Genomic DNA, 70104 nt, shown 5'->3' with positions numbered 1-70104 from the left:
AGGATGGGCAAGGTTCAGAAGTGGTACAGAGGAGGAAGTGGAGTGTTTTATCTGGAGAGTTTAGGAAGGAATTTATAGAACAGGTTAAATAAGAGTGGAATTTCATGGGACAAATAAGTTGGCCAGTGGACAAAGAGAATAAGGCTTTCCATGCGAAAGGAACAGTATGTGTAAAAGTGTAGAGGTATGGAGCAGCATTATGTACAGGGTGACTTACAGCATGATGGAGTAAGGGTGGTTGCCTAAACAAGAGCCAGGAGCCGAAACCGGTTTGGCTCAGTAGATAGAGCATCGGCCTGCGGACTGAAAGGTCCCAGGTTCGATTCCAGTCAAGGGCATGTACCTTGGTTGCGGGCACATCCCCAGTAGGGGATGTGCAGGAGGCAGCTGATCGATGTTTCTAACTCTCTATCCCTCTCCCTTCCTCTCTGTAAAAAATCAATAAAATATATTAATAAAAAAACAAAACAAACAAGAGCCAGGAATGGTTGGGGGAACCAGTTCATGCAGAGCCCTGAACACCCTGCTAAGGACCTGGACTGGAAGTAATGGGAGATGTCTGAAGGACTTAAGCAGGGAAGTCCTGAGATCAAATTTGCACTTTAAAGATCTCTGGAGGTTGTGAGGGGGACTGAGCAGAGTGGCAGGGAGACCCAAGGCAGGAAGACTGGTTATAACAATGCTGTAATAATCTTACCCAGAATTGAGGAACTAAACAGGGCAGGGTAGTCTTTTGAGTATGTCCTTGTTCAATTTCTTTCTTATAACTGTATCTTATCAGCTATATTTGTGAATTCCCTAAAAGAATCCTCAATTTTCTTTAAAATGTTCCCCTTGCCAGTAAAATGATAGGTACCAGATTTCAAATACAAAGTGTAGTTGTTCCGTTGTTTGCTTCAAAGGCCCAAGAGCTCCTGGAGGTTGGGAGCCTTGCCTGGCTGGCCACACTGTCTCTAGCTTCTCCCTTCCTGCCTGGCATCTAAAAGAGCTCAGTAAATGGGGTGGCCACTGCCAGGTGTTGGCTCAGTTAGGAAACTTAGCCATTCTCTCTCCTCTAAGCCTCTTTTTAAACCAGTGATGTGCCTAGGAGGGGTTGGGCACAGCAGTTTCCTCGGTGTGCAGATAACTGTCCTGTAAGGTGGGGAAGTGTGCCTTGACCCGTGGGACAAAGTTAGTATAGCCAGGCGAATCTTATAACTTCTGAGGACAAGTATTGGCCTTGTCTTTATCCCTTCGGGAGAATCTCAGAGGTTGCTAATGTGATCATAATTCGTATTAAAATTTTTTCACTTTTGAGCTGCCTTAAAAATAGAGTCAGCACAAACACTAATGGTCCTTCCTTGTTTACTTCTGCTGGAAATGGCCTGAAATTTCTCTTACCTGTTTGGACACTTGTTCATTTGGTTCTTGTATCACCCTTACCCACCACCTACTCCCAGCCCCACCCTGGGTGAAGGTGTTGGACAGATCCCCGCAGGCTCAGGCACAGCTTCCCACCTCTGCAGCTGGGGTTATAAATAACCACCAAAATGAAACAGTCAAATTACCACATTTTGAAAATGGCTATAAAAAAAACCACTGTTCCTGATTCAATAGCAGTTCTCATGCCCTTCATCTCCCCCTCTTCCTCCACTTATCTACCTCCCTTCCCTGATCCAAGCTCCCTGGGGAAGTCAGTCTGAACACAAAGCTGTGCTATGATGAAGACATCTTTTTCCATATTTGACAGGGCCAAAGCCCTCCAGGGCTGTAGTTATAGTTACATGATGTTGTTATGGCAGCAGAGGCCTCAGGGCAACATATGTTCCTGGGTGGTAATTGGGTTTGCTTTAACAGACTGTTTCTCTCTGGGTTCTTCATTCCCAAATTCACTTATCAAGAAGACCAGGGAATTGCCATTATGGATGGGCCTTCATTTTTTTAATTCCAACAAAACCAAATTTCTCTTTATTCCCCAGGATGGAATGTACCCAGTCATCATGGGTTGAGACTTTTTAGACTTCAGGCATTTTCATTTATTCATTCAACAAATATTTATTGAGCATCTGATAAATGCTAGGCATTGGGCTGAGAGCCGAGTGCATACTGTGAATAAACAGACATGGTCCTTCCCATCCTAAACTGGCAATTTTAGGACAAAGAATGTATAGGAGGGGGCTGCAGGATTTTCACCTGCCCCAACCCCATCCACCTTTTCAAATATTCGAACCCAGGATAATAATACTAAATAAATTTTTTTAAATATTTTTTTTATTGATTTCAGAGAGGAAGGGAAAGGGAGAGAGAGAAACATCAATGATGAGAGAATATCATTGATTGGCTGCCTCCTGCACACCCCCTACTGGGGATCGAGCCCACAACCCGGGCATCTGCCCTTGACTGGAATGGAATCTCAGACCCTTCAGTCCACAGGCCAACATTCTATCCACTGAGCCAAATCAGCTAGGGCAACACTAAGTACATTTTTTGAGAAAATAAGACATTCTTAATCTCACTGCTGTCACAGCGCTATTTTTATCTTTTACATATAGCCTTCCAGTTTTTCTCCACATGCATACATTTTATTATGTGTGCATGTTTTTGTATAGATACATTCATTGTTTACATTAAATTTCATAGTTTTTACACGTTCTCAGCATTTCCCATGTTTCTCCAAAAGTTTTCATAATTGTCATTGTAATCACTGTGTAACATTACCTTATGGTACTGTGGCATAATGGACTCTCATTCCCCTATAAGGGGTTATTTGAGGGTCTTGCATACATCTATACTTCTTATATATTGCTTTATTTCTTTCCCCAAAGATTTGCCCACATTTAAAGTGGCACCACCATGGTGTAAGGGTGCCAAGTTTAAGACATTGTTCCCAGCCAAAACCGGTTTGGCTCAGTGGATAGAGCGTCGGCCTGCGGACTGAAGGGTCCCAGGTTCAATTCCGGTTAAGGGCATGTACCTTGGTTGCGGGCACATCCCGAGTGGGGGGTGTGCAGGAGGCAGCTGATCGATGTTTCTCTCTCATTGATCTTTCTAGCTCTCTGTCCCTCTCCCTTCCTCTCTGTGAAAATCAATAAAATATATTTAAAAAAAAGACATTGTTCCCAGAACTCAGTGTTACCACTTAATAAAACCTTGCAATTTTAGTAAAAAAGAAAACCGCACCTCAAATGTGCTTTTGATTTTGCTTCTAGTTAGGTTATACTTCAATCTTCCATGTGTTTATTTACTAGTTTTGTTTCCTCTTCTGTGAAATCCTATTCCTACTGGGGTCTAATGACTTTTAAGTTTGAATGAGAAAGAGAAAGAATGATGCTTTGTAACATACAGTTCAGTTACAGAGTCAGTCTTATTAACAAGGCAGAACATTTGCTTCATAATTATTTCTCTAGTATTTTCTCCTCACTTTCAGTCTGGCTTTCCAGTTACCTATAGTGGTAAACTCTTTGTCAAATATGCAATCTATTGAGAAATAGAATGAGATTGTGAATAAAATGTGTAGATGACATGGGTGATATAGTGAGGAGGCAGGTTATTGTCTGATCTCAGCAAGAGTTGAGGGGCCACTTTATTTTTTTATTTTTTAAATATATTTTTATTTATTTTTGTTAATCCTCACGCAAGGATATCTTTTCCATTGATTTTTAGAGAAAGTAGAAGGGAGGGAGGGAGAGAGAGAAAGAAAAACATAGATGTGAGACACATCAATTGTTGTCTCCTGCACACACCCCAACCAGGGCCCAGACCAATCTGTATCCCTTCTGTGCTCAGATGACATCCTAACGACTGAGCAACACTAACAGGGCTGTTTTTATAGATTTGAGAGAGAGAAGAAGGAAGAGGGAGAGAGAAACATCGATGTGAGAGAGAAACATTAATCTCTGTAAACTGAGTATGTACCCTGACTGGGAATCAAACCGGCAATCGAACCCACAACCCTTTGGTGCACAATAGGGCACTCAGTCAACTGAGCCACACCAGCCAGGGTAAGAGGCCACTTTTAACGCTGTACTCACTCTTGCTCACTATAGAAAACCTGAATATGGTTCTGTAGACACTTTTTTTCCTGGGAGGAATTGAGTCCCAGAAAAACAACATTTCCCAGACCAGCCAACTTTAGGAGGATGAAAAATGACCCTGTATGCTGCCATTTATAAACTGTGGGTCATTTTATTTTTTGGGAAATACTTTCCCAGGAATGGCAGCTAGGAACAGGTTCCTCTGAGTCAGTTACAATGCTTACCCAGTCTCCCTTGTAACAACCGTACCCAGATGTGAATCAACTGGCCACGGTGAGGGATGCAAGCTATAACTAAGAAAAACATTTCTCTATTTAAGGCAAACCAGCACATACATGGTCCAAATCCACAACCGTGGACTTCTTAGTCTTGCTCTAACCAAATGAGGTTACTAACCTCAACCTATCTCAGGGGTTAAGAATGATTTTCCTACTAGTCTGGAATGACTGGAGGATGAGTAGGCATCTGGTCATTTTCTTACCTGCCTAGCCTTGCCAGTAGATGTCACTACACCAAACCACATTCTCCAAAGATAGGACTAAGAAGCAAAGAGAGGTCTTCAGAAAAGCTGAGTCCAACCATCATAACCCTCTTCTTCCATGGTTTCCATTAATACCTCTGGAAAACTATCAAGAATATGTAAATACTAGAGGCCTGGTGCACGAAAATTCGTGCACTCGGCCAGGAGGGGGGTCCCTCAGTCCACGACCCCTGGGGTGATGTCCACCTGCTGGTTTAGGCCTGCTCTCCAGGGGATAGGGCCTAAGCTGGCAGTCAGACATCCCTCTAGCAGCCTAGGAACCCTCGGGGGATGTCCGACTGTGGCTTAGGCTGCAGAGGAGGCGGGAGAGGCTCCCGCCACTGCCACTGCCACTGCCACTGCCACTGCACTCGCAGCTGTCAGCTGAGCTGAGCTGAGCTCCCCCTGTGGGAGTGCACTGACCACCAGGGGGCAGCTCCTGTGTTGAGAGTCTGCCCCCTGGTGGTCAGTGCACGTCATAGCAACAGGTCATTCCCAGTTCTGCCGTTATGGTCAATTTGTATATTACCCTTTTATTATATAGGATTATATAGGATACATGGTTCCAGGCAGTACAGAGACCTGAACTCAGCAGGTCAAGACCCCAGGTTCTGGGCAGAGTCAGAGTTCTTATCCAAGGGCCTTCTCCAGATTGGGTGGGGAGCACAGCTGCTATAGGAAGGGCGGTAGGGTGAGCAGACCATTTAAATAGGGGTACACATGATAGAGTTATCTAGGAACAAGAGCCATAGTCTTGGGGCTGTTCCAAATGTCACTGTGGAGCTGATACCTCAGGCAAAGCACTCCACCCATCCTCCACCCCTACCCCTCTGTCCACACTGGCAGGGGCCATCCCTCCCCTGAAGGCTGCAAGGCTGAGTTTGGCTCATCAATTTTGGGCCTTCCCAGTGCCAGCCAGACAGAGCCACACCATGCAAGGACACTGGGGAAGTTCCTAGCACTTCAGACTGTTGTTATTGTTCTCCTTCCAGACAAGTATAAGCAGCATTAGTAATCTGGGAAAGAGCCATTATCTGCTCTTCTGTAAATACTTTTATTCCATGTGCTTCTGGATACAGACTGAAATTCATACTGGGCCTGCAGTGTCCCACGTGGTCTGTCCTCAGGTTAACTCTCCAGCCCATTCCACACAACCTCATTCTCTGTGCTGCAGCCTGATTGGCCTTCCTGCAAGTCCTTATGAGTGCGCTGGTTCCTTCCACCTCAGGACCTTTGCACACATTCTTTACTCTGCCTGGAATGTTCTTTCCCCATGTTCTTTTTCTCCTACTATGTGCCAGGCATCATGTGAGGTACTGTGGATATAGAGATGAATAATACATGGTCTCCTCTATATCCACAGCACCTAACATGATGCCTGGCACATAGTAGGAGCTTAAGAAATGCTTGAACTATTTTGTTGCTGAAGCTTAAAGGAGGTAGACTGGTTCTGGGGATAAGTAGTATGCAATTATTCACTTGGGGAAACCTCAGAGGCAAAAAAAAAAAAAAGTATGAATAGGGTCAAGAAGGTTTCCTTTACATGTATAGACAATAGTTATACAATAGACTGTTTCAGGGGCATTAGGGCTATTCAAGGCCCATCCCTTGACCTTTTGAGATCATCCTTGTGAAAGGCAATTACCATCGACTCCCACAAAATACATCTTTCCACCAGCGGGGCTCAAATTCTAAACTACATAAAACATTGGTCTCACCCTACTTCACATTGTTATCTCCTTCAGTGCCCTCCAGACTCTTGGTCCTTTGGGCCTATTCTACTCTGTTTTTCACCAGAAAAGGGAAAATCCCAGAAGGTGGTGCCCTTCAATCAGAAGTAAACATGGCTGCATCGCTCAGGGCAACCAGAGCCTGGGCCTGGTATTCCTGAGTCCACAGCAGGGAGGCCATTAGCCCCAGTCCCAAGAATCCCTGCAACCAGCACCCCTGGCATTTAGCCTTCCATCCCTGGCACTTAACCCCCTGGCCCCTGAAGCAGGGACATTTCCAATAGTTTTTCTTGGAACCATGGAGGGTTCAAAAGAATTCTTGTACATTAAAAAAATAAATCCTCCAAAAACAGCCATTGAGCTGCTTGACCTCACTTACTTCTTCCCTCTCCCAGCAGTGTAGGGCTTAAAGAAAAGGATAAGGATTTGGATGTATGTTTATTCACCTCATTCCAGCTAGTTCTGCTGGTCTCATCCTATATGGCATTAGAATCTTGGGCCCCAGGAGAGATGAGGGCTGTATCTTGTCCCAAAGCTGGGTCTGAAGGCACAGACATCAAGAAAAGACTTTTGACTCTTGTCAATGGTGTGCTGATGCGTCATGGAAACTAGTCCCAGGGGCTTCCCCTCTCCGGCTTCCCCTCCTTCCCTTCCAGCTGCCATAAATCACTGAGTATTTAATACTGTCTGTAGGACCCTTCTGCCCCCACCCCTGCTCCAGAGCTCCCAGTCAGCCAGAAGACTGCAAACGAAGCAGGGAGAAAAGAGACAATGTGCAGCAGGCAGGGGTGCCGTCATTTATCAACCAAACACAGTGGTGGTCACTCTTTCCAGCAGTGCTCTGGCAGGCCGGGCAGGCAGTGCAGCCAGAGTTTGCTGGCAATGGAGAGCATGGTCCAGCAAGAGTTCCCCTTACTTGGCTGCCTCATCCCAGAGGTGGGGAGACAAAGTCAAGGGGTGAGTCCCTTTATTTATTTTTATTTTTGGTAAGCGAACATTTATTTGGTAAATTACAGAGGTAGAAAAAGTAATTCCAGGAAGAAATGGGCTTAGGAAACAAGTTATGAAGGTAAAGGAAGGGCCCTTGGAACTTGGGAATGTGGAAGCTAATGGTAACATTCCTGGGGGGGTGGGGGTGGGGGTGGGAGAGAAGGGGGCATGGGCGTGCTCCCTGGAGGGAGAGCACCCCCTTTAGTATTTTTATTTTGGAGGTTTCAGAATTAAACACACACTTTCAGTCCTGGATAGACTCTTACCTCCTTCCCCTCTTCTGCCAAGTCTTCCCTAGGGCCTCCTCTTCTGACCCCACGAAGGGCTTTCTCACTTTACCTGGCACACGGCAGAAGTTTCTTAAGAGTCCCAGCTCCAGAGCTCTGGCAGGCTTTCTTAAAGGGCAGCACCACCCTTCTGCCTCCTTTAATCTTCTCTGGTTTCTTCTTAATGGAAATCCCCCAACTTCCCCATCTCTCCCTCTCTCTTTTCCCTCCCTGGAGATAGGAAGCTTGGAGAAAAGGAATGGATTTGGTCCTAGGCTAGCTAGTCCACTGAAGGACAGACATGCTTTTGCCAAGGAGAAGTTTAAAAAAAAAAGTTTGACTCACACAACAGGAACAGCTGGAACCTGCCAGACTCACCTCCATGATTTCTGAGCACTGCTCCCCTGCCATATAAACAAAGTTAGAGTTCTAGAGAGTTTAGAGCCGAGGGAGTGACCGGGAGACAGGGGAGTAAGTTATAGCATGACTAGTCTGGCCTATATTCCTATCTCTGACCTTTAATCTCTGGGTAAGGAGTTAACCTCGAGATCTGCATCCCCCTCACCTAGTCCACTGACCCCCACTCCACCTCCAGTTGTGGTCATACACAGTAGAGGTGAAGGCAGGTCACCCCTAGCTATATAAACTTTAACAGGTTTCCTAACCATTCTGGGCCTCAGTTTTCTTGCCTGTGAAATGGGAATAATTATAACCACTAAATAGGGTATAGTAACTATGACTGAGGATCAAATGAGATGATGTGTGCAAATTGTGTAGTCTATAGTAACTGCCCAGTAAGTAGAAGTTTTCTTCTATGCTGTGTAGCAGGGGCAGATGGTCTATAGCATCCTGATTATATTCCTTCCTTCCTTCCTAGCCCTGAGGTTTCTGTCTCTATAGGTGGTACAGGCTCCTTGGGCATTCTGAAGAATGCAGACACACCACTGGTTCAGGAATCCCGGATTTCTAGTCTGTTTGGGGAAGAATTCAGAACTGGGTATATAGAGCCCTAACTGGTTTGGCTCAGTGGATAGAGCATCGGCCTGCGGACTGAAGGGTCCCAGGTTCGATTCCGGTCAAGGGCATGTACCTTGGTTGTGGGCACATCCCCAATTGAGGGTGTGCAGGAGGCAGCTGATCAATGTTTCTCTCTCATCGATGTTTCTAGCTCTCTATCCCTTTTCCTTCCTCTCTGTAAAAAAATCAATAAAATATATTAAAAAAAAAAAAAAGAACTGGGTATATAGAGCCAAGAAATTGATAGGGTTGGTATCTAAACACTGGCTTGACATTCTGGGCAAATATCCAGGCGGTCAGAGAATTGGATGCAGCTGTTGGGTGGGACTTCCAGAGAAGGTGCCAACTTGTGTGATTTTATCAGAGTGGCATGGAAGAAGCATGTCCAAGCTGCTTCCTACCCCAGCAGAATACAGGCCACTTTGTAGACTACCAGGCCTTTGCCCAAGTTGAATAGAAGCAGGGGTCACAGAGGCCACTAGTGGAATGTACTGGAACATTCCAGGCCCTTCTGCTACACAACAACATAATTCCTTGAGGCTTTGAGCCATCAGGGGCTTCCAGAATTGGGTACAAGGTCTTTGCCCTCCACCATGCATAACAGGAGAAACCTCCTGCTTTGAAAGGGGCAATATTTTATGTGGCACCAAGTTATTAAGTGGGAGGAATGTCAATCCAGCCCTTTGAGACTTTTTCATTAGATAGACTTGGCTACCAAGGCCATTTTGTCAAGCCAGAGCCATTGAATAGATGTGTTGAGTATAGGATATCCACTAGAGAAACCAGGAATAGACTATCCAATCAGGGTTGAAGAGTTGGATGGGATGTAACCAGGCTTCATTCTTTCAGTTAGAAACAGATTTACAATGAAGCTAATGAAACTTAAGTGTCAGAGCCTCTTAGTTGCACAGAACCCTTCCAAGCCCTCATACCTAACTATAATTTTTTTACTCACAAAACCTGGAGCCGTCCCTGCTTTCAGTCTGCAGGACTTTTAGCCTCAACTTTTAGGAGTGGTCAGAAACATTAGTTGGAGAAACAGTCAAATATTTAACTAACATTGATTCAACACTGCCGGATGCAGTAGTTTGCACTAGTTGCTGACAAGAAATACCAGAATAAATGGATCTCTTTGCTCAGAATTGGGAAGAAAAGACCAACAGATATAAAGCGACATAGCAGAAATGATAAAGCTACCCATAAGCTAGTACTCATATATTGTGCTACAAATTGAACACCTGAGTCCCTAGGGAATCATCAGTATCTCATAAGGTCAATTGAGGAACGTTTGGAGGAACTGAGATCTAATTGGAAATTGAAGCAGATGGTGGAAGATGCAATTGCAGGGAGAGGGAAAGTTCATAAACCAAGGCACAGAAATAAAACGGAGGAAGAACCTGTGGTGATATTTTGCAGTTATCTATTATTACAAAAGCCCTTTAGAGATAATATTTTTGGCTCTGAAAAGAGCTTTGGAGTCTGTGTCCTGGATCTAAAGGAAATCAGACTACAGACCAATTTTCAAGCCGCTTGTCCCTTCTGTTATATTTGTAATAGTTTTGAAATTGGAATGATACTTGCTGTCTGATTTGGTGTACAGTGTGAGAGGAAGGGAGAGGGACTGGAATCAGATGGAGAATGTTTAGAATATTGTAGCTAATTTGCCTTGGGGGTAATTATATTGTTGAGGCCAACTTGAAGAAGGTAAGTGGGAACAGTGGTGGAGAAGAGGGAGTCTAAAAGGGGCTGAGACAAATGGGCCTTTTGGTTTATACGCAGTCTCCTGGGGATGTATATAAACCAACTCTCCTCTCCAAAGACTTTGATCTCTCAGTGGGCCTGGGAAAGTCGGGAGTGGGGGATGCAAACTGTTCCCACCAAGGCACTGCTCTAGAAACCAGATGGTCCCCTGAGGTACCCATAATCACATGATGCAGCAGAATTTGAGTTTAATGAATTTTTTTGTGAAGCAACATCTGCATGCTGGTCACAGTGAGCTAGGTGTAGTAATTAGAGTGATGACCAAGACACCTGTTCTCCTCAGGAAACATATATTTTAGAGAGGAGGATAGTTTTAAAAACTATCTGTCTATACTGCCCAGAACCTGGGGTTTTGACCTGCTGAGTTCAGGTCTCTACACTGAAAAATGCCAGCCTGGTATTCCATAGGCCAAAAAGCCAAATCTTACATCTTGTACAGTGACCTTTTAGGGATGTCATGGGTGTAGGGACATTTGTTTCCTGAGACAATCCCTTAAAAGATTAGCAGGGTCTGCCATCCACCATAGATCTCTTGTTCATGAACATATCTAAATCCTTTTTTTTGGAAACACCTTAATGAGGTATAAGTTACATACCATAAAATTAATTATTATACATGGTTTTTAGTACATGTATAGAGTTGTGCAATCATCACCACATTCCAGTTTTAGATAATTTCTATCACCCCCAAAAGTTTCATTGTGCTTCTTTGCAGGTAATCCCTGCTTCCCTTCCCAACCCTGGATAACGATTGATCTACTTTCTGTCTCTATAAATTTGACTTTTCTGGACATTTCATATAAACGGAATCACACAATATGTGGTCTTTTGCATCTGGCCTCTTTCACTTAGCATAATATTTTTAAGGTCCATCCACATTGTAGAATATATCAGTAGTTTGTCTCATTTTATTGTTGAATAGTACTCCATCTAAATTCTCTTAAAAGTGATTTATGTTTTGAGGCAACACTGAATGGGATGAAGGAACCCTGGTCCCCTGCCCTGCCTCTGATTTGCCGAGTGACCTCTGGCAAGTCCTTGCCTTGTCTGGGCATCCATTTCTCTATCTGTAAAATAAGGGGACTAGATCATATATAGTCCCTAATGTCTATTCCAATGCTTATAAAAAATACAACTTTCGTTATTTTTCACAGAATGTGCCACTAGGTCCGGTATTCCAAAATGTTGATATCTCAGATTCCACGGTTACTCTTTACCTATTTTAAAACTTTTGCCAGCTCCTTTATTGCCAAGGATGAGGAATCTTAATTTTAAAAAGGATACATGCCCTGGCCGGCTTGGCTCAGTGGGTAGAGCGTCGGCCTGAGAACTGAAAGGTCCCAGGTTCAATTCTGGTCAAGGGCACATCCCCGGGTTATGGGGCTTCGATTCCCAGTGGGGGACTTGCAGGAGGCAGCCAATCCATGATTCTCCATCATCATGGATGTTTCTATCTCTCTCTCCCTCTACCTTCCTCTCTGAAATCAATAAAAATATATCTTAAAAAATTAAAAAAAAAAGGCTACAGTTTAGCAAGAAAATTCAATTCCCACCAAAAGAGAGGAAAAGAAGAGTTAAGGAGTAAATGCCATCCAGTCAGAATGAAGGAAAATGAACAAGTGAGATAACTAAGCCAGAGGACAGAAAGTGGTGGTGGGCCACAGCAAGGGAAAAATGTGTCAGACAAGGTCCCGAAGGTCAAAATCCAGGCCATCTGGTTACCTTGGGAGTCAGAGGGAAGGGATAGAGAGGGAGGTCACCAGAGTGGGAGAGTTGTTTAGGCCTAGGCCCCCCTCCCTACTCTGTTCCCATAACCTCATTCATTCCCTCAACCCTCCTTCCCAATCCCTCTCAGGCTGCTCTGCTCCTTCAGTTCTGACCCCATTTCCTCAGGATCTCATTCCCTGAGGATCGAGGCCTGACATTTCAGACAGAAGCTGAAGAAAGGAGGTAGGTCGGAAAGAGACACTGTGTGTCTGCGTCATCTTATTTTCTGTTTTATTATTCTGGAACCCTGGGGGCCAAAGACGTAAGCACTTAGACATTTACCAAGAAGTCCAGTCCCCCAGGTATCAAGGAATACCAGAACTTCTTTATTCTCTGCTGAACAATTGCTACTGAGTATCAGATTTTGGGGGGTAAAATGATGATTTGGAATTCCCATTCTTGTTAGTTATTGTGCCATAAATGCACAGAGTGAGGGTCAAGGTGCCCTGAAAGTAGGACCGGTTCCTTCGGACCTGGAAAACTTCTCTTGGCTATGACAACCCTAGACTTCTTTTAATTCAGTAGCCAGGAGGATAAGGCTTCCCTGCTGATCCTCTGAGCTGCCAGCACTCCATATAGCCTTTCATCCTTGGTAGTCCCTCAGACTCCTACGGCTTTTAAGACCCTTGGGGCTTATAGGTACTGCTTGGGGAGTGGCTATACCTCTGACACACACCTGTAGAGAAAATAACTCCAATTCCTTGAATCCTCATTTATTGTGACATCTGTGGACATCCCAAGAGCAGGCTGGGATCAAGGGACTAAGTAAGCATTTGCTATTGGAACCCTCTGAGGCAAGTAATTCTCCTATAGATGAAAAACAATTTATTGGTATATGCAATCCTCCACTTCTGATGTTTATGGGTGCCTGCCTGTGACCCAAAGTCCTTGAAAACAGGAACCAGGTCATGTCTCAATCAGAATAGCTTCTAGCCCAGTACCACTTCTGCAAACAGGCTTCAAGGCTTGCTGGGCTGTGAACTCCAGGGTAGAGAGCATGCCTCTGAACATGATTAACTAACGCTTAGTTCTGTGTCTGGCACATATTGGTCATTTCACTAAATTTGTGATGAGTAAATTAATGACAGTTGTGTTGATAAGTCTGACGGGATGGTGACAAAGGTTTCTTATAAGCTAAAAGATGCTTTTTAAGGCAAGGCATCTCCCCTGAGCAATACACATCCTTCCCAAAGCTATAGCTTCTTTTATTGGAGGAAACAGGCGTTGATCTTCAGAATGAAGTCTTTATCCTCCCATCATGCCCATGCCAGGAGAAGCTATCAGTGATAGAGAAAGCAATAAGAGACAGCTGGTTGGACATGATACCTGGTTAGTGAGAGGACAGGGATCTCCTAGCCTCCCTGCCTTCTCACTCCTTCAGCTAGGTCAACTTTAGTGTCTTTGCCAGCAACTTATCAGGAAGAACCAGGACTCTCTGGACTCAGAAGATCCAATTCTTCAGCTGTGCCGCCTCCACAGGCTCTTCTTCCACTGTCCAGGTCCTCAATTCCTCGTAACTTGGCTTTGGAACAAAATTTAAATCCCATGTCCTTGAGATTATCCACATTACCCTTCTCTCCAAGGGAAGAATGCAGCTATCCAATAATATGCCATTTTATCTTTACAACAGTGATTCTTGTATAAAGAAAGGGTACCACTTGCCCGAAGTATTTCATGATTCTTAATTCCAGGGCCTTTACTTCTAACATACACTGTATGGCTCAAACAATAATAATAAAAAAATCAGCCCTGGCCAGTGTGGTTCAGTTGGTGAGTGTTGTCCCATTCACCAAAAGGTGGTGGGTTCGATTCCCAGTCAGGACACATACCATGTTGTGGGTTCAATCTCCAGTCGAGGTGCGTATGGGAGGCAACCGATCGATCAGTGTTTCTCTCTCACATTAATATTTCTCCCTCTCTCTCTCCCCCTTCCTATTTCTAAAATAAATTTTTATTTTTTATTTTTTAAAATATATTTTATTGATTTTTTACAGAGAGGGAGAGGGATAGAGAGCTAGAAACATCAAGGAGAGAGAAACATCAATCAGCTGCCTCCTGCACACCCCCCACTGGGGATGTGCCTGCAACCAAGGTACATGCCCTGGACCATATCGAACCTGGGAACCTTCAGTCTGTAGGCCAACGCTCTATCCACTGAGCCAAATTGGTAAGGGCTAGAATAAATTTTTAAAAATCACTCAGCATCTCCTAAGACTACCTGAGAATTTACATATTGAGGGCTCCTAAAATGGAATAGTTGTGAGGCAAGAACATTTCAAGAGACCAACTAGCCCATCCTCTCAGGCAGGCCAATGGTTTAGAAGTTGAGTATTGGTTGGGAAAGTACTTGAATCTGAGTTGAAAGACCTAGGATATAAGTCCTGAATTTGTCATTTACTAAGTGGGTGATCTTAGGCAAGTTATCTAGCCTCTGTGACTTAGCATTCTGTAAAATAGAGACAATATCTGCATTTTCTATCTTGTATGTCTATTGTGAAAACTCAATGAGATTATATATGTAAGATCTGTAAAATACTAGACAACTGTAATTTTAACATATCAGCCACATGTGCAGCTTTGGTCATTCGTTATGTAAAATATGAATAGTAAGCCTTCTGTATTCATAAGAAAGTTTTACTAGAATAGAGATTAGGAGCTCAGCTCTGGAGTCAGGATGTTGGAGTAACCTTGGGCATGTTATTTCTTTTCTTTTTAAAAAAATAATTGATTTTAGAAGAGAGGGGAAGGGTAGGAGGGGGAGGAAGGGGAGAGAGAAAGAGAAAGAGAGAGGGAGAGAGAGAAAGGCTTGTTGTTCCACTTATTTATGCATTTATTGGTTGATTCTTGTACGTGTCCTGACTGGGGATCAATTGAACCCCCAACCTTGGCATATCAGGACGATGCTCTTACCCAGCCAGGCTTGGGCATATTATTTCTTTCTGAAGCCTCAATGAAGAATAAACAATACTCATAGTTGTGGTCATGAGCATTAAATGATATAATGTTTGTACAGTGCTTAACATGTACCTGGCATGGAAAAAGGGACAATGAATGTTAGATGCTACCATTACTATGATTAATGAAGATGTGAGGCAGGGTGGTCAAATAAGATCTCATAGAGACATGAACTAAGAATCAAAAGTACTTAACCTTTTTGGGCCCCAGTTTTCCTACTTGCACCATAATAAGAATCCATGCTTTTATTTTTCCAGATTGTCATGAAGCTATACTAGTATATAAACATTGAGCTAATTAGAATTGAGGAATGTTATAAATTGGAAGATTTTAAAAATATTTTTATTGATTTTAGAGAGAGGAAGGGAGAGGGATAGAGAGAAACATCTATGAGAGAGAAACATCGATTGGCTGCCTCCTGCACACCCCCCACTGGGGATTGAGCCCGAAACCCTGGACATGTGTCCTGACCTGGAATTGAACCCTGACCTTCTAGTTCATGGGCTGACACTCAACCACTGACCCACACTGGCTGGGCTAAATTGGAAGATTTTCTAAAAAAACTGAGTTAAATTTATAAAGACTGAGTTTTTAACAGTTCATCAGTTTGTGTTCTTTCTTATCTGCCTCTGGTAAAGTTGTCCTCTTCATGGAAAAGGAATACAGCGTTTCCCAGTCAATAAAGAAAGATTTCACATGTCAGATCTTGAAGTAAATCCTTCAAACTTGCAAGAGTACACTCTGCAAAGAAAACCTTCCTTCAGGATGTTCCATTGCCTCAGTTTGTTCTATGTAGGCTGGTTTTAATATCCAGCCAACTCTTGAATTTCCACTTTGGGTATTATCTGTTTCAATATTTAATCCCAGAATGACCTCTTCTTGCCTTGCAGCATGCTCCCAGATTACCTCCTCTTTCTTGATTAGTTAGTATAGCTTCAGGGAATATCTTTATTTTAACATTAAACTGGGCAAAAACAAAAATAGAAAGATAAATTTGTAGCAAGATCAAAATTAGAGTTCATAGCTAAATATAAATCAGGAGGGAATTGTCCAATTACTTGGATGGTCCCTTACTGCAGACAATTCAGGGTTGATTGTCTTTTGCTTTTTCTATATATAGAACATGGTTAATAAATGTCAAGGGTAATAATTTTTTTCTTTTGAAGAGTAATTTTAATAGTGACTCAAATGCTGTTTTCTTTCTCAAATGTCTTCATATATATTCTAACATGTGATTTTCACAACTGCAGTTATTCTCTTTGAGGACTATCTATTCTCATTTTGACTTGTAGGTCAGAGCATTGAAATGAGAAGACCAGGATTTAGAATGGAGTCACTGTGCAAATTTGGGCAAGTTTTTCAGTCACTTTGTTCCTTCCACTCTGCTGAGCTAGACTTGAAATGGACGACTCTCAAGAGAAATTTTTGCTTCTTTACAGTCTCAATTTAATTTACAGGCTAGCTGTGTGTGTGTGTGTGTGTGTGTGTGTGTGTGTTTAGGTAGGACCAACACCAAGTACGAAGTTGGAAACGTGGAGAAAGACAAAGGTGCGTGTCACATGAGGCACGGTAGCCATTAAGTGCACGAATATAACGCAAATCGCATGCAAATGTATGCAAACTTTGCATTAATTTGTATACTTTGGAGTTGAAAGCAGCACTGAAATCCTGAGAGCTCAAAACTAATGTTTTTAGATTAAACTAAAAGTAATGCTCTTTTAAGGTATCGCTTTCTTGATGCTTGCCAGGGCTCACTCAACTGCTGAAAGTTTGACACTCTTCCCTACCCCCCATGATGATTTCAATGCCTGATTCCATCTTACGCCTGGTCCCGCCCCGCTCAGTCTGACGTCACGTGACATCGTATTTGCATACTACCTGGGACTGGGTGTGATGCTCCCCTTTTCTGTGTCTTCTCATTGGGGGCGCTGGAGAACCAGCCCTCTTCTGGGTACACCAATCCGTGGTCCCTCGGACATGCAAAACCAGGCGGGGGGTGGAGTGGGGGTGGGGTTTTGGGTTGGATCGCTAAGCATATTAACCAATTATCCTCTGGGAAGGGATGATCAAGCCGAGGATTGGTCGGGAGGAGAGGCCTGGGAATCCGTAGGCCAATGAGAGCTCTGGGTTGAAGGGGCCGGTCTCTGCCTCGTAGGACAGATAAGCAGCCGCAACGGGGGTTGGGGGCTGTGTGGGGCTCGCTGTGGGGCCGAGGCGGGCGGGCGGGCGGGCTGGCAATGGCGGGGGCCGCAGCGGGCGGCAGAGGCGGAGGTGCCTGGGGGCCGGGGCGCGGAGGGTCGGGAGGACTCCGGCGGGGCTGCTCTCCCCCTGCCCCCGCCGGCTCCCCCCGGGCTGGGCTGCAGCCGCTCAGGGCCACGGTCCCCTTCCAGCTGCAGCAGCCGCACCAGCGCCGGGACGGGGGTGGCCGCGCAGGTGAGCTGGGCCTGGAGCGGGTGCCGGGGGAGGAGCCGTTGGGGGAGGGGGGCGCGTGGTGGGGGGAGGGGTGTGGGAAGAAGTGTGAGGGAATAGTGGACAGGGGCGAGGGGGGAGAAAAGAGGTCGCGCAGAGTCTGAGAGGGCGGCGGGAGCGAGAGCGAGGAGTCGCGAACTCGGGGTGCACCGCCGGGACAGGGTGCAGGGTGTTGGGGCCGGGAGCTGAGGGGAGGGACCTGGCAGATGGAGGCTGGCTTTGGGGGCGTAACCGAAAAGTGGCAGAAGTGTCGTGTGGGGGTGAGTGGAAGGTGCCGGGGGAGCAGCGAGGCGTGAGGAAGGAGTGAGTGGCGCCTGCTGGGGGCGCCCTGTGCAGGGTGGGCGCTGGGCGTCTGCACGCGGAGGGGGAAGGGCATGGAGGAGCGTCCTTTTGGAGCCATGTGTTGCTTCTACTTGAGTTTGGCCCCATCATCCGGCTCTACAGCCGTGGCGTTCCTTTCCTCCCCACTTCTCGTGCGCTTCCCTTTATGCCACCTCCTGGGGCTGATTCCATCTGAGTCGCTGGAGTAAGCTAGTTTTACGGCTTCGGCTACAGTAAAAACGCTCCGCGCCTATTCCCTAAATTCCTCTCGTCCCAGAAGTTGTATGTCCTCAGATCACAGACCTGCTTCATATGGCTGCCTCATCCCACCCATCGTGTGTGTGTGTGTGTGTGTGTGTGTGTGTGTGTGTGTGTGTGTGTGAAAGAGAGAGAGGGAGAGACCTGGGCAGCCCCGTTCCTCCCTCCCCCTCCCCCCGCCTTTTCCTCCTCTCCCCACGAAGGCCGTTTTGTCCTGGGCATTGTCAGCCAACGTGGCGGTGGGGTGAGGGCTACAATCAAGTACACTGTGGCAAATACCCCACTTTCTGAGCAGCACTGAACCGGTGTCTTAATAGCAGCTTGGTGTTGGTGTGGGGAAACTAGCGGGGAGTAAGCTTACCTGACTTTCACACTCAAGCTGTGATGCCCCCCCCCCCCCCCCAAATGCAGGCAGTTAGGAATAGGAAAAGGCACCTACTTGCATGAAGAAGTTGGCAATAAGTTGAAAGTGAGGCTTGCATTTGATTCACACCATATGTGAAAAGATCATTGCACACTTCCAAAGCCTCAGAGTCTACCAAATGTACAAAAGTCATGGTCTCTGCCATCTAACAGCTAATGACATTCTCTAACCAGAGTTTCTTGAGCTTAGTTCCTACACATCCCCCTCCTGAAAGCATAGCTGCTACACTGCCTTCTAGGTCAGCATGAGATTAAGAGGGTCTCGGAAGTAGAAAGCCAAGTCTATCCGGACCTCATTGTGAATGTTAGCATTGCATCTTGGAATGCAGAAACTTGGTCAAATCTGGTAGCAAGATGGTGACCAACTAGTAAAAGTATGCCTAGAATCTGGTGGTGTAGAGCAAAGCAATGCTCAGACAAACTCATGCCTATCATGAGCTGTAAAGTAAACCACAAGACTACAAACCTGTTGGTTCTGTTTAGGCTTCCTCGGAGGCCAGGGAACTTAGTATAACAGCAAGCACCAGAACCTTAGTCACTTTTAGTAGAAATCAATAGAAAGCCTGCCTGTGTACTAGCTAGGTATTGATTAGCAGTAATATTTTAAGAGCAGTTATTCTGTGTCTACCATAGCATTTATATTACAAAGACAAACACTGGCGAGTGCTGTGGAGAGGAGATGAGTTTAGGTTTGGATGACTGGGTTCTTTACATGACCTGTTCCTTTTGTAGGGCCAGGGCCTCTAAAACACTGGTAAAAACATAGGAAACTAGAGTTGTGCATTGTCAGATTATTCAGGACAAGGTGGGTGGTCTTTTGCATAAGGACTGGGCTGATGGATTATTTCTTCACCTATTGATATCCCAGCGGCATTAATAAAGTGCTTACTTGGTGTGTAGTAGGATTATCTAGGTTTTCAGTGAGGCAGGAGAGAGGAAAGATAGAAGAGGGGAAGGTGGCCTGAGTCTGATGACTCCTTTGTGGCCAGACGTGAAGGGAATGCACCTGGCCTTTGGCTTGGGAGCACATCAGGTCTTTTGCACGTTAACTTTAACCTTTATGTGTGTTCAGATTGTTTCCATTCTTTGTCCTTGAGAAGTGGGAGAAGTGGTTTTCTGTAGGCCATATGTGCTAGAAGGAAACATCTTGCAGTCATAAACCCTTAAGAGAATGGCTTTGGGTACCAGAATGCCTGGGTTTTGAATCCAGGTTCTGCTACTTGCTTAGCTATGTGGTTTAGAGGGAGTTACTTAACTGTTGTGCCTCAATTTCCTCATCTGCAAAAATGTGAATAATACTATCAACATCATGGGAATCATATGAGGTAATAGGTACAAAGTGCTTAAAACAGTGCTTGTCCCATAGAAGGTGCTATAAAAGAGTTTGCTGCTACTTATATTGTTGTTATTCTTTCCACCTAGCCAAGGTGAGAGCACTGTTGGCCAGAGCCCCATTGCCTTTTCAGGCTTCACAGAGCAAACCCATATTGGTCTGAAACCAGTACTGCAGGTTTCAGGATTTCAGGGCCTCCCTTTGCACTTTCATTCCCTCATCTCTTAAAATGAGCTTTTTAAAACGGGGCTCTGAAACCCAACTGTAAAAAGGCAGGTGAGCTGGGGCTGGGTTTCAGGGACAATTAAGTGTCGTCACTGTTTCTGTTTCCCATCTCAGAGTGATGTGGTGCTCAGCACTGTGCAGTTATCTCTCCACCACACACCCTGTTCTGTTCCTGACAAGATGTATTAGACCTTGTAAAGAAAAGTTAGGATGTAAAGAGCAGGATTTACCTTCTGTGACCATTCATTCATAAGGGATGTCTTCATAAAGTAAGGAATGGCTTCATTTTATGAGCCTGGGCTAGGGTTGTGGAAGGCAGAAGAGAGTAGAGGGAAAAATAACGATCAACTCTAAGAAAGCTAAGAGCCACTAGTGGGTAATAGAAACCCAGGATAAATTTCTTACTGAAATTCCTCCTTTAATTAAATTATCATTTGTGTCTTATGTCTCTTGGAAGCTGTTAAGTTTATGTTCTTCCAGGACCAATGATGTTGGACAAATGGTACTAAGAGGTAAAATTGTTTTGGGTTCCAGTCTTCTTATCCTGTTAAGTGTCTCTGTCTCCATATCCTTAGAATGAAGCTAATGTTTAATCCAGCCTTGCAAACTCTTCTCCAGTGGACTAGCCCCACTGGAGCCAGGTGGGTGCTGGGGAAGCCAAATGCTGCCTCTGTACCTCCTCTGCCCACCAGACCTTCTTAAACCAGAGGTTGGCAATTAGGGCCTGCAGACTAAATCCAGGTCTCTGCCTGTTTTTGTAAAAAATGCTTTACAGAATACAGTCATGCTCCTTCATTTAGGTATTGTCTGTGGCTGCTTTTGCACAACAATGACAGAGTTGAGTAGTTGTGATATAGACCATTTGGCCTGCAAGACAAAAATATTTACTACTACTTGGCACTTAATAGAAAAAGTGAGCCTATCTTTGTCTTAAACAGTGTTCCTGACCATTATTCCTACATAAAGATCAGTTTCAAATGTGTGCAGTACCCACCTCCTCAGAGAATCTTACAGAGGTAAAGAAAACTTAACAAGCCTGTGTCCCCACACATATTTTAGGGGTAAAAGCAAAGGGGTTATCAGCTTCCAGTCCTCAGTCTTTGTGGAAGATCAGCACATGTGAATCCAGGCTGCCCACCCCCACCGTTTTCAGGTGACATACGTTCAATAGACATAAACTGGATTTACATGAAAGCTTAACTGTTAGGCAAATGTGTGCCCCCTTCCCACTTACCCGCCTTGCAAACCTAACAACTCACAACTGCAGTGAGCACATTTTAAAATCAGATGGAAATTACTTCAAGCTTATCTCCTGTTTTGGATTTTTCTTGTTACCTTTTATTTTTCTGAACAGATCATTGTGAGCTGGCAGTAGTCACAGCTGCCCTACAATACTGGCTTCCCCACAGGGACATAGGAAGGGTTTATTTTAAAGGTTTTCCAAGATGGCCGTTTCAATGAATATAAGGCAGCATTGTTATCAGCAATGCTATTGGTAATTATTAAACTTTTTTCCTTGCAATGCTTTGAAAACTTAGTTCTTGGGGGATGGGTGCTTAGATAGTGTGGAACCACGTAAAGGAGGTTGCTTATGGGAGACCCTGGGAGGAAGCCCTCATCAAACCATGGTCCTTTTGGACCCTGATGCCAGAAACAGCCTGGAGATTAGAATAGAATGCAACTTTTCTATGCCAAAGACCCATCTTGCTATAATGAAGCTTGGGGGTGCAGTTTCTTTACCTCTTTTAAGAGCTGTAATTATTCTTTAAAACCCTGTAGTGAGGTAGCTTCTGTTTGGGAAGTATTAACCACCAGGCACTTCCCAGCCTGACACTGCTAACTTGCTTTTGACAGTTTTGCTGGTACCAGGCACCTGGTCAGCAAAATGCACTGCTGAAATATCTGACTCTTAAATGTTACCAGCAAGGGCATTCTTAAAATTGGGGGCCACAGTGCCTAACTGCTTTATCCTAAAGGACTGGGTCCATGTATTCTTCAGTATTTTGGATAGCAAATTATGTACATACTAGAGGCCTGGTGCATGAAATTCGTGCACAGGTGCGGTCCCTAGGCCTGGCCAGCAATTGAAGCGCGAGCGTCTGGCATGGAAGGGTAGGTCCCAGCTGACCTCTGGGCCCTGGGCAGCACTTGGGCCCCTGCTCGCACCTGTCTTGGCCTGGTGCCACCTGCTTACCTGCTCCGCAGTCCCGCTCTCCTTGGGGCTGGCAGCGCCTCCACTGCCATCTGCTGCCAGCACTGTGTCGCCAAGGTCCACCATGTTCTGTGCTGCCCCCTGGTGGTCAGCACACATCATAGTGAGCGGTTGAACTCTGGGTCTCTCGGTCAAACAACTGCCCGAGGGGACAATTTGCATATTAGGCTTTTATTATATAGGATGGGAAGTTCTCCACTTATGTAATGTAGAACTAGGATATTTCAGCCATTTGAGGTCTGTGGAGGAGGGGTGAAAACAACAGTGGGTGTGGTAAGAAGACATCATTCTCTCTGGTTCCAGATATAGATAGATCTCCAGAACATTTAAAGTAGGATTGCAAGATGAGTATTGCGAAAGTGGTTAGTGGGCTTTAGTAGCCAGAGAACACTTACTCTGCATTTTCTGCTAGTTTAAATTGAATAGTATGATGGGCACCAAGGCCACACTATCCCTTGATTTTAATGGAAATGTTAGAAATTGAGCTTCCTTCTCTGGATTCTTACAGCTCTCAGGGAGAGCCTTTGTGCCAAAGGATTCAACTTTAGGGTGAGACATGTTCCAGGGCCAGGTCTGGTTTTGAGTACTTATGGACACTATATATCAAACTAGAGGCCTGGTGAAGGAATTCGTGCACCGGTGGCGTCCCTCAGCCTGGCCTGCACTCTCTCGCAATCCAGGACCCCTTGGGGGATGTCGGATAGCCAGTTTCGGCCCAATCTAGACAGGAGGGAGCTCAATCCCCACAGGCCCAATCCAGACAAGAGGAGCCCAATCCTGTGCGTTGAGCATCTGTCCCCTAGTGGTCAGTGTGCGTCATAGCAACCGGTCATTTGGTTGCTTAGGCTTTTATATATAGAGATGCTATTTGACACTAGCTCACATGCTTTACTAGACTTACCTGGGCTTACTCTTACTCCACAGGCAGTTTGGAGCCCTTTTAAGGGGCTGTAAGGGAAAATCTTTGTGTTTCCTTCCCAGTTCAGAGCCAAGGTGGGTGACCACCAGCAAGTTAGTTTAGTGAGAGTGGACAATCTCTTCAGGGGTGAATGAGTTTTACTCCCCTCTGAGGTGAATAGAAGAGGACGCAGGGAAGAGTGGGAGTAGAGGAAAGATGAGTGGGAAAGCTGATAACTTTCTCCCTCTGCCTGAATTGAATCTTCACAGAGGGCTCCCATTATTTGGTTTGCAGGGTTATGAATTAACCAAACATTAGCCAGATCTATTCACATTGTTAGGTCAAAAACAAATGCTGATCTCGGAGAGAAAAGAATTTTGGATTATATTTGAATTTATAAATTATCTGTGCTCCAGTTCCTCTCCAGTCGTGGGGAACTTGGGAAGGGGCTGTTGGTGGGAATAGCTGTATGGTGGGAAGTTCTGTACAACTAGCTGTTCATACTCAGGCCTCCAGCTCCTGGTCCCCACCAAACCTGGTTTTGAAAACTGGCACTTTGCTTTCTCCTCCACACTGTTGCTCGGGTCACTACAAAGCTGAATGCCCAGCTTGGAGTCATTTAAATGTTTATCCTCAGGCTTGAATAAGCCTCAATTGACTTTTGCTGTGTGGGAGCACCACAGCCAATCAAGGGTAGCGTTAACAGACTTAAAAGAATGCTATCAAAGTATTTCATAATAGGAAAACTTTTAACTCCAGCCCCTGGGGAACCTGGAGCTGCAGTCGGGGCTGTGTACAGACATTTACCCTGCCCTGCTCACGAGCCACAGACAGCTGACACTGGGGGTGGATAGAGTGCCGTGGCTCAGCCCTGCCTGCACGTTAGCAGTTTTCCAGCTCCCTAATAAAAGGGGTGGAGGCTGGAGGAGGCCTGGGAAGACTCCTCAGGAGTTTTGGTTGATCTGAAGCAGCAGGCCTGTGATTGGGGTGGGGGATTCCTCTCAGGGGTGACTGAGTATGCCTTAGAGAATGCACAGTGTTTGGCAGTGCAGAGTTGTAAGTTTGGGATGGCTCCTCTTTGACCTTGTGCTCCTATTTTGTGAGTGGTGGGTGGTTTTTGGAGCGGGGACTACGTTAACAAGTATAGTCTAGTCTACTACTAGTTCTGCCACCTGAATAACCTATCATCTGATCCTAAATGGAAACATGCAGGAGAGTCTTGAGGTCTAACCTCCTTGAGAGGCAAAGGTAGCATTAAATATACAATTCTAAAAGCAAATTACTGACACGTCCACAAATATAAATTCAAGCTGGAGGTCACATAGGTCAAGGAATACCGTATTGAATATTAGGTAGGCTTAATTAGAGAATTACTAGGGTTTGAGTAGGCTTTTTTTTTTTTTTTATTGGACATCATATTCTCTCTAGGGTTTAAGTTTTTATTTTCTCCTCCTTTTCCTTTCAGAAGTGGCATTGATGTGGCCTTGTCTGATCAGCTGTATTCCTTAACTTTCTCTAATCACTTTAGTCCTTTCTGCCTCATGCTAGAAATTGTGTGCCTGCCTTTTTAAAAGGTAGGCACCTCATGTTTCAAGTTCAAGTGCAATGGAACTCACCCTGCAGCTTGAACAGATTTGAGTGTTTTTGCAGAGGGAGGGTGAGGGCAGATGGGGAGTGCCGTGCTCAATAAATACTTGTTGGATTGAGTTGCTGGAAAGGCAACAGGGGTGGGGAGAGTGAGCCACACTTCCCCCAGGCTCACTTGAAGTGGTTTTTCCCACTTCTGGTCCCCATACACTATGCCCCTTTATAACACCTCTCCTCAGCTCCTTATAAGCTCCCAACCCCCAAGTGTTAGTCTTCTCTCTCTCTCTCTCTCTAAATCACTGTTCTCCTATTCATCCTGGTCATTGGGCTTGAAGCCCAGCTGGTGGCAAAGATGTGGCATTTCCATGGATGTCATTGCTAGGCCTGTAGACTCTCTTCCCCACGTACTTAAAGCCAGGGGGTGACTTGGGGAGTTAGTTACCAGGTTGATCCATGGAAACAGCCAATGTTCAGGATTTTGTAAAAAAGCCACTACCTGGCTTTAGGCTTAGATGTGGATGTGGGTGAGAGGCCAGGGAGCAGAGTTGTCTGTTGGCTCCTAGGGTGGCTGCAGAGGTGTGAGCAGGCTGGAAGCCCCCTCTCCCGGGCCAGGTGCCATCCTGTGATACAAGGCACTGCTGTTCCTCCTTTTCTTCCCTAGCCATGAGGGCAAATGCTGGAGAGAGATGCTCATCATCATCCCCCAACCCCTGGGCACGAACACTGTCATCCAGGGAGTCTGTGTTCCCCTGCCTTTAAAGTTGTCAACCACGGGCCTGGTGGCGCAGTCAAAATGGTCTAAACCTGCTCACCGGGGGGTAACTGAAAAGAGTGAAAATGTGATTGGGAAGAAACAAAAGCAGCTTCTCTTCACCTCCTCTTCCCGCTCCTCTTCCCCACACGCTGCCTCCCCTTTAAGGGTTTTCTGTGCTCTGTGCATGTTTGATCGCCCACACAGCGTTGAGAGAACCACCGTTGATAACACGTGCGCTCCCTGCCCCACACCTGCAAGCTGGCTGAAAACCTGCCGCATGGCCCCTGTTTGGGACTGTCTTTGTAATTCATGCCCATCAGATATGACATACGCAGTGGGGTGGAGGGTGGAGTAGCGTTTGGCATGACAGAGGGGATGCAACCAGAGAGCTCTCACAGAATTACGTAGTCTGGATTCAGAGATTGGGGAGAGGAGGGTGATATGAGTCACATCCATGAGGTATGTGCACATCTTTATGCTGAGAGCAGCACCTAGACTGTTCCTGATTAGAGTCGAAATCCTGGGTAGCTCTGTGTTCACAGAAGACTAAAACAGGTGCCTTGTGGAAAGGAAGAGTTTGTGAATCCCAACTCTGGTAGGCCCCCAAATCTATATTTTCAGGGAACTAGAGAGTATAGATTGTTAGTGTTGACAATGTGTACCATTTGCTTAGCTCTTTGTTGCTCATGCTCGATACTCTGGAATGTTCTCATTCATTCACACGACAATCCTGCAGGTGCAGGTGGCATTTAGTTGTTTTTGCAGATAAGGAAACTGAGGCCCAGAAAGGAAGTGACTTGCCCACCATGTGACTAAGAAAGCCCTCTTGCTCCTGATCCCAGGGCTCTTCCTACATAGTCTGGACAGCCTGTTATAAATTTCCTCCCCAGCTGGCATGCTCTGCTGTCTGCCCAGCACATGCCCAGTCTTGGTTTCCCTTCTACGTGTGTACCTGTATTCCAGAAGCAAAAAGTCATTGGGAAGGAAAATGGGCTGCAGAGAAGTTTGTTTGTCCCTTTTAACACCCCATAAGTGACTACCTACTTGGTGTGGCTAATTGGAAGGTGGTGATTATTACATTACGTGTGTGATATGGTGGTGGCTTTTGAGTGTTTCCGACTGGTTGGAGATATGCAATTTCCATGTTGAATCAGAAGCTAACCAGAGACAGGTAGGGCCCAGGAGGCAGGCAGGGTTTTCATGCCTCTAAGGCAGTGGTTCTCAACCTTTCTAATGCCGCGACCCTTTAATACAGTTCCTCATGTTGTGGTGACCCCCAACCATGAAATTATTTTCGTTGCTACTTCATACCTGTAATTTTGCTACTGTTAGGAATCGTAATGTAAATATCTGTGTTTTCCGATGGTCTTAGGCGACCCTGCTAGCGGTTCTCAACCTGTGGGTCACGACCCACAGGTTGAGAACCGCTGCTGTAAATTTACATTACGATTCATAACAGTAGCAAAATTACAGGTATGAAGTAGCAACGAAAATAATTTTATGGTTGGGGGTCACCACAACATGAGAAATGGTATTAAAGAGTCGCGGCATTAGAAAGGTTGAGAACCACTGCTCTAAGGGGTCATGATCATTGTTCCAGAGCTTGGGGTCACATGGAGATGTTCTTAAGATGGCGCTTATAGAAAAGGGTATCTTTCTTATCTGTGACTATATGGAACCCATAAAAACAACTGGGAATAAATGTGGGTGGCGCATTCCTGTGGTTGAGGGTAGGTGCAGGTGACATTCCCTCATGGTGACTTAGTCCTCTGTGCAGGAAAACCCTGGTGCAAACCTTCCCCCAGCGCCCCTGCCGTACTCCGCCTAAGCAGGTCTCCCTCCCCTAGCTTTAGGTTAACCGGACTGGAGTCGTTGTGATACTTGACAGGGCCTTTCTGAGACAAGCATGTGCCCCGTAAGGGGAATAGCGGGGAGCTGAATTCAGGAGAAAGTCCATCTAGGGGCCTGGTATCATGGAGAATTGCCTGGCCTGCTTCATAGAGGTTACCTAACCCTCCCAACAGGGTTACAGGCAGTCTTGCCTCTTTACTTCTCTTCTTACAAAACCAGATTCTGTGTAGAATTCTTGAATGTTCTAATAACTATATGCTTATGTGGAACCTTTCTTTCCCAGTTACTTCCCAACTTTATAAAATAAAATCCCATTGTAAACAAATATTACAAATATTATTTTGTATAATAAAGCTATTTCCATGGTTTATATAAATGCCTTGTGGTTGTTTTTTTGTGGTTTTTGTTGTTTAAAGAAAAAGATAAGACTAACCAACTATCTTCTGTAACAAGTACTTTTTCTGGTCTCCGTCCACTTACTAGTTCATCTCTAAACCAGAACACTTGAGAGCTCGCTGCTTGCATTGGAGGGAGGGAGACGGACAGAGCTGTGGAAGCATTAAGGCCCCTTTTGCTTTCTCTTCATCTTGAACCTACGACCCCCTGATACTTCCTTGTTGTTTTCCAATAAAACACCACACAGAGCCCCAACAAAGGATGGCATGTGTTTATCTGAATGTGTGTATCTCGGGTGTAAGTGTGTGTTGAGTGTGAATGTAGAAGAGTTTGTATGTATGTGAGAAAAAGTACACGTGAAAGAAAGCAAATGATAAAGCAAGTGGGGCAAATATTTAATAGTAGGCGGATCTGGGTAAAGGTTATATGGGTGTTCTGTGTGCTATTCTTGTTCTTGCATCTATAAGTTTGAAATCATTTCCAAGTAAAAAGTTTAAAAAATGAATATATGCTAGACCAGTTTGTACCCTGGGAGAAGTTTTCTTCTAACATCCTCATACCATCTCCTGTTCTTCCCATTTAACAGACGGAAATCAATGACTCATCTAAGTTCATGTAGCACATTGGGGCAGAGGCAGATTTGGGCCCACGTATTGACAGTTACCGTAGGTCACCTCTCAGGAGATTTAATCTTTTTCTTAATACTCAGGCTGAACAAGGTTGGGTGCCTGTGTGTCTGAGCCCAATCCATTCCCCACATTGACCCAGCAGAGGGATCGGCAGGGTTACAGCAGTCTGCTGAAACTCACTGAGCATATTCAGGGTGTCCAGGACCTTCTAGGAGAAAACTGCTTTCTTATTCTAAGAAACACTCATTGTGCTCTTCACTCTACTTTTTAAATAAAATACATGAAATCAAAAGGCCCTCTTGCACAGAGCCACGGAGTATACCACTTCACATTTTTATAATAAGGTTCTGAGGGGGAAAAGAGTTGAATTTGGTTTAGAAAGCGATGCCAGGTTATGGGCCTAAGCCAGATAACTTTCTCAGCTGTGTACCAGTCGGTTTGTTGTACCAACTGCCTCCTGAATGTACAGGAACCTGAGAGACGGCATCTGTATGGTTTATTACAGAATGCCTTACCAAGTGGCCAGGAGTTACAGCTTCAAACACAAAGGGAGGTTTCACTCTTAGTCAATGAACCCTTCCACATACTACCTGGCCTACGGAGGGGTGGGGTCTGGTGGTTACTGCTAAGCAGAAGGAGTTAGAGGTTCAGACACTGATCTTTATTTCCCGCCCCTCTACTCTGACACCAAACCACATTGTATACATCCATCTGTGCTCCATGAAGGCACTTGAATTATTCCTGACATTTTTTACTTACTGATATTTCCCCTAGTTTTCCCGAAGTGGGGTAAGTAAATGCGTCCTACGTAGAAAAAAAACAGGTTTTAAAAAGTCTCTAGCTTTAGTGTGTGTCCTTTATCTGAAATGTCTCCCTGCAGCTACCCTAGAGCCGTGAGACTGTGGTTAAGTTGGCATCAAAGGGTTTTTTTCATGGGCTCCAGCCAGTTATGTAAAATAGACCCTTGAGCATTTACTATATTATTACCCAGCTTACATACTTAGATTGTTGCTTTTAGGCAGTTACTAGGTTATATCTGCTCCCCACTATTCTCTGATTCTTCTTGGCTCTGTCTGCCCCAAATCAGTGCTGGGTGGATGGGCATCCAGAATGAGGGCATGATGCAAAAGACAACCACCCATTGGATTGTCTGCAGCTTGGAAGCCTGTGCTGGAGCAGCTGCGCGGATGGCCAAGACTGCCGGCTTGGCTTGGAAGGGACCGGGACGACCGAGCCTTTTCCTGTCCGTTCTTAGAGACATGGGTAGGACGCTTCGGTAATTAACATTCCAAACTGTTTCCCTTTTGCTTCAGGGATAAGACTTCTGAGAGAAAATGGCATTACTGTTAAGCAGCGCATGACTTAAGAACCAGATACAGAGCCTATCTTTTACAGGGAAGATGGTGTCACTTCCCTTCAGTGCCTGGAAGCACATGTGGTGAGGTGAGCGGACAAGCATCCTTCTGCTGTGCAGTCATCGGTGGTCAGGCATCTGCTGATATTGGGTTAGATTTTCCCAGTGTCAGACCTTTCAAGGCTCTTTCTGAAGAGGCCATCTCATCGTGCTTTTCAGGCTAGGGTTACCCTGGAGGCTCTGCACAGCCTTTGAGCCTCCCTTAGGAGGTCTGAGCAGCTGGCAAGACCAGGGCGTCAGAGCAAAGGCTGACCTGGAAGGTCGCCCAGCACACTTTGGGGGTTTGCCACCTGTAGACACAGTCTGGGAGTTTGCCACTGAGTTGAGGTCAGGCTGGGTCAGTTCCAGAATGTCCAAGGCGAGGTAGGGAATCGCTAGATGGGGTGTTGTGGTCTCGGGTATCTCCTCTCTGAAGCTGGGCACACAGAGTAGAACTTGAGTAAGGAGATGGAGATAACCAGAGAAGACTTTGTACAGGTGGGACTCTGGCCCACATAAGCTTTTCAAGGCTGTGAGGGTTGAGCAGAATGACTAATAGGATTTTAGACCCTGAAGGCAAAGCAAATTCTGTGACTGTACCTTCCTGGCCCTGAGGAACATAACTGAGCAATTGCTCCCTACAGCCCTGCTCCCTGCTGCCCCGCCCCAGCAAAGTGAACCAGGGATAAAAGCAGAGGTCCTGGCAGATTCCAAACTAATGAGGTGTAGCAAGTGAGCAAACCTGCCCTCTGAGCGCTCATGTCTACGGGGTGTTTACTCCAGCTCATCCAGTCATGTGACCAGACCTGCTTGTGGTTTGCCATAGGTAAATTGAGTGCTATTTATAATTTTCTGCTTGGGGTAGGTGGGGGGAGAGATCATCTGGGAGCCCACAACACAGCTGTCTGATCAGCCTAGGTAAGGCAAGTCTCCCTTTGACTTTGTGCCTTTTTTCTCTCTTTAACCTATTTTGCCCCAGATAGTAACATGAACTCTGAGCTTTCAATTTAGCTGATTTGGTCAAGAAGCCTCTCTTATTCACCCTTTAATAGTTGGGGGAATTCTAGAACTAGTGGAGCCTCAGACTGTTCTGATGTAACGTACTGCCTTCCGGGGTGAACACTGAGACATCTGGGAGCATATAATTATCTCTTCCTGGAGTTGTTCCTTAGTAGATGCTGTAATCTCCCTCATTCAGTTCTGATGAGCAACTTCTTCCTTTTACCTCACTAGAGTCTCCTAATTAAAGTCTTTTTACTACACTTTATTTTTGCACCCACACAGAAGACTGATAAATTCTAATTAATTTCACCTTCCTCCTGGAATCTACCTATCTTCCCTTTAGTCATCCTTGTCCATCTGCCCTCGGATCTATCTGGTTTCTGCATTCCTTTTGAAGAGCAATAATGGCAAGTGAATCCCCAGGGGTAACTTGGCTGGGCCTATATGAGCTTATATCCAGTTTCAACTGTGTTTCTGGGCCTGTAAGAACCCCTTAGTTCTGCCCCCAGTCTTGCTCTTCTTCCTGGGATGACGTGACACGTCTTAATATGGTTTAAAGTCTCCTTCACGTAGTATTTTTATTCTACTTTGTACTGATTTACATCTTTCAATTCCTTGCCTCAGATTAAGCCTCAGTCACTGTTTCATTTCTTCTCGCCCATCTTCTCTTTCCCCAAATTAGAAATCCAGAGCAGTGACCTCCGTGACCTGCCAAGTTTGAAATGCTAAAGGGTTCAGATCCTTGCAGGGGAGTGAACTGAATTGCCATCTTCCCAAATTAAGCCGGTTTTTAATTATTACCTCTCACAACTTTATTTTGGAAAAATTTCAAGCCTTCAGAAAAGTTGTAAGCACAATGCATACCCATTTATTCTTCACCTAGACTCACGGATAACTTTTAGTCACAATCATCTAATCTCTCTTCTTTCCTTTTGTGTGTTATGTATATGTGTCCTGACAAACATACATATGTGCATCCCTGTGTGCTTTTTTGGCGAACCATTTGAAAATAAGTTGCAAATATCATAGTACGTTGCCCTTTACTTCAGTGGCTACTCCTGAGAATAAGGGCATTCTTCTACATAATCACAGTATCATTACACTAAATAAATTATAAGTCCATATCATCTTATATCCAGTCCATTTTCAATTTCCATCTCTGACATTGATGTTTTTCTCTCTCTTTCCCCCTTCCTCCCTCCCTCCCACTCTTTCTCTAAAAAAAAAAAAAAAAAAGTCCCTGGGTGAGGATTAACAAAAAAATATTCTCTTAATAAATGGCTTATGTGGTGATACTTTGGCATTATGTTAATATTCTGCTCCCCATAACCTTTCCCCCAGTAGTTCTGGTGTCCATTGATGACGCTTCCTGATTGGGATATTATTGGGAGTTGTATAAAGCCAGTTCTGAATTAACACTAATGGATGTAAGTATTGTAAGTATTGACATAAGCCATTCAAAAGAAGAATTAAAAAATTGGGGGGGGGGGTTTGAATCATTGGAGGGAAGGCAACAAAATGGGGCCATCACATTCTGTCCAAGTCTTAAGTATTTTGTGTGACTTGGGTTGATAGGAATTGAGTATCAGTTGCTTACACATACATTGCCATCTAGAAGTTTGCTTGAGGTCATGGAGAAAGCAGGCTGAATAGAGGATAAAAATAAGTCTTGGTTGGTTCACAAAGGAAAAATTACTTTATTTGAAAGTTATCTGTAATTCTATTATTTCCTTTTCTTCTTTCACTTGTTTTCCACTTTGCTCACTAGAAAGGGGATCCCTCACATCTTAGTTGTCTTCCTTCCCTCGCCCAACATGCCAGTTAGTAAAGCAATGTTCCTGAGACCGGGGTAGGTATGATCATCCTGGTCCCTAGCAACTAGGGGAAGGATTAGGACCCTTCCGATCCATGGAGTGGCTCCTGGACCAAGGCAGGCATATGACAGTTGAGTCTGACAATGAAAAGCAAGTGTAGGAAATGTAGTTTCAAAAATTCTCTATTGGGAAAAAAGGCCTGCGTCTCAATTTGCTCTGTGGCATTGGAGAAGTCCGTTCACCTCTCTGCATGAGGATGTGTCATGGGCCCCCAGCTGTAACACTCGGGAGCTCTGCCTCCCTTTCCAGAGGAGAACTCACTCAGAACAGAAATCAGGGTGCAGTTTCAATCACAGCTGTCCTCTCACAGGGTGTGCTGTAGATGAACCTCCTCAATCTCTGGTTCTTTACCTCATTTATCTTAAAAGACTACCTAAGAGCTGACTAGAAGTTGTGATTTCTCGTCTACTTGATAGGAATCAGATCATTGTGAGAAGTGAAGATACTGAAGGGTTTATGTCTGTCTTCTGAGAAATTCATCATTCCCAAATAACTGCAGGGGTGAGGGGTTTTTTTGTGTGTTTTTTTTAATTTTAGGGAGACAGGACTAGTCTATGCACTATTTATGCTATTTTTGCAAAGGCCAAGTAGGTTCCAAAGGAAAGCCTGCTCCAATCAGTAATTGCTAGTATTTTGTTTTGTTTTAAGAATGTCGAAATCTTACAGAACTCTTCAGAGAATTGAGATAAAAGGTGAAAAGTTCACCCCACTTCCTTTTCTAACTGCAGCTTCTTGAGAATTGGACAAAATGTCTAACTGCTGTCTACTCTTTCTATACACACACACACACACACACACACACACGGATCATCCTTTTCCTCTTTGCTGATGGTGAATAGTTAGTATACTCCTTACTTCCCCCACAATGACATCTCCAGATGGGTTTGTCCTGGCCCTTCTCTCCAGCTGCCTATAGCTGTGGTCTGCACCCTGGGAGTCAGACATGTAGCCAGAAATGCTTCCATTTGAGCTACGCACTTAAATATGGAGTCAGTACTTAATCGAGGGCCTGCCTGAGAAGTTTTCCATGCATACACAAATCTCATTGCTCTTTTCTCGTTAGGTAGGTAAGCCTTCTTGGTAAGGGAAATGTGATATTACTGTGTATTTCTTCTTCCTTTTAAATCTAGTTTCTTTGATTTCTTCTCCCTGTTATGGTTGAAACGAGCTATTGCTTGGTGTTGAAAGAAGTATTCAAAGGCCCAAGTTTAATTTTCCCAGCTGAGATGGATGGGGTCTCCTTGGGCTTTCCAAGGAGGGTTCTAACTCTTGTACAGTCATATTGGGGATTTCGGTTTGACCGCAACTTCCCTCCAAAAGCCACACGTCCCCGAGTTAAGCAGTTAAGTGGAGCTGGAGCGCTGGGAGCTCAGAAGACTGCCTGCACTGTTTAATCCCAGCACGTGTCCTGAAATGGAAAAATAATCCCTGTGAAGCTGTAGGAGAGACTTCCCCTGTTACTGCAACTCTGTTATTGGGGAAATGTTTAGAATTCTGAATCCCTGTTTTACTTTGCTCATCTCCAGATTAACATCCCCCTTACTCCCCGCCCCCCCCCCCCCCCAGCAAAAAAAATCTCTGCATCACAGCTAGGAGATGGGACAGGGTAGTGCCTGCTCCCTCCATGTGCAAACCATGTGCCCCGCCTCGGCCCTGGGCCCGCTTGTCCTTCCTAAATGAAGATCAGTGACTGAAAAAAGCAGATTGTAGAAAAATGTGTATAATGTGATCTCATTTTATAAAAAATATATATGCACCCATATGTGCATGAAGAGAGGCCAGGAAAGATATGCACAGTAGTGATCTTTGAGTGGGGGCATGCGTGGTTTTTATTTTTCATTTTTTGTTCATCTGCATTTTCTTAATTTCCCTCAACATATGTACAGTTTTTGTTATAAATAAGAGTTATTTTCTCTTTAAGAGGGGAGGCGAGACGACTAGAACTAATAATGCTTCAAAGCCCAACAACATGAGAAAGTGACTCATAACTTGTTTGTTGGACCTGCTAGTTGTTGAGCTCTTGCCACGTGTGAGGTCTCATTGGCTGCCTTTCTCTTCTTCTTTCTGTACTCGGGTATTTTGGGATCACTAGGTTTCAGGCTATTGGAGGATGGGTGGAGGGTAGCCTTGGTAGCCTTGTCTTATTTCCCAGGCTTCTCTCTCCTACCTGAGAGTAAAATAAGTGAAGCAGCGCCTAGATGCTTTGGTCAGGGCCTGATTTCTCCTCATAAGCTGCTGAGCCTCCGCCCCACAGTCCATCTTTGGCCAAGTTGAGAAGGGCAGCCACAAGCACCTCACTTCCTGCGCCATCTGCTGCCTTCCTCCTTCCCCTGACCCCTTCTTGCCCTTCTAAGAGCTGTCACCGTTCTCCTTTGGGGACCAGGGATGGGTGTTTGCTGGTGTGGTCAGGCCTGAGCTGATTTCCAGCCCGGGACAGAAGCGAGCACAGAGACAACTTGGTGATCCTTCAGAAGAGGCGTTGGCTGGGGTACCTTCAGGTGCTTAGGGACTGTAGCCAGGTTAGCAGCTTCTTATCCTGCTCCTCCCGTGTCACAGTGCTTGTCACAGAGCTGGCTGGTGGTGGGCACGCAAATTCTGCTTACTGAAGCAATCAGCCGGTGCCCTGTGGTGTGCCAGGCCCCCGCGAGCCACTCTTGGTTCGGTGTCTTATCTGCCCTTTGTGTGCTCTCCTCCCTATTGACCGTCCCCCAGTGCGCAGACACTTGACTGCTGGTCCTCTGCACTCAGAGCCCCCTCTCCCCAAAGCCATAAAAATGCAGCAGTTGGGAGCCAGGGCCAAGTGGCTCTGGAAGATAGCACTCAGGCTTCTTATCTCCGGTGTGTGCTGGTTTGTTTTGTTTTTTCCATTTGCCGTTGCCCAAGAACCAAAGCATCCGCCACTGATCAGCTACAGGGTGAAACGGCCTGGCCCCGTGCCAGAGTGCTCCGCCAGGTGGTTGGGCCGTGGAGGCTGCTGCATGCGATGGGCCGATAATACCCCACAGCGCTGTAAACAGGACACTCCACCCTCCCGCAGCCACCCAGCCAGTGCCCCGGCAGCCTGCTGCTTTGTCATGGCCTGTCATGATACGGGCGTCTCTTCGCAGATAGGAGAGCCGATTGTCTTACTTTCCTCCCCATTTCCCAAATCTGAGAGGGGTGCTTTCCAGAAATGAAACCAGTTCATCTTCTGACCACAAGCAACCGTTGTTACTTTTCAGCGCTTTTCCTTTAACCATCATCACACAGTTGCAGAGCAAACCCCACTCCCTAGATGCTTCTGACATGCTCATGGGGGAGAAGCTGGTGAGATTTCTTAGGGGATGTTCCTCACTGAGGTGGGTCTCAGTGGGTAGCACAACGTGAGTGCTGACCCGCAGCTGCTGATGCCCACGTCGGCCGGCAGTTTTATTTCCGCCCCTGCACCGTTTATTCAGGGTGGTGGCCACGCTGCGTTAGACTTCCTAGTGAAGGGCAGGGCTTTGGCACTGCGGATGTGCAGCTTCCCAGGGGATAGTGGTGGCTGGAACTCACTCCGCTGTCTTGTCTGGGTAGCCTCCTCTTTCTAGGGTCCCTCACCCCCACCTTCAGTCCTCACGGATTGTGGTATGGGGAGGGATTAAGGGACAATTGGTTTGACCTAACCTAGCTGATAAAGACTTTCAAGTGTACTTGTATCTCATCGGTTTTTTACAGCGTCCCTAAGAGGGGATTTAGGCGGGATCGTGCTCCTGCGTGGCAGATGGGAGAGCAGGCCCAGGGAGGCCGCCCGGTGTTGGCTACAGTCACACCACAGTGAGGGCCGAGCTGCAGTCAGACTAGGTCCCTCCGATCTGAGCCCCCACATATTCGGGGTGGGGGGTGGGGGGACACTGCTTCAGCCTGTGGCCTCTTCCAGGATGGAACAAAACGTGACTAATTTTGGCCTTAGTTGGTGTTGCATTTGGGGGGAACTTGACACCTTGGTTTAGCCCTTAATCAATTTTGGTGCCCTGCTGGTGTGCCCAAGCAGTCACTCAATGGACCTTACATGAGAAGATGAGCGAGATGAACTTGCAATTAAAAACTTAAATATATATAAATAAAGGAACCTTTTATACTGACAAAAAAAAAAATTTGGTGCCCTAATTAGCAGGTGTTCCCAGACCATTTGGAATGAGGTTTTTGAAATAAAAATAAAGATAAATCTAATTTTTAAATGCCCCCCCTCCCTTACATGTTGGACATGAAGGAAGCATGGCATTTTATGGACTCTTCCAAGGGGCCAGGACATGCCAAGAATTTGGGGGTTTGGGAGGGAAGAGATCCTTGCTGAGGGCTCTGAGACAGAAGGTAACTCAGTCATTTTGTGGCTTCCCAGATGCTGTGCCAACACGTTGCACTAGGATGTGGTCACTGTAGAAATAGGGCGAGGCCCAGCTGTCTCATTTAAGGAAAAGAAACTGAGGCAAATGCTCTAGTTCGACTGAGCTGTGGTGAGACCCTTGCAGATCTAGCAGAGAAGGTGTCCCAGGCTGCTGGGTCTGGATTAGGTGCTTGATTTCCCCCCATTCCCTTCACTATCTCTTACTCCCTTCCTCCCTGCCTCCCCCCCCCTTTTTTCTCTTTCTTTTGTATGTATGGGGTATGTTTTGTTTTGTTTGTTTGTTTTGTTTCTGGTATATGGAGGAGTAAGTCAGTACCCATGAAGTCCTCAGAGTCTTTGCAAATAGCTTTGGTCAGAGGTGGCCAGAAAGCATGTAGAGTTGACCATAATGAGTGGTGGTTGGAGTCTCATGTCAAATTCCAGGACTCTGAGCCCTCCCTCGCCGAGGGAACACGGAGTAAAGTACCACATTTGACTGCTGCCCTTGAGATTGGAGTTCTGCTATAGCTCATGAATGGTTGGGATATGAAGGGTAATGGAACTGATTTAAGATGGGTGTGGTGTAAATTGTCCCCAGAAGATAGCAGAATGCTTTAACCCCACATTTCAAAGATTTCATAAAACCCCCCAAAGAAACCCATAAAATGAAAAAGGCCATTGTAGACCTCCAGGTCAGGCCTGTTATCTCCTTCCCCGAAAAGCAGCTAAAGAGGCAATCCTTCCTCCAGGTGTCCGGGCAGATGTTCCAGCAGCCTCAGAGAATGTCCTCATGCAAGAGGGCCTGGAGCCCCAGTGAACTGAGATAGGAGGAAGGAAGCTTAGATGTAGATCTGGGACTGTCTCTGACTTGCAGGGTGACTGAATCCAATCTGAGACCGGGCTTCCCTGTGCGTTGGTTTCCTTGCCAGTCTTTCCCTAGCACCTTTGAAAGCTGCTGGGAAAATAGAAGATTGCATACATTAGCAAACTTTGTGGGATGGGGCAAAACTTGAGGACTATGTAAACACAGTAGAGCAAAGGCAGCAACTTCTGCCAAGGGACTGGGAGAGGCGTCTCCAAGATATCTTTCTCCCCATCGCTTCTTTCTCAGCCCTGGAGTCACAGCCCTCTCCCTTCACACAGGGATGACACAGCCATTAGGATTGTGGCGTTCTGGCCTTTATTCCAGTCTCTTGCTCATCTGCTACCCACCTGTTTCTTTGTTTCTTTGCTTCTCTGTCATGTGAACTTGCTTTTCCAGAGCCCCCACCTCACCACTGGGCTCTTAAAGACATTGTAGGAGGGCCACCGCATTTTGGTGTCTGACTTGGCTGCTGACATAGGTCAGAAGCTCCCAGAAATACCTGATTGCTGCTTTTTGATCTTTAAGTGCGAATAGGAAGGTGAGTGATAGGAAGATGAGTGATTGAAAAGCTAGTGTAGGAGATGAAGTTGGAACTTGAACCCAGCATGCCTGTCATTGACTTACAGGGTGACAAGGCGCAGGATGGGGAAGAAAGAGGTTGGGCCTTTCTGAGCCTCAGAGGAAAAGAGACCAGCAGCTCTGGTGGCTTTACTCCTGGGGAGTGGGTTGAGCATGGATGTGCAGGCAAACTTGGAATCCATGGTATAAAGCAAGTTTACCCTTACGGTAAGAGTTTATTTTATGCAAATATTTAGGCACCTGCCAATCACCAGTCCTATGCTATAGGCACTGGGAGGGGTACAAAGATAAATTAGGGACAGTCTTGTTTATTGGACAGTCTTGTTTATTCTTGTTGGCCACAGGTTGTTTATTATTTAGGAGTTACACATACCCATGATCCAAAAGAGAAGGTAATAAGTACTAGAGGGTACAAAGTGCTGAAGGAAATCAGAAAATCCTGAGAGATTCCTTCCAGGGGATCCAGAAGGCTCTTGGAGGTGGAGGTAGGGCTTGGTGGACTGATGAGATTTCAACCTTGGACACATGTGCAAACCTCAGAGGAGCGAAGGCCCGGGACCTGGGTGGGAAACTGTGTAGTGTAGTTTGTGCAGGACAGAGACTTTGAAAAGGAGTGAAATGTAAGGACAGGTAAGTGGGACCAAAACATGAGGCCTTTGATTACCATTTTGAAAAGAGGGCCTTGGAAGAGTTTTAACAGAAACCTTAAGATCATGTAAAGGAATGTGTTGTAATGTGTTTAAATCAGTGTATATTGATTTGGAACAGTGTTTATTGATATAAGGCAAAAGCACATACAGTGTGATTTCTTTTTGTTGTTGTTGCTAATCCTAACCCGAGGATATTTTTTCCATTGACTTTTTTTTAGAGAGAATGGAAGGGAGGGGGAGAGACAGAGAGAGATAAACATCGATGTGAGAGAGATACATCAATTGGTTGCCTCCTGCACACACCCCGACCAGGGGCGGGGAACCTGCAACCAATGTACGTGCCCTTGACCGGAATCAAACCCAGGATCCTTCAGTCCGCAGGCCAACGCTCTATCTACTGAGCCAAACCGGCTAGGGCTGTTAGTGTCTTTTTTAATGTAAAGCTCTTCAAGTTTATTGATACCTACAATCCCCAGTTCCTTTTGCTGTGCTTAATGCACAGATGAATTATTAAGGGATTAATACAGATGTGAAAGCATTTTTCTCTGTTTAAAGGAAAGAACCTGACAGATCTTAGTTAGCAGTGTTTTGAATGTGGCCATGGAAAACATGGTCCACCCAGATGATTGAGACTTACAGATGTTTCCGGAACCCTGACATGTTATCAACAGTCTCAACCTTACTTTCTCCCAGAAAGCTGTAACCCAGGTAAAATTAAAGTGAATGCACTTATGATTGCTTTATTTTTGACCCATTTAGCCAGAAATCTGAGATAGAGGAGGGAACCAAAAGACTTGGATATTTCCCTAAGCTGACTCCTCAGGCGCTACAGTTGAAAGTCAATATTATATCATTTTCTTTGTCTCAGGCATCTAGGTTCCCTGGGTCTGACCAATCCTGAAGGAAGTATAAAGAGTCCAACCCAGCCAGTGTGGCTGGCTCAGTGGTTGAGTGTCAACCCATGAACCAGGAGGTCACGGTTCTATTCCTGGTCAGGGCACATTCCAGGGTTGCAGGCTCAGTCCCCTGTAGGTGATTCTCATTACTGATGTTTCTCTCTCTCTCCCCCTCTCCCTTCCTCTCTCTGAAATGAATAAAAACATATATATATATTTTAAAAAAGAGTCCTTCAGTTGAGTTTGTGTAGTGGTTAGGAGCCCTGCAGTGAGTGCTGAAGGGAAGGAGAAGGGCAGGAGATAAAAGATGGGAGAAAATTTGGTTTTTGTCTACTTAGAGTTCTCTCTCTAATGATGGGAAACAGTCCTGCTCTCAGGAAACTCAGTATGGAGGCCTCTGCCTTCACAGTTCACAGCCCGTTAGGAACAGGAAAAAGATGGAGGACGTGTCATCCCAGTCCAAAGTAAAATGGTGCAAATTGTTTCCAGTGATAGCAGCCAGCTGGTTAATCGGGGGAGCTCTCTGTATGTGCTTTTATGGGCGGCTTCAAATTCCTTTAGGAGGGGGTGGATGCAGGGGAAGAGGTGGCAGTCAGGTAAGGCTTCGGAGAAGAGAGAAGGTTGGTTTCCATGCCTCTTTCCACCATGCTGACGTCAAGGGGCATGCTGTGCTCTCTTCCAGCCAGCGTCCCGTGTGCAGTGGCCCCAGAAAAGCCAGTGTGTAGGCCTCAGCCACCTCAGGTCCGACGTACATTCTCCCTGGACACCATCCTCAGCTCGTACCTCCTGGGCCAGTGGCCACGAGATGCCGATGGGGCCTTCACCTGCTGTACCAATGACAAGGCCACCCAGGTAATGCTCTCTCCTAACTGGAAAAGCAATAAGGATGGGGACGGGGCTGGCTGAGGAGGCCTTTGGCCTACTTACCAACTCTCAGTCCTTGAAATTATTTGTCTTGGGTTTGGGCTGTACATATTCACCATGTAGCTTTTCGTCATCTAATGTTTACCAGGTCGGTTTTCTTTGTAAACTTACATGAAAATGAGTTTGTATTCCACCTGCCTGATGGGAGAGAAGTCAATCTGGGTTTTTCAGTTTGGCTTGAGTATTGATGTGTGGGTAAGCAAGAGTTGATTTTGGAATTTATTCTAGGTTTTAAAAAATGAGACTTACCTTGCTAAAATTAAACTGGGGCCAACATTCAATTGAGTTTGCACTCCCCAGACAACTGGAAGAGGTGGCCAAAAAGTGTGCTGAGCCAGGATAGATCTCACTGGAGCAATAGGAGTAGAAGGCTCTCAGATAATGGGGAGTTGATCCCTAGCCAGCAGCTCAGTCTGGGATTTCAATGGACTCATTGGAGTCCTGTGGAGCCCAGGTCCCCTTTCTTCACGACAGTCTTTTCACTAAGAATCGTAAACTTGGAAGGAATCGCCGCAGATCATCCAGCCCATTTGTCAGTTTTTGAATAAGATAGTGTTAGCCTGAGCAAGAAGTCATCTGTGAAATTATACAAAGATATTTCTTCATCTGATTCAAGACCTCAGCAATCTTAGCAGTCATGTTGTTAAGAGTCAAATATTTTCCCTTTTGATGTAGCTTAAATCTATTCCTGTTCAACTTCAGAACAAATGAGTTGTCCTCAGGAAGGAAGATACAGGCTCAGAGGCAAAGCAGCATCCTGGGGATACTGGGCAAGTCAGCTCTTCCTTTGCAGCTTGCGGGGGGCGGGGGGTGGGGGGTGCCCACTCTGCCTGCCTGTAGATGGGGTGGGTGGTGGCCAAATGTGAAAGTGTTTCATGCGCTCACGTTACCCTCCCTCCTTTCTGAGCACATCACGTCAGTCCCTTTCTTTTATTTATTTTTTTTTAACGAGGTCCGTTTTCCAATGTTATTAGTGAGAGTCTGAATGCCCAGTACTGTTCTTGGCATGTTGAAGTGAAGAATAAGGAAATGAGAACAAGATTTGGCCTCTGTGAGTCTGGGTGCCAGTTCCATGAAGGCCAGTGAACAAACAGCCAAGGGATGAGTAGGGCCAAGTGTCTGGCACATTTCAGAGGAGGGGAATTCTCATGGGAATACCCTACCGTGACCCCACAAACATTTACTGCCGTTGAAATCGATGGCTCTCTCTAGATCTGTGAACAGAAAGTGAAGGGAGAACACACTCCGGGTGGCAGACAGAGCAGGTCTACTTCCTGGGAGCCCTGGGAACTGTTGTTCCCTGTACCCTTAGAAAAGGGCCAGTAGGATTGGCTGTGCTTCCCCGTCACCGACCTGGAGCAACACCCCTTTCTCTCTTGAGAGTAGTGTGTAGCCCAAATAATGGATGTAGTCAAGGAGGGCTTCTTGGAGGAGCAGGACTTGAGGTTACTTCACGTGTGTAAGCTCGTGATTGCATCCCTCTTTGTCGGACGGCAGGCTGCCATGTAGCCTGTCGCTGTCGTTTCCGGCTGCCAGCCTTCTAGGAAGCCTCCATCCCACTCCTCACATGGCATTCTCTTTGTCAACTCAGGGCAGGGCTGGACTCAGATGTTCCCCCGCCGGATTTAGAGGCACGGACTCCAGGCTGTGTGTTGCTGCTCAGGCTCCAACTGCAGGCCAGATCTTTTATATAACAAGTCTGGGCTTCCTGCCACGGCAAGACAGAGGTCAGCGATGCGCCTCCATGGGTCTGGCAAGGCCGAGCTGTGCAGCTTTCCTCTTTCCCTGGGATGGGCTCCAGCCCTCGAGGAACTCTTAGCAACCTGTCAATATTGTGGCTGCAGTCAGGAGGTGGGAGAATTCTGATCAACGTAGGCATCCAAACCAAGTATGCGCTCTGCCCATCTCTCATTCCTGGCCTTCTGGGAATTTTCTGCTTCTAGGTTTTGGGCACCATTCAAATTCCTGCTTGAGTCCCTGGCCTGGCACAAGCTACCTTCCACACTGGTAGTACACCATGATGACCTGAGGCTCTCCTGGTGTCTCCCTACTGAGCACGGGTATATCACCCACAATGGACTGGAGATGAGTTTTTATTGGGGAGATACTAGGGAGTAAGGGGAAAGGTAGGGAGGTGGGAATCTACCAAAGTCCTTGAAAGCTTTTAAACTGTTAAAAATAAATTAGTTCCCTATCTTACCCTGATTTTTCTGAGCTTGAGGGGGCCTATTCCCACCCCTACCCCACATTCTGCCACACCAATATAGTATGCACTGTATCTGGCTGGCCTTCACTTCTTACTCCCCCCACCACCTGCACCTCTCCCCACCCCTCCCCACACTCCTCCCCCTACCCAGAACCAGCAGCCAGAGGGTGTGTTTGGAGACCACATCAGCCCTGGCATTCCTGGAGGCCTGCCTTGCAGTGAAGGCAGGGAACCATTGTGCAACTCCCTTTCTGAACCCCATAGAGCAAGCCAGAGCCCTGCCCGTTCCAGGCAAGTTTCAGGCCTGGGCAGCAAGCACGAAACACTTGCCAGGCTATTCAGATAGCCAGTCCTGCTGCATCCTCAAGGCTTCCTCACGGGCAGAAGATGGAGTGAAAAGCTCTCCGTTGTCGAATATAGAAGGTTGGCAACAGCCCTAGTACCCCCGCCCTGGGCTTAGCTGTGTTTTCAGCTCTTAGGCAGGCACAGGTAGTCTCCAGACAATTTATAGGCTGACATGGAGGGCTGAGTTACCCAGCTGCTTGGGAAGAGAAGTGGACAGATCCCGTTTGGGAAGTTGGTGGTTCGGGGAAGGAGAGGTCTGAATGTGGTGATCGGGGAAGGAGTGCTCTGGAGATGCTGCACGTTCTGAGGCAGAAGGAGCAGTGGGAGAGGGATGACCAAGTTTCCCAGAGACCAGCTTGGTGAGATCAAGGACGTGCTCAGGTGCAGCGGGAGCTGGACGCAGTGGCCAGCCAGGGAGGAGGAGGAGGGCTTCTGTGCAGTCACCCTCGTCTGGAGGACTTGTCAGGATTCTCCAAATCAATCTGAATATGTGCTCCCCTCTCCAGACTACTCTTCCCCCAACTCAGCTGGTAAACTAGAGCTGGCTGCCAAGTGGCCTCTCCTGGCGGCTGGACCTGGGCCAGGGTGGTGGTGGCACCACATGCCGGTTGCGGTCACCCCTCTCTCTTCTTGCTGTGCAAAGCATTGGAGTCTTCTCGCACTCTTCTGGAGGGAGGAAGTGGTCTCACCACAGCTGGCATGGCTGTTTGAGCAAAATTCCCCTGCTGGTGTTCTCATCCTGTGGACAGATGGGACCCTGGATACCTGCTCTGCCTCCCTCCACCCACCACCCCCTCTTCTCTTCATCCCCAGCCTCACTTGTTCCAGGGGAGGTGGGGAGTCCTCAGACTTGTTTCTTAGGCCCGACTTACCCTTTAGGAATAGGATGGCGTAAGTCCTTGACAAACCTCATGCAGTGTCCTGAAGGCAGGAGGCAGGGGTGGCATCTTTGTTTGGGAAGACTTCCCTGTCTGTGACTTGCCCTACCTGTGTCATGTCTTCCTCCTTTTCCCGAGCCAGTGCCTTAACATTTAGTGATGACACGCAATTCAGTTTGCCCATCATGGGCCTGCCTTTGTGGGTGTGGAGGCCTGGGCACAGCGCCTATTTCCCAAAATGGTGAGCAGGACCAGTTGTTCAGCATATGGTGTGACAACAGCACAGAATGTTTGAAAATGGGTTCATGATGGAAAATGTGAGCGTTGCATAGTCACTGTAGGGCCAGAGATGGTGGCCTTGGCCACCTGCAGACGGAATTCTCTGAATCGGCCGGCAGACCCCCCTCAGAGTCTTTCCTGTCTCTGTCTGGCCAGAGTCCCAGGGGGCCGATTCCCTGCTGGATTTCATTTCAACACGTAATTACTGACCGTCTATACCAAGCCGGGCACCATGCTGTCCTGTGCCTCCACACAGGTATGCTGGGTTATGTTCCTAGGACCCAGCTGGGCTCTGCCAGTGTCACTGGAGACAACACAGCTAGACTCTTCCTGCCTCAGAGTCCAGGCAGAAACTGAGTGGGGCTGGGGGCAGAGAAACGGACTATAGTTGGGAGGGTTTTCCGCTCCATTGGGCCCCTGCCTTGTTCTATCAGGCTGCTCTTTGGAAATCTCTCCTCTGTCCCATGCCCAGTTATCCTTCCACATGGTGCTCTGGGATCCCCGAACCCCAGGCAAGGCTTCCTTGCTCTAACAACCCACATTCAGTTTTGCATAATCCGAGCATCATCTGCACAGTTGGCTGATGCCACTCATGGCTGGTAAATAGCCCTGCTTTTCCTTCAGCTGCTCCCCCTGGGCCAGGGTGTTCAAACAGATCTGTTCCAGTGCATGAGTCCCTTTGACCAACATGACTTTGGCCTGCTGAGCTCAAGCTCCACCCTGCTTCCAAAGGGTCATCTGGAACAACTACTTACAGCACTGTCACGCAGCAGGGCTCGGCTCCTGTTGTGCCATAGAGGGTTGCTCTTTGAAGGGTAGCCTTCAATAGCCGTGACTTCTCTCTGCTCCAAGGAGACCTCTGTGGTGAGACCCAGAGGAAGAGGGGCTTGTCCACCCAGGGGCACTGAAAATAAGGGGCAGGGCATGGTTCCCACTCTTTACGCTCCCAGTTCAGTAGGAGGCACCAAAGACCACACTTGTGCACGTGCCTGCTATGAGAACTCTCAAGGCCAGCATGTAAATAGCTTCAAACACAGCATAACCTATGTATAGGTACCCAAAGCTGCTGTAACAAATTACTTCAAACTTAGTGACTTAAAACAACAAAAATTTATTCTCTCACAGTTCCGGAGGCCAGAAGTCCAAAGTCCATTTCACTGGGCCAAGATCAAGGTGCTGGCAGGGCTACACTTTCTCTAGAGGCTCTCTGGGAGATCCGTTCCTTGCATCTTCAGAAGCTGCCAGCTTCTGGTGGCTGCCAGCAGTTTTTGGCTTGTGGCCACATCACTCCAATTTCTGCCTCCATGTCACATCGTCTTTTCTTCTGTGTGTGTCTAATCTCCCACTGTCTCTCATAAGGACACTTGTAATGGCATTTAAGGCCCACCTGGATAACCCAAGATAATATTTCCACCTTAACTTAATCATATCTGCAAAAACTTGACTACCTAAAGTAACATTTACAGGTTCCAGGGATTAGGACCTGATACTTTGGGGGACCATTTTTCAATCTGTCACATCTATTTTTTTTTCTTTTAAATATATTTTATTGATTTTAGAGAGGAAGGGAGAGGGAGAGAGAGATAGAAACATCAATGATGAGAGAGAATCATTGATTGGTTGCCTTCTGCATGCCCCCTAGTGGGGATTGAGCCCGCAACCCAGGCATGTGCCCTTGGCCAGAATCGAACCTGGGACCCTTCAGTTTGCAGGCCAATGCTCTATCCATTGAGCCAAACCAGCTAGGGCCTGTCACATCTATTGACCTCCTACTGCTGTGCCCCTGGCTCACTCTGCTCCAGCCTCCTCTTCATCCTCAACACATCAGGCTTGCTCCTGCTTCAGGGCCTTTGTTCCCACCGCCTAGATCACTCTTACTGGCTCACTCCCTCATCTCCTTCATGTTTTTCTTCAGACATTGAAGACTTCTGGACATTTAAAATCATGTCTGTCTCCCCATCACCCCACCTGCATCCCAGCATCCCCAGCCCCTTTTTTGGTGTACTATTCTCTTTAGTACTTGTCATTGTTGAGACTGTGTCCCCAACTAGAACATGAACTCGAGGGGGAAGAGGATTTTTGTTGGTTTGTGCATCGTAGTGTCCCCAGCACCTGGGACACTGCCTGGCACAGTTTGCATTGAGGAGCTATTTGTTGAATGCATGAATAAGAAAAAGGAGCTGGGATTGGTTTGCCTGGGTAGGACAGAACCAAATATGGAGAGGAGAGCCCATGGGATGGAGGGGGAGACGGTGATGTCTACGGCCGGGGTGGGGTGTTGAGGCAAAGCGATGGCCTTGGTAGCACAGTGTACACAGCGTAGGCAATAGTTGCTGGAAGACATTGCAGAGCAGAGTGCAGGGAAGTAAAGCAGATTGAGAGAGGAGATGATCCTCGCTGCCGTGAATTTTCACATCCTTTCTCAACTCCAGCGCGAGCCCACATTTCTCCTTCCACCCCCTCACATGTTTCAGAAGAAAGAAGGCAGTTGAAGAGTTTGCCAGAGATTTTCGTGGAACCGGAGGCAGCCTGAATGTGGCTGTTTTTACCTCTCCCCACCCACCCGTGAATACAGCATCTTCCTGGAGGAGGGGCAGTGGGCTCATCACCTTCGCCTTTGTCATCCCTCCTCCATAGCCTCTGCCACCTTTGCAGGGACAACAGGCTAGTGCGAGACTCAGCACTTCGATTAGCAGAGCCAGTCACCTGTGGGGTTGGCTTTGGAGCCCTGCATGGAGGAGAGTTCATGCACCCGCTGGGCCGAGGGGGCTGAGGGGGAAGTGGACTTCCTCCTCACTTTTCAATCTATGCGGCAGCCATTTCTGCGGTCCCGCCTGCCAGCTCTGGTTTAGAGAGATGTAGGCATTTGGGAGGAGACAGCTGCTTGCTTTCCATCGACTGTCAGCCAGCTTCACCTCTAGGGCTTTGGGGTCTGGGCCAGAAGGATGTGCTGCCTGACTTTTTCCTAAAGGAGGGGACTGGGTCTCTGAGAGTCTCCCCGGGGTGCTAGCCTCAGGGAAGGGAAGTAGGCAGTTGTCTCACCCTGGCTGTGGTTTCAGCCCAGCCAAGGTTCTGACGGGTGGGCAGCTGGGAGAAGGGAGAACCCAGGAGCCCCTGCCCCGGGGCCCCTCCCCGGCAGCTGTCACAGGACAGGCTGCTCCCACAGCCCTGCTCAGACTGTCCCTGCTGAGCTCTTCTTAGCAGCTGTTGGGTGTTGAGTTGTTGGGTTTCTTCTCTTTTCCTCCCCCTTCTGTTTGCTGCAACCTCTCCGGGGAGGTCAGCAGATCTGTTGTAGGAGACGGTTCCCAGGCCTCATGGTTTTGGCAGCTTATGCAAAGAGCTTAGAGAGGAACTGGTTCCACTGGCGCATTCCCCCTTGGGCCCCTCCCTTGGAATGGAAATAGGGATGTTGGTGGTGGGGAGGGATCTTGTCCTCCTGCCTCGTGCTTAGAGCCAACAGCTTCCTCCCTCCGGCTTGGGGCTCAGGAAGTGGGTCTACACACTCCCCCTGCCTCCAACTTGGGCCAAATCTGTCTTCTGTGCAGCAGAGGAGGGAGGCCTGCAGACTGACAGCCCTGTTCTCACGAGGAGCAGCGCAGGGCCCAGGAGAAGGAGCTGTGACAAAGCCAAGAGCGGTCAGGAGTCAGGGCTGAATTCAGAATTCTGGCTCCCTCCTTTCTGAAAATGTCCCATCCCTGGGCATTCAGGAGGGCTCCTAGCACTTACTCTGTGTGCAGGGGAAGCTCACAGAACAAGCCTGAGGCACCGCACCGCACAGACGTCTCCTGCTTCTGTCAGGGAGGGAGGGAGGGGGATCTCTGTTGACCTTTTTTCTGCTTTTCCAATTAATGCTTCCTGTCTAATAACTTGCTTTCATTAGGTTCCCAGGAGCCTGGGCCTGTGCTGGGCACATGGAGGGTACGAGAATAGAGGATGCCGGTGGGTCCCTGAGCCCGTGCTCTTTGGAGCTGGTGGGGATAGGGGGGGCAATGCTTGAGCTCACTGTTGGGAGCACCGAGAACTGGGCCTGTCAGCCATGTGTAAAAGTCGCAGAGAAGAGAGAGCAGGCCGGCCTTGCTGGCTCATCAGGAGGAAGGTGACGGGGAAAGAGGGAGTCGGGTGGAGAAGCCTGGAAGGATAACGGGCTGACAGCGTTGAGGAGGTTGTGGAGCAGATGAGAGAGCAGAGGCCGCTGCCTCTGTCCAGGAGACGGTGTGTCTGCTTCCCCCGAGCCCACCTGAGAAGCTGCTCCATTTCACGGTTCTTCTCCCTGCAGACGCCCCTGTCCTGGCAAGAGCTTGAAGGAGAGCGGAGCAGCTCCTGCACGCACAAGCGCTCGGCGTCCTGGGGTAGCACAGACCACCGCAAAGAGGTAACTGTCCCCTCTGACTTCCTGGCTGGCGTAGCTGCCTCTTGTCCACCCCAGCACCGTGGGGGCACCTGCTCCAAGGTGGACTCACACTTCCTGTCTCACTTGCCTTGACCTGGTCTTTTCCTCAGGAGATGACTCCTTTGCAGCTGCCTCCCAGCCGCCTGGTGGCCAGGCCTTTGGAGCCAAGACCCTCCTGCCAGCGGGGGCTTGGCCAGTGGCTGCTGGTGCCCGTCAGCAGCCAGGCACAGGGTGGGAGCCACCATTGTTCTCTCTGTGCTTTGAGGTTGGATCCAGATAAGCGGTTCAGAGGCTGAAGGAAGATAGGGAGTGCCCTCCTGGGAACTGAAAAGCCCCCACCCCATGTAGTACTTACTATTCATCCAGCCTTAGTTTAAAAGAAGAAAAAAATAGTGATTGTTTCCAAGCACTTTTCCTGGCCCTCCTTTTCTCTCAGGAGGGTTCCAGTCATCGGGGTTGACTAGAGAAAGCCACAGACTGCAATTCCAGGGCCCCCAACCCAGTTATGGCCGCCACGCCGTGGGGCCGCCCCTAACGGCCCAGCTTGCCAGGGTCACCCTTGACTCTTTTGTGTGGGAGTCACTTCTGCCTTCTTGGTTGCAAAAACAGAAAAAATATGAAGTGTTTAAGGCTAGTGGAAAATGCAAAGTATTTAACATTTGTAATTATCAGAGTAAGCAAGTTATTTACACTAAGCATGGAGTCATGGTTGAATGATCCCCAATAGCAAATCTGAAAGCACTTTCTTTTTGGCAGTAGTCATGTTGCGTGGCTGTGGGCAGCAAATCTACCCTCCGAATTCCATTTAATTTAGGCCCCTATTTAAATAGCTCGGCTTCTGAGCATTTGCCAGCTGAGGCAAGTAGGTATAGAATCCCAAATGTGACAGGGATAATATTGAAAATTGTTGATGATAATCCATAATTGTTACAGGAAATGGAAGTCAGGACAAAATCTGATATTCCCTCTGGAGAGCTTGCTCCTCGCTCAGTGCAGTCTGCTCTAAAGTGGGGGGAAATCCTTCCATCCTTCCTGGTCCCAGGGCCTTTGAGATAGCTGTGAATGTACTTTGGGGAGTGAATTAAAAAACATCATTTCCCATTTCTATTAATAGAGTAGTATTCCATGCCTTCAGAATCTATGAAAGACAAAAACGGTTTAAGTGTTGTGTATTTTTAAATTTTTTGGCAACTGATCCATCTATGCAATACATGGTAATTGAAAATATCAAGTAATCCAGTTGACAGGGCTCCCAGCTTGCCCGATGAACCCATCATCAGAGTTTTGAACACCACGGAGGTGGCTTGAGATGGAAGATGAACTGCCATCTCCCTTTGAGGCATTTTCATGGGCCTCTGGCAGGAGCCATTGCTGGGGGCGGGACCCAGTGCACTTCTGCTTTGCCTCACCTGCCTTCCCTCTCCCTCTCTCTGGGCCCCCAGATTACCAAGTTGAAGCAGCAGCTGCAGAGGACAAAGCTGAGCCGCAGTGGGAAAGAGAAGGAGCGGGGCTCCCCACTCCAAGGAGACCATGCTGTGCGGGGAACACTGAGGGTTTGTCACCTCCCCACTCTCTCCCCTTTGTCGTCCTCCATGGCACACTCCCCCCACCATGTGGGCAGCACCTGAGCCCTACCACACCACATGTCCTGTGGCCCCGTGGGTGCCCAGGTAAAGCTCTAGTGCAAACTTGGACTTGGTGAATGACATTGGAAGAGCTTCCTACTGGCCTGAATTTCTCTCTCCTCCACCCTCATCCCCTGTGCAACTGAGGCCATGATGCTCCTGCAGCCGTTAAAAGCGCACCCCAGACCTCTCAAAGCGCTGACTTCTGGAGAAAACCCCACTGACGGGACCTATTGCAACCAGTAACTGTGCCCAGATCCTCCTTTACTCACTTGGTTTTGCTGTGTAGACATGACCATCACCCCCAGCCAGAGCTGGTAACTGTCGGGCTTGGTGGATTTCAGTGAGTGCTTCGTGTGCTTCCTCCTCAGGCGTCCCCTCCCAGCTTCCCCTCAGGGTCCCCTGTCCTTCGACTCAGCCCCTGCCTGCACAGGAGCCTGGAAGGGCTCAACCAGGAGCTGGAGGAGGTGTTCGTGAAGGAGCAGGGTGAAGAGGAGCTGCTGCGGGTGAGTGAGGCTGCACCCTGGATGCATTGACAGGTGGCGTCTTGCTGAGTCTGGGCGCTGGGGCGGGGACTCTTGCTCTTCGGGGCTCACAGGCTATGGCCGCACAGCAGAGTAACATGCAGACACCAGCCTGCGGAAGGAACACGGATTGAGTTGATTAGACTCAAATGGACTTAACCACAGGGACAGCAGAGCTGCGTGGGTGGAACGGGAGGGCTTTGTGGTGGTGGGTCGACAGAGGAGGAGCAGGAGCTGGCAGAGGAAGGTCCCAGAGGGAGGAATGAGCGAGACGCTGTTCTTCAGCCAAGCACCAGCTCACTTCCCGCATACTTGGCACCGCTGCCGTCACCCCTGTGCCCAGTGAAAGCCACCCATTGCCTGCGTTACCACTTCCCTCCCCCATCTCTACCTGATGACAGATACTCACCCTTCCTGCCCAGTGCCCCCGTGTGGCCTTCTTCCCACCCCACTCCCAGGCAGAATTATTTGCTACCTTTTCTGAAGTCTCAGGCACATTTTTAGACTGACACAGTACAATTGGGGAGTGCCAGTTGGGCAGTATTAATATAATTCTAGTGGGCACACTCCTCAGTGTACGATTTACTTGCTGGGTGATTTTAAGTCGGCATATATGTAGAATTTTATACCCACCCAAACACACGCGCACAATTTGGTGAGCTGTGGGTACCAAGTGCCACTGAATGTGAAAGGGGGCAGGGGTGTTTAGTGCGTGATGATGTTTTGCATACTTGTCCTGTAGTGGCCTACAGCGGGTATGGTGTCCTGGTGGCTGGCACATAGAAGGCCCCTGCCCTCAGGCTTACAGCCCGATAGGGGTGACACATTGAGAAACCATTCAGATAAATAGGCAATTATAACTCAGCTGCAAGTGCCACCAGGGGAAGAACAAAATGCTGGGGGAGAAACAGCAGGGGTTTTCCCTTAGATGGGGCTGGGGGAGTCGGGAAATCAGTGACTTGAGGAAATGGCGTCCTGCTGTCGCTGTGTGTTATGAATAGAGGATGGAAACAAGGGCCAAGGGAGGACCCCAAGGGTCCCCACAGCTCTGTAGTCCTGAAGAGCCAGGACAGAGTCATCACCCACCCTTTCCCCGGCAGATCCTCGATATTCCTGATGGGCACCGCGCCCCTGCTCCCCCCCAGAGTGGCAGCTGTGATCTCCCCCTCCTGCTCCTGGAGCCTGGCAACCTCTCCAGCTCTCCCTCCATGCCCCTGGCATCCCCCCAGCCTTCTGGCCAGACCAGCCGCGAGGAACATCGGGGTGCTGTCGAGGACCTGGCATCCATCCCCAACGACAAAGGTAAGCAGTATATCTTTGTGAGTCATCTTTATTCCATACATTATACTAGTCATAACAATGGTCCTTGGTATCGATTCTGATTTGTAATTTACATAAAGTCCCTGCACCTATACTTTTATTTAATCCTCACTGGAATCCAAAGAAGCACTCCCTCCATCCCCATATTTGGCTTGAAAGCCCTCGAGTCTGTTCAGGTGTCCACTGTACCCATTACCAGCAGTAGGTCTCAAGGAGGTTGTAAATGATATAAAATAAGAGAATGTGCCCTGGTTTGACCCAGATGGAAACCCAAACTCTCTGACCCCAAATCTCTACTTTCTGCTGTGCCCTGGCCGCATCACGAACAGGACAAGATACCAGTCCTTCCTCCTGATAGCAATGATCCTTACTTTATAAAGCACCATTGCCTGCATCGCCTCATTTGATTCTCACAGCAGCCCCAGGAGGGAGGCTGGCCAAGGGCAGGACCTAACAACACACAGAGGTAAACAGAGCCCAGAGTAATAAGGAATAAATGTGAGATAAATACAGATAAAGTCAATATTTGCAAGCTAGGCAAAGTACATTCGCTGTGTGAAAAGCAAGAGGAATTTTATCCCACGAGTGGGGTTGAGTAAAGATTGCTTCTCTGAGTCAGTACAAGAGCTCTTCCTGGAAGAAGGGATAGATTTTCAAGGCTGTGGAGAGGAAGAAGCTATGGTATGTTGGCAGGCAGGGCAGTGCAGTCTTGGAAGAAGGAAGAGAGAGAGACAGAAATTAGGGTTCCTTTAAGTCCGAGGCTTGGAGTTCCAATCGCCGTACATCTCCTGGAATATACAGTTGGTCTTAGACCTGACTTTTCTGTCACTTCAGCTGCATTGTTTTTATCCTGTGTAACAAGATACGTATTTTTGTAAGCTGCCTCAAAGATCTTTTAAGGTAGAGTATAGAAAAACAGCCTGGATTAGCATGACCCCTGCCCCCACCTCACTGTGTCTTCAGCCCTTTCCCTTCACACCAGGGCCTGAGCGGAGGGCGGTGGAGATCTTTCCTTCAGCGCCACCGGACTCAGCCTTGCTCTGTTTGCAGCCTCCCCTCCAGGCCACCCGGCCTTCCTTGAAGACGGCAGCCCATCTCCAGTCCTTGCGTTTGCCTCCTCCCCTCGGCCCAATCACAGCTACGTCTTCAAACGGGAGCCTCCGGAAGGCTGTGAGAGAGTGCGTGTGTTTGAAGAGGCCACGTGAGTACATTAGCGGGAGGGGCAGGGATAGGGGGCTAGCCCTGTGTTGTCCCACCGGCTAGGCCCTGCTTCCATCTTGGACTCTTTCTCATCCTAGAGGTGCTGTCAACTTTAGATGATTGGTACTGCGGATTTTCCATGATCAAACTTGTTGACATTACCTACTCTGAGCACCAAATTTTTGCTTATCATTATCTCCATAGAAACCTTCTCTCTGCCCACATGCCAGCCACCAGCGCAGCAGGAGCTGGAAAGGAAAGAGCTCTGAAACTAAACCCTTTGTTTCTGCTATTTTTTTCCCATCCCTGGGGAAGGTGTGAGAATTTGCTAGACCATAATCAGAGAGAGAGAGGATATATTAGTAGTTCTCTTCAGGCAGAGATGAGAAGTGTCTCGTCCCCACTGAAGCTTTCTAGGTGCTTCTGAGTCAAGTCTTCACCCTGCAGGTTCAAGTGTCAGGAATGTCCAGACAGAAATTTCCCGTCTTTGCAAGTAAGGCCTATGGAATCTTCCCGAACCTGATTGGACAGTTCAGAAGCCATTCTTCCATTAGCAGAGAGAATTGAGAGCTGACCCTTCCACATGTCCACACAGCCAGCCCCTGTGATAGGCACCCTAAGAACTCATTTCACTCCCCGCTCCCCCCACCAGCTTTAATATTCATCAAGGCAGATTCACCATGGACGCTGTGGTTTCCATGGCAGTCAGGAAGTTTGGTCACAGTATATGAGTGGACATTTAGCTGGGACAGGGTTTGTGGCCTTGAGGACTCCATTTGCATCTCAGGTAGGGGAGAGGCCGGCCCAGGGTAGTAGCAGGAGGTACATATATAACCCGGAGTAGGAGTTAAGGAGAAAACCATAGCCAACTGGGGTGTTTCTCGCATCACTGTTGCCTGGTTTCTCTCCAGAACCCTGAGTCTCTGGGTGAATTGGAGGGAAGAGGCCAGATTGTGTAGCAGACTCTGGACTTTTGTGCCCTTCCCTAGTCCACGCTATAGCTGAGTAATTACAACATCGGATTGCTTGTGGAAATTGGGCAGTTGCTTGCTTGAGTCTTTTGTAGACTCAATGTTGGAAGAGGTCTTAAAGTCATCTCATCTAGATTCCTGCCCGTGTCAACCCTTTGAGAAAGGTGCTAATCCATCACTTCCTTTCTAAGCTATCCCGGGATGGAAATTCTCAGCTCGTTGGGGTCTCTTCATTGTGTCAACTTTCCTATGGGAAGTTCTTGTATTTAGTGGTTCTTTTGCCACATTTTCCTCTTCCTATCTAGCTGCTGACCCCGTGAGATGGCCTGGATTTCCCAGGGAGGGAATCAAGCTGTTCAAGGTCATGCTGGTTGCCCTCATGTCCCTCACACGTTGCTTGGTCTCTGGGTCACCTTCCCCGCGTGCGTCAATGCACCCCGAGAACGTTCCCTCTCCTGCCCATTCCACTCTTCTTCCTGGGTTTGGAATTCTTAGAATTTACACCTAAAGTAGTAACCAACTTATCAGGCTCTACACCAAGTGCCTTTTTCTGTACATACAATTCTTCAAGGAAAAGGTAGTTGATAGGAACCACTGGCGACAGAGCTTCCCCCATCTTCCTACACATTCATCTTCATTCAGGATCCTCACAACCAGCAGCTTCTCGGGCTGTTTAAACTTCAAAACATGGTTATACACTTCCTTTTTTTATCATAAGGATTCCTTATTCTAGAACTCTCCGACCTAACCTCCTTTTACCCTCCCATTTCCCCTACATGATCAGAAGGGTACGGATGATTCTTTCCTCGTTAAAGGTGAGACAGTTCAGGCCACGACCACATGATGAGTTAGAACCTAGAGCTCCTGATGAGGTCTGGCTGCCTTTCCCGCAATGGTTGCTATCTTTCCCTCCTAGCACATATTCTAAAAATCACACCTTCCCAATGTGCTCAAGAGTGAGATTCTTTAGGCCAGGAGATTTCAATGGAGGACAATTTTTACTCCCACAGGACATTTGGCAACGTCAGGAGACATTTTCGGTTGTCAAAGCCTGGAGGGAGGGGGTCAGGTGCTACTGGCACCTAGTGGGTAGGGTCCAGGGATGACATCACAACCAGTGATTATCCAGCCCCAAATGTCAATAGTGCTGAGGCCAAGAAACCCTGCTTTAGACTATAAAAAGTCTTAGAAAGTCATTTGCCTGGATCTCTGCTTTCAGTCAAGGGGTCTGCCCCCAAAACATGGTTTTACTGATGAAATCTCCCAAATTAAAAGATCCCGTAGTCTCTTCTAGAATCAGATTGTCAGGAAGTTCTCCTTCCTGTCTAGCTTTAATCCCTCTTGTTTCCATTTCCTGTTGTTCAGCCATATTTCTAAAACACAAGAGCCGAGGATTCCAAAGACTGGCTGTTGCTCAGTACCCTTGCTATTTTTTGGTCAAGTTACCATCCTGTTTTAACAGAGACCCAGCTTCTCTATTCCCTGGACACTGGAGGTTTCTTTTTTGCTCCGAGTGTGCATGCGTGTGTGCGCATGCGTGTGTGTGCACACATGTGTATATCTGTGTGCTTCTTTCTCCATCCTCCAGGTCTCCAGGTCCTGATGTGGCCTTCCTGACTTCCTGTCCCGACAAGAACAAAGTCCATTTCAACCCGACCGGCTCGGCCTTCTGCCCTGTCAGCCTGATGAAGCCCCTCTTCCCCAGCATGGGCTTCATTTTCCGAAACTGCCCCTCAAGCCCAGGGTCCCCCCTCCCTCCCGCCAGCCCCAGGCCACCGCCTCGGAAGGATCCAGAGGCCTCCAAGGCCTCCTCGCTGCCATTCGAGCCATGGCAGCACACCCCGCCCTCAGAAGAGCCCGTGCTTTTCCACAGCTCCCTGGTGGTCTGAGGGCCACCCCACCCCTTCACCACGGAGACCAGTGCCTTGGTGGCAGGCCCCTCCCTAGCGCCCCTGAGGTGGGGGATAAAGGAGCCCTTCCCTCTCGGCCTTCGAGCACTTTCATTTATTGTGTCAAAGCCCTGGGTCCTCTTTCTGATGGACGCTGTCCCTCCTAGTGGGAGGGGACCTGCCTTCTCCGCTAGCAGCTGGGCAGCTCACAGATCATACCTGTGTTCTTGCCACCTCTCTTACTTGGTGGAAAACTCACCCAGAGGGTCTTGGGCCCCCTGCCCTTGGGTGTGAGTCCAAAGGACTGTATTTGGGACCCTTGTCCTTGTCATGGAGCAAGCTGGCCATGATCAGGGTAGAGGGGACGCCACAGATTTCCTCCCCTCTCCTCCATGGACATAGAAGAGGAGACGGGAAGAGATAGATACCCACATCTTCTCAGCCTCCACCCCATGCTTCCCTCTCATTGGAAGAGCTGACCAAAGCCGCCCTAATGGGCCATAACACTTGACCAATCCAGCTGCTGGCAGAGAGGGGACCTTAGCGTTTTCCCAAGTGGCATTTTCATCTCACTTTCATCCTAAGATTGTCTTAAGCAGCAGCTCAACCTGCCCAGCCCCAGGTGGGTAGGGGGAGGAAGGAAGAGCTGGCATTCCTCCAGGTGGCAGGTGGGGACTCTATACCCTCCACCTGCCCCAGGACTGGGTTGGATTAGAAAAATGCCTATTTTTCTTGTATCGATGTAGAAACTCTATTTTCTCCCAAAGACACTATTTTTGCAGCTGTTTGAAGTTTGTATATTTTCCGTACTGCAGAGCTTCACAAAATTGAAGAAGAATGTTAATGTTCAAGTTTTCTTATCCTGTGTTTAGAAGTTGTTGTTTTGTTGGTTTTTTTTGCAGATCTTGGTGTTAATAGACCAAATAAATAAGTATACCCAGCAGTTTGAGGTTCTGTTCAATATGGGGTGGTGGGGGGAGGCGAAAAGGGAGAGATGGAAATTGAGGGTATTTTATTGATTACTTCATCCTTGTCTTTAAGAGGAGCCTTAACACATAATGATGTCAATGAACAGAGTCCCTGTCCTCACGCCACCAGGCTTGGATTCTTTACATGGATGAATAAACAGTGGATCCATGGAAAGACCGTCCAGAATGAAGAGTGTGGTGGAGGTTTGGCGAAGGAGTCATACTTTTCTTGAATGAGTCTGGAAAGCTACCTTGGGAGGGTGGGTTTCAGAGAGGAAATTAGGGTGACCAATGGAAGACAATCTGACGTTGTGGGTGCTCCTTGACTAGTAGAAGAAATTTCTTATCCTTCTGCTGCCTCTCAGCTAATTAATAGTGCCGCACCTGTAAGAGCTCTTAGGCTTTTTGGAGAAATGGAAACAACCATCCCAACATTCTGATGGTGTTTTGCAATTTACAAAACATTTTCACAAAAGACACTAATCCCCAATGTATGGATGAAAAGTTGACTACCCCAAGGGCAGTTATAATAACTACAATTATATCTATCTGAAAGACCTCAAGACAAACTCCTATCCCAACTTGGTAAACATCAGATAACGCTTGCATAAAATGTCATTTAAATATTAAAACAACTCAATGAGAGAAATGTGATAAATCCCACTGTACTCCTGAGGGAAGGGCAGAAAGACTGAATACGTTTACCCCAAAGACAAAGAAAGAGACAATGCTGGGATTGGGAACCAGATCATTTGAATCCAGTGCCCCTGCTTCTAACCACAGCACTGTCCCACTTGTTATTCCATCCCCATTCATTTCAGGTGAGGAAACGACTCGGCGGGCAAGGGAATTGTTTGAAATCCCAGCTGGTGAAGAGGCAGAGCTGGGAACTGGAACCCAGGTCTCTCCCAGCTGCTGCTCCGTGCCCTGCAATCACTCAGTGGATAGACACAGTGCAAGGGCTAATGTATGGAGGTCTCTCCTCCCCCACTAATATGAAGGAGAGAAAGGATTGAGGACAGACCCCATCTTCTCTCTCTTACCCCTCCCCCTGAAAGATATTTGGCCTATTCCCTAAAGCCTGATTAGTCAGCCGGGCCTGGAGTGATGGGTGTGGTGCTGCCCCGAGTTTCCTTCCTTTGCCCGAGGCTGTGCCAAAGGAGCCGGCTGCTAAGCGGGGACAAGGAGCCCAGATAGCCCAGAGTGCAATGAAGTGGGAGTTGGGGGCGGGGAGTGGAAAGACCTGGGGTCAGTCTTGCCCTGGTTCTTGGTGCCAGCAAGTGGATGCCCCACACTTGGATAAGGGGGGGGGGGGGGGGGGTCCAGCAAGGAGCTCATTAATAGGAAAGAATCGGGAGGGTTTGCTCCATTGTTGGTAAGTTGTAAGACCCCAGAGAAAATTTACTTCCAACAGCTTCCATTTCCACATCCAGGTTGTGAGGAAGTAAGATTGGGATTGAGAAAGAGGAATTAATACTTTCGCACTGCACACTTTACAATTTATAAAACACTTTCACAAACCTCAGCTCATTTGATCCTCACGACAGTCAAGAGGGGACGGGGTGCTTTCAGTAATTATCCCGTTTACAGACAGAAAGCTATGGCACGAAATTAGGTGACATACGTAGGTTGCCCTGCCTTTGAGAGAGGGGACAAAAGCCCTGCCGCCCTCGGTTTGCCTAGTGAAGTGCCGTAGGAGGAGGATCGCTGACCTAAGCCGGGCCTTGAACATTCTTCTGGCAGAGTGGGGGTAGACGCTGGGCAGCGGCTAGGGGGCGCTAAAGCTCCACTAAGCATTTCACGGCGTTAGGACCCAGTAGAAGCCTGACGGCCGGCCGGGAAAAAGACTCTTCGATTTGCCCAGCCGCCCGCCCCGCCTTCTCCCCGCCCACCTGTCAGTCTTTACACGGCACAGCCAATCGGTGACCTCCACATCCTTCTACATCATCACTCCACGCCCGCATAACTCGTAGGTCTTCCCGTCGAGCTCGGGGTTGTAGTTGTCCTCGGAGTTGCCTGATTGGAAAATCTCGAGGGCAAGACATTCACCTCGGGGCAGCTGCCCCCCACCTGGCCACTAGAGACGAAACCAAGATCCCGGGGTGCTTTTCCTTTCCTTGGAAGTGGTTTCTGGGTTCTGAGGCGTTTCCCCCTCGGCAGCCCTGAGCTGGCAGTTGTGGCGGTGGCTGTTGGGCCCTGCTGCGCGGCGGTCGCATGCAGCTCCTATGAGGCCCCTGTCGCCGGTCGGCGATGTCCGGCTGGAGCTGTCGCCGCCGCTGCCGCTGCCGGCTGTGAGCGGGTCTCCAGTGGGGTCTTCTGGGCGTCTCATGGCCGCCAGCAACTCCCTGGTGCCCGACCGGCTGCGGCTGCCGCTCTGCTTCCTCGGCGTCTTTGTCTGCTACTTCTACTATGGGATCCTGCAGGAAAAGATGTGAGCGGGTCCCCGGGTGGGGAGGCAGACATCCCCCGCTATCCTGCCGCCTCCCCGCAGCCTGTGGTGGGGTTCGCGGTCTTCACGCCCCTGCCCCGGGCGTTCCCTCTCGCCCTCCCGCCCTTCCAGCACCCCACCACCTTTGCAGCGCCGCTCAGCCGCCCCAGATTTCCAAAATGCGAAAGTTGGTGTTTGGATTCTGGGGACCTGGTGATGGTTCTTCCCTTGATTCCTTCCCCCCCTATTGGTTCTAAGGGCTTGGGTTTTACAGGCTGGGACTTACTTCCACCCCCACCCCCAGCACCACTCCCACCCCCACCCCCACCAGGTTTTCGTGACCTGTGCCGGTTCCTCTTTGGAACTCCTAGATGCTTGCAGACAGCCGACTCTTTCGCCCTCGGTCTTGCTGCTGTAGCCCAAATCCCTTCTGCTGCCTGGGGTACCTCGTTTCACCATCTAATTTTCTACGTTTCTTCTAACTCCATCCTTTAAGGACATTCTTGTCCTAGGCTACAGGACTAGCAGGCTGGGATGTCTAATTTCTAAACCCAATAAGGTGGGCCCCTTCGGTAAAGGAGCCCGGTGATCCTTACCAAACTCTCCCTACCTCCAGCGAGGCAAGGTAATTTCAAAGTTTAAAGTGCCTCTGGACATACGAGATGACACTGAAGGAAATACACTGATTCCTCCCCGTTCTTTTTTATGCATTTCATTTCTAGAACACGAGGAAAGTATGGGGAGGGAGCCAAGCAGGAGACGTTCACTTTTGCCTTAACTTTGGTCTTCATCCAATGTGTGATCAATGCCGTGTTTGCCAAAATCTGTGAGTACCTAGATAGTATTCTGTTATGTGTCCCCTCCCCTTTGTATCCGGGACTTTAGGCAGTGATCCAATCTTAAGGTCTAACTCTCAAGATCTCCCACCCCCCTTAGCACTTACATGGCCTTTCTGTTGAGTCTACAAAACTCATGGCTTTGGAATGGAGTAAAACCCTGTTTCCTTAAATTAGACCCACTGAGTCAAATGTGCAGAGAATGGGTCCTCTGTATTACAGATGCCCATTGAGAATACTTAATTTTTCTTTGTCCCTTTGGTTTTCCTTTATGTGTCAACTTCAAGCATGTTTTGAGCTTTCTCCCTGTTCCCTGGGGCTAACAGCAGGCTAACTAGTCCCTTGAACGGAATGATTCAGTGCCCCACCTCTGCCCTGCATGTGGTCTTGTGTTAGGCTTAGGTGGGATTGGAGAGTTGGATAATCTACAGATATTTCCCAGTGCAAGAGGACAGAAATAGCTTGTACTTATTTTGACAGACAAGTTTTTTTCCCATGTGGGTTTAACTTTTGCTCTAGGCCCACCAGGTTTTTCTTGCCTGTTTTCTTTTTTTGTCTTCTCCCAGTGATCCAGTTTTTTGACACTGCCAGGGTGGATCGTACCCGGAGTTGGCTCTATGCTGCCTGTTCTATCTCCTATCTGGGTGCCATGGTCTCCAGCAACTCAGCACTACAGTTTGTCAACTACCCAACTCAGGTGAAACCTCAGGATGGGATGAGGGTTGGATCAGAAGTTATTTGAAAAGGACTAAGGATTTTTCCCTCAGGTCTGTGACTTAAATAAAAAGAAAGGATGTTTGAGGAATTTAGAGTGCAAAGAGCCATAGACCTGAGGTTTAGCGGTGGTGGGTTGGCCTCCATAGGGCTGCTTTTTTGAGGCTGCAGTCTCTGATGCAGGCCCACACTTACTCATCTTAATGCAGCACTTAGCATAGTACCTGGCAAATCACAGATGCTCAGAAATTATCTGCTGAATTTAATTTCAGGTCCTTGGTAAATCCTGCAAACCAATTCCAGGTAAGGAGAAGAAGATGGTCTCCCATCTTCCATCCTCTCTTCTTATAATAAACCCTCACCTTCTCTGCTGGAGCTCTGAGCCTCTACAGGCTTCATCATCCATGATAGCTATCCCCAGGACTTCCCTCCATTCCTCCCCGCTGCCATCCTTCATCTGTGTCAGTACCTTTGGTGTTGGATATACATGAGCTGGGAGCTAGAGGCTTCACGTGGTCAGTCATTTTGGTGTCCCATGTGTTTACATTGTCACCCTAACTTCCATTTTGACCATCAGTTACTTTGTCTCAACTTTTCACTCTTCCTCACTGCACCCACCTTTGCCCTGTTCCTTCCTGGACCTTTCATCTTGGTTATCTACCTTTTCCCTGCCTTATACTCTGTGTTCAACCCTGTTGCTCAGTCGTCTCTATCTAGGTGCCAACCTCATACCACACCCTCCTCTTATCCTCTGTAGGCCTTCCTTCACGGACATGCTTTTCTCCCATGAGTCTTTTCTTGGCTCCTAGGAGGAGAGTGTTGGGCTTATCAATGTCTACGGGTTCCTGAATTTTCCATTCTCTTTCTTCCCTGTAGTCATGCTCCTTGGAGTGACCCTCTTGAAGAAGAAGTACCCAATGGCCAAGTACCTGTGTGTGTTGCTAATTGTGGCTGGAGTGGCCCTTTTCATGTACAAACCCAAGAAAGTAGTTGGGATGGAAGAACACACAATTGGCTATGGAGAGCTGCTCCTGGTATGTGTTCCTGGTGGCAAAGGCGGCCTTTTTCAGTCATCTTAACCAAGGAAAAACCCCACTGAGGCAGGCAAAAGGCCCGTTACAGGTCTTGAGAGAGGTTGTGGTGTTCCTTGCCCCCATTTTTGGTCTTCGTCTCTTGCTACATGACCCCTGGCTTTGCTAAGGCCATAGTAGGGAGCCTGAAATATTTAACTGCAGCTCAGCTCTCCTGGGAAAAGGATGACACTGAGGCTTATGTCTAAATGCTCGTGTGACTTTACAGAGATCTGAGAACAAAGAGTGAAGGAGTAGTATGTCTCTCACTGGCTTTCTGAGAAACCTGAAGCCAGAGTTAAAAATCTATTAATAATAAAAGTATAATATGCTAATTAGACCAGACAGCCCAACGACCTTCTGGGTGCCAGAGGGAAGCCTGTGCTGGCTGCCAGCAGCCAGGGGAAGGAAGGCCTACTCTTGCACGAATTTCGTGCATCGGGCCTCTAGTAATACTATAATAGCTATTGCTTACTGTATATAGGCACTGTTTCAGGTGTTTTACATACTAATTGATTAATTTTTACAACAGTAACCTCATAACATAAATAGTATTATCTTCATTTTACAGATGAAGAAACTGAAACAGGTTAAGTTACTTGCCCATGATCACATGGCTACTAAGTGGCAGTTAGTGGCTAACATTGCTCAGATTTCTAATCCAGGCTGTGTGACCACAGAATCCAGTCTCTCAAGTGCTATCTTCCATGCCAGCAGGCTAATGTGCTGGGAATAGATTTTCTCTCTCTAGCGTTAATGGAAGAATGTATGTGGCTCACCACAACCTGTCCTCCGTCCTTGCACGCCGGGCTCCATAGCAGTGTGTCAGAAAGTGGTAGGCTTCCTGCCCTGTCCTGATTACATTACAACCATATGGCTCAGATAGCCTGTCATTCCAGTGCCTGGGGGACAAGGGAGCTTACATGGTCTCTCCCCATCCTCCACCCATGACCAAATGGCAGCATTTTGTTCTGAGGACTCTGTCTTAAGGCAACAGCTTTCTGAGGAGTCTCAGAAAGGTGAGAGTCCTGTGTCCTGGGTCAGGGAGGGGCAGTGTTGGCCGTCTCGCCGCAAAGTACAACCTTTCTTTTCCAGTTATTATCTCTGACCCTGGATGGACTGACAGGTGTTTCCCAGGACCACATGCGGGCTCATTTCCAAACGGGCTCCAACCACATGATGTTGAACATTAACCTTTGGTCGACATTGCTGCTGGGAGCTGGTAAGGAGCCGTTCTGCTGTTCTTTCTGTGTATCACCAGAGGGCAGACTCTAGTTGATCTCTAGCTCAAATGACAGTTGCTCACTTTGCCCAAGCCAAAGTCCTACCTTGACTCTAAGATGCCCTCTGTGCAAGCCCCCGAGAATTGTCCTGGGTAAACCTTCACCGCAGGCTCGGCTTGCTACTCGTTCCTGGCTCAGCCGGGGCACACTGTGCTGAGTAACATGGGAGGACACACAGCGGTAGGACAAGGGGTGCCTTGGGAACTCGTCCTCTTCTAAGGGAGGTGAGGCATTGGCATGTGGTGTATGTTGAATATAGTTTGAAAATGGATGTATTTGCTTTTAGATCAGTACTTCATAATCTTTTCCAAATCTGGGCACATGGAGAAAGTAAATATTTTTTTATAGTATAACAGAGGAGGCTGCTGATGTCTGGCAGTGACCAGTGCTTGGGGCTGCCTTGAACTAGGGATGTGTGGATCAGTATCTCCACAACATCTGAGGATCTCTGCTTTCAACCACTTTTGGCAGAAGTAACTAGTTAATTATCAAGCCTTTTTAGGAAGAGCCTCTAGTTAGTTTCTCAGTCAGGAAAATAGAAAAAGGATGCCTGATGGGCAGATAAAAGCTCACTCCATGCATTTCCCACATCCTGTCCTCTTTCAGAGTACTTTAGTGGGCCTTGTGCGGGTGTATGCAAGGGTATGGGCACACAGGAAGCACCCTTCACCTTTTGACGTTTCTCCCTAGCAATCCTGTTCACTGGCGAGCTCTGGGAGTTCTTGAGCTTTGCTGAAAGGTACCCTGCCATCATCTATAACATCCTGCTCTTTGGCCTAACCAGTGCCCTGGGTCAGGTGAGCGCTTTGAGGGGGGTGGCTTGGCTTCCCTAAGAGACTGGCCTGGCTGGGAGAGGAGGGGTGGCAAGATTAACTCTGATACCCTGTTTCAGACTTCAGACCTTCTGGCAGATACTCAAGAACCAACCCGACCCCCCCTTTTTTTCTGTCATTCTCTAGAGCTTCATCTTCATGACGGTTGTGTATTTTGGTCCCTTGACCTGCTCTATCATCACTACAACTCGGAAGTTCTTCACCATTTTGGCCTCTGTCATCCTCTTTGCCAACCCCATCAGCTCCATGCAGTGGGTGGGCACTGTGCTTGTGTTCTTGGGTAAGTGCCATGCAGAGCAGGCATCTCTGGGCCATACTGAGAGACAGAGCTTTATTTTTCCTCTCCAAAATGTACTTGTGTAATTATGAAATTTATTTAGTTATTTTATAGAAAACTTAAAAATTTTAAATTATAGTTGGCATACAATAGTGTATTCATTTCAGTTGTACAACATAGTGATTCGACATTTTTAAAAATATATATTTTATTGATTTTTTACAGAGAAGAAGGGAGAAGGATAGAGAGTTAGAAACATCGATGAGAGAGAGAAACATCGATCAGCTGCCTCCTGCTCACTCCCTACTGGGTATGTGCCCGCAACCAAGGTGCATGCCCTTGACTGGAATTGAACCTGGGACCCTTGAGTCGGCAGGCCGATGCTCTATCCACTGAGCCAAATCAGTTAGGGCAGTGATTTGACATTTTTATACTTGATGATGTGATCACCACAGTAAGTCTAATAACTGTCTGTCATCATGCCAAGTTATTACAATATTATTGCCTATATTCCCTATGCTGTACACTACATCTCTGTGGCTTATTTTATAACAGGAAGTTTGTACATCTTATTCCCCTTTTCTTTTTTCACTCATCCTTTGCCCCCCCGCTCCCTTTGTTTACCATCAGTTTATTATTTGGTTCTATGAGTCTGTTTTTATTTGTTTGTTTGGTTTGGTTTTTTTAGATTTCACATATAAGTGCAATCATACAGTATTTGTCTTTCTCTGTCTGACTTGTTTCACTTAGCATAACACCCTCTAGGTCCATCCATGTTGTTGCAAATAGCAAGATTTTATTCTTTTTTTATTACTAACATTCCAATGTGTGTGTGTGTGTGTGTGTGTGTGTGTGTGTGTGTGTGTATCACATTTTCTTTATCCACTCATCTACTGGTGGACACCTACGTTGTTTCCATGTCTTGGCTATTGTAAATAACCTTGCAATGAACGTACATTCTTTTGAATTAGTGTTCTCATTTTCTTTGGATAAATATCCAGAAGTAGAATTCCTGGGTTGTAAGGAAACTTTTTTTAATCCAGCCTTTCTAATAAGCATTTAATTTTAGTGATTTCCTTCCAGTGACTCAGGTTTCCCCAGAAACTGAACAGGGTAAAATTATTATATTTATTCTGTATTTTATGCTTTCTATGGGTGAGTTGAGAGAATGAGCTTAGAAATTTTGACTGTTCCTTTCCGTCTTGCTGTAATACACACACACACACACACACACACGCATGTGTGTGTGTGTGTGTGTATAATTACCTGTGTCTTGGTGATTTTTTTTTTCATTTGATGCCATTCTCTTTTCTCCGAGGGAGCTTTATAAAACCCATGTTTGGAAACTAGTTTTATTTAAAGCCCCAATTTTGGAGAATCAAGGCTGAACATTTCTTTTCCCCCCAAGTCATTGGTAGGTTTTCTTTTCCCCCATAATTCTCAGCCCATTTTCTCCCTTTCCACAGGTCTCGGTCTCGATGCCAAGTTTGGGAAAGGAGCCAAGAAGACATCCCACTAGGAAGAGAGACTACCTCCACCGCAGGAATATTTAAGTTATTATTTCAAATAGTGATATCTCTTAGGAAAATGGACACAATAGGGATAAACGACTGGGTTTGTCTGTTTTTTGTGTTGTTTTTTTTTAAAGGAAGCAAAATCACATATTCTGGAGGAAAAAAAAAAGCACTTGGATTTTAACAAGACAGAGTTGGCAGTTTCTGTTCTTGATGACCTGGAGCACAGCCTAACACAAAGAGAAAGAGGGGCATGTTACCCTTTTATTATTAAGATTGCTTCTGAAACAAGTATTGTAGGCAAAGCTCTTCAAAAAAAAAAAGAGAGAGAGAGAGAGAGAGAGAGAGAGAAAGAGGGAAGAGGCAGACCTTGATGCCCATTCCCAAGCTGCTTCCTCTCAGGTGTGGTTACCTGGTTGGGTGGCTAATTCCTTCAAGAGCCTAACCACTATAGGGAGGAACTTTAATAGATTGCATCCTCCATCCCACAGGTGAGAGTCTAAATGTGCCAGGAGAGGTGGCTGGATTAGAGCCTTAGAATGTAAAAAAAAAACAACACACATTTTCTCCAAGTTCTGGTGGGGAAATATTTCTTTAAAAAACTATATATATTCTCGCCTGAGGAAACTTCTCTTGAGGTTGGGTATACTGAGCCCAGAGCCTCAGAGTCTGCTGTTTTCACATTTTCCCACTGCCTCCCCTTCAGCCAAGCTCACCCAAGAGCGGAGACCCAAATGTATGTCGTGAACAGCTTTGGAAGGTCTGATTCCCTCTCCATCTCTGTCTGAGTCCACCTGGTCCCCTCCTGGGGAGGCTGGATTAATCCTTCCTATTCTCCTGCCCCCTTCAGCTGCTAACGTACTGCAGTCCTCTGCCGTCCTGGCTGAGCCAAGGTGTCACCATGCCAGCTTCTGTCTGTTGCTGGCGGAAGGCATGGTGGCTGAGTCCTGGCACAGCCGCTGCTGAGTTTTCTGGGTGGCAATGGGGGGAGAAGGCGGAGCGTGGACCGGAGCCACCTGCCTACTGCTGCCTTCGGAGTTGGAAATCGCAGTCCTCCAGGGACCACACTTTACACATGAAAGTGCATTTCCACCAGCTGCAACTTTCACTCCATCTGTTCAGCAGCCCCGGCCCTGGGCTCTCCAGATGGGAGCCCAGCCTCCTTCCTGAGCCCTGCCTTGCCACCCCCCGCCCAGCCTTTCAAGCCCTGTCTCATTTGCACTCCTCTCCCTCTAGGGGCCTGGGTGTCGCTGCAGCTCTGGCCCTAAGGCCTCCTCTCATTTTGAACTTGAGAGAAGAGGTTTTAGGTACATCTACTGAAATTTCTTCACTCCTTACCCTACTCTTATTTTTTATAATATATTTTTATTGATTTCAGAGAGGGAGAGAGAATCATCAATCGGCTGCTTCCTGCACGCCCCCTACTGGGGATCGAGCCCACAACGCAGGCATGTGCCCTTGACCAGAATCGAACCTGGGACGGGTCAGTCTGCAGGCCGATGCTCTATCCGCTGAGCCAAACCAGTTAGGGCCCCACTCTTTTTCATCCTGAAAGTTGCGTTAATTGCTGATGGTTCTTCCAAACTGTCTTCTCCTGTGGATCAGTTGGGTAGTATGTTACCAGGGGCAGGGGCCTACTGTTTAACAAGAGACATTTTCCCAGCTATCAGAACACTCCCCTACCTCTACCCCTGCCATTTCCAACTAGCTGTCTCAGACATGCCTAATACTAGTCACCAAGAACAAGACAATTCTCAACAACCCAGCATGGCTCTCACCTGTTACTAAAGCAAACGTCCTACCAACAGTGGGCTAGGAGACAGGTTCTGGTATGTTCATCCAGTCCCCTGTCCACCTAACACTTCCTTTTGTGCCACATGCTGTGAAATGCTAGGAGCTCAAAGTTGAGTAGGACCAGTACTTACCCTTTAAGGGTTTATAGTCTAATAGGGAGATGGGTAAACAAATCGTTGTATCTCAAACGTTCAGGGGTAGCAAGGAAGGGAGGTGTCTGGGCACGGTGAGGCTTGAGCTGGAGAGAGTGTGGGAAGATGAAAGGAGGAGGTAGTGAGCTTTGGGTCCACTGCCAAGCAGAGCATGGGGCTTTAAACTGTCTGGCGAGATTCTCCCGTGCTTCTCCCTCCAATTGCTTCAAGTGACAGCTCAGGCAGAAGGGTGGCTCTGCAGTGAGACATCTTCCAATTGAATTGGGAGATATTTGAAAACGTGTGAGCTGCCAGCTTGTTCGGGGTGGCATGCTTACCGACAGGATCACGGGAACTGAGAGGGCCAGGTTAGACAAGTGGGTAACACTGTTAGGTTTAATAAGGCCGATACAAACGAAATGCCAGACAAGTTCAAACAAAAGTATGTTGATCCCTAACCTTGGGCGGCCTGATGCCTCGTGTTTCTAAAGATCAAAGGGCTTTCTTGTGCAGTTAATTCTCGCTATGTGTGGAAGGGAGGGAACCAGCACAGCTTTCCCCAGACACTGTTCTCCGAGTTTGAAGTGTATTGTACTGTGTCTATTTTGGTCAAACCATCAGATCCACCTCCTCGGCTGTTTGTTTTTGTTAATCCTCACCTGAGGATATTTTTCTATTGACTTTCAGGGAGAGTGGAAGAGAGGGAAAGACAAACACCCATGTGAGAGAAACACATCGATTGGTTGCCTCCTGCACGAGTCCCGACCAAGGCCAGACCGGGGAGGAACCTGCAACCAAGGTATGTGCCCTTGACTCGAACCCGGGACCTTTTGGTCCGCAAGCCAACGCTTTATCCACTGAGCCAAACCAGCTAGGGCAAGCAGTTTTTCCATGTCCTGTACACCATGGCAAGGGGAGTGACCCACAAATGTGATTTGGGATAAAACCATGGGGAAAGCTGTTCCGGAATTAAACTTGAGAAGAAACAAAAATTATACATTGTTTTCCAAAGGTCTTAAAGGGGCAGGATTTAAACACTGGCTAATCTTGAAAGGGAGGTATTTAGGAATGGATGTGTGCTTTCTCTCAGCCCTGTGACACCCTCATGAAGAGGACTGAGCAAGCACCTGTAGAAATGAAAAAACAAGTTAGGGAAGCTTGGGTGACCCGCGGGAGGTCCCTGGGCATGTCCCTGAGAGATGAGCTGGAATGCAAGGTTCCCTGCGGCCTAGTATCTTGGACCTGTGCCCTTGGAGGGAGAGGAGCAAAGCCTCTCAGGAGACATTGCCTCTGCAGTCTGTCTGGTCCCACTTGCAGGGGAACAGTTTGCACATTTTATGAGTGGTGCTGGTCACTTTCCCCAGATGCCCTGGCAGAGAAATTGCCCTGGGTCTCTGCGGGATCATTCGGCCCTTCCCACTGAGAACACACCAGCTGTCCTTAGGAGCAGCAATCTCATGTATTTATTGAGCTCCTCCTTTCCCAAAGCTTTTTAGTCCGTGACATTTTATCCTTACAACACTCCTGGGGAGAGCTGGGGCCAGAAACAAGTCTCCCCACATTTGAAACTGCATTAACTGAAGGTCACACGACTCTGTGGGAGGGCAGGCCCCAGAGTGAGTCCGCTCACCACAGGTCAGGTCAGCGAGCTAAGCCCAGCTGTTTGGATTTCCTGATCTAGGAGAATTTCCAAATAATTTGGAGGGCTGACAGGTATGCTGCTTTT

General features: G+C 47.5%; 2 protein-coding genes across 6 annotated transcripts; both read left to right on the top strand.

Annotated features, from left to right (window-relative positions):
- The first annotated feature begins 17232 nt into the window (after positions 1-17232).
- On the top strand, positions 17233-57473 carry FAM117A (family with sequence similarity 117 member A). 3 transcript variants are annotated; one of them, XM_079797652.1, is made up of 8 exons: positions 17233-17452; positions 40662-40831; positions 48888-48983; positions 50444-50554; positions 50998-51132; positions 52251-52452; positions 53521-53671; positions 56230-57473. In XM_079797652.1, exons 1-8 carry the CDS (start codon positions 17257-17259, stop codon positions 56528-56530), a joined length of 1362 nt encoding a protein of 453 aa, XP_079653778.1. In that variant the 5' UTR covers positions 17233-17256; the 3' UTR covers positions 56531-57473. The 3 variants fall into 3 exon arrangements, with proteins under 3 accessions (XP_079653778.1, XP_079653780.1, XP_079653779.1); XM_079797654.1 differs by lacking the exons at positions 17233-17452; positions 40662-40831 and adding an exon at positions 48078-48246; XM_079797653.1 differs by lacking the exons at positions 17233-17452; positions 40662-40831 and adding an exon at positions 48523-48550.
- Positions 57474-59562: 2089 nt separating this feature from the next.
- SLC35B1 (solute carrier family 35 member B1) lies at positions 59563-66642 on the top strand. Of its 3 annotated transcripts, none has more exons than XM_079796843.1 (9): positions 59569-59929; positions 60649-60752; positions 61329-61459; positions 61749-61779; positions 62353-62510; positions 63642-63768; positions 64520-64626; positions 64789-64942; positions 66406-66642. In XM_079796843.1, exons 1-9 carry the CDS (start codon positions 59724-59726, stop codon positions 66456-66458), a joined length of 1071 nt encoding a protein of 356 aa, XP_079652969.1. In that variant the 5' UTR covers positions 59569-59723; the 3' UTR covers positions 66459-66642. The 3 variants fall into 3 exon arrangements, with proteins under 3 accessions (XP_079652970.1, XP_079652969.1, XP_079652971.1); XM_079796845.1 differs by having other exon boundaries at positions 59794-59929; positions 61354-61459; XM_079796844.1 differs by lacking the exon at positions 60649-60752 and having other exon boundaries at positions 59563-59929; positions 61354-61459.
- Positions 66643-70104: the final 3462 nt, after the last annotated feature.

The sequence above is a fragment of the Cnephaeus nilssonii genome (assembly GCF_951640355.1).
Source record: "Cnephaeus nilssonii genome assembly, chromosome: 19".
Lineage (NCBI taxonomy): Eukaryota > Metazoa > Chordata > Mammalia > Chiroptera > Vespertilionidae > Cnephaeus > Cnephaeus nilssonii.
The sequence above is the reverse complement of the archived record's forward strand: the minus strand, read 5'-3'. Positions and strand labels throughout refer to the sequence as shown.

Bases quoted from the DNA above. Each gene is read 5' to 3' on its own strand.
- SLC35B1 (XM_079796843.1), top strand. From the start codon at position 59,724: ATGAGGCCCCTGTCGCCGGTCGGCGATGTCCGGCTGGAGCTGTCGCCG. The intron at 60,753-61,328 runs GTGAGTACCTAG...GTCTTCTCCCAG, and splicing joins TGCCGTGTTTGCCAAAATCT to TGATCCAGTTTTTTGACACT. The intron at 63,769-64,519 runs GTAAGGAGCCGT...GTTTCTCCCTAG, and splicing joins GACATTGCTGCTGGGAGCTG to CAATCCTGTTCACTGGCGAG.
- FAM117A (XM_079797652.1), top strand. From the start codon at position 17,257: ATGGCGGGGGCCGCAGCGGGCGGCAGAGGCGGAGGTGCCTGGGGGCCG. The intron at 50,555-50,997 runs GTTTGTCACCTC...CTTCCTCCTCAG, and splicing joins CTGTGCGGGGAACACTGAGG to GCGTCCCCTCCCAGCTTCCC. The intron at 53,672-56,229 runs GTGAGTACATTA...TCCATCCTCCAG, and splicing joins CGTGTGTTTGAAGAGGCCAC to GTCTCCAGGTCCTGATGTGG.